Source organism: Hyaena hyaena, unplaced genomic scaffold (genome assembly GCF_003009895.1).
Source record: "Hyaena hyaena isolate Hyena2069 unplaced genomic scaffold, ASM300989v1 scaffold_95, whole genome shotgun sequence".
NCBI classification, from domain to species: domain Eukaryota; kingdom Metazoa; phylum Chordata; class Mammalia; order Carnivora; family Hyaenidae; genus Hyaena; species Hyaena hyaena.
The window spans coordinates 202,848-274,936 of record NW_024080727.1 but is presented as its reverse complement, the minus strand read 5'-3'; the positions used below and the strand labels follow the sequence as shown (position 1 = coordinate 274,936).

The 72,089-nt window shown below is 40.3% G+C and overlaps 2 long non-coding RNA genes across 2 annotated transcripts; one reads left to right on the top strand and one right to left on the bottom strand.

Moving 5' to 3' along the window:
- Nucleotides 1-14,221: 14,221 nt before the first annotated feature.
- On the bottom strand, nucleotides 14,222-21,862 carry LOC120233682. The gene is made up of 3 exons (XR_005528891.1): nucleotides 21,634-21,862; nucleotides 21,421-21,547; nucleotides 14,222-14,510 (listed from the first exon to the last, which is right to left on the bottom strand). It is a non-coding gene; the product is annotated as an uncharacterized LOC120233682 (long non-coding RNA).
- A 13,209-nt stretch (nucleotides 21,863-35,071) lies between these two features.
- On the top strand, nucleotides 35,072-70,418 carry LOC120233681. Its single transcript, XR_005528890.1, has 4 exons — nucleotides 35,072-35,136; nucleotides 50,202-50,362; nucleotides 69,826-69,905; nucleotides 70,050-70,418. It is a non-coding gene; the product is annotated as an uncharacterized LOC120233681 (long non-coding RNA).
- The last annotated feature ends 1,671 nt before the right edge of the window (nucleotides 70,419-72,089 follow it).

Here is a 72,089-nt window from a genome sequence, read left to right as displayed (position 1 = left end):
CCTCTGACACTATTCCACTTTTTTTTTTTTTTTTACATGTTTATTTTTGAGAGAGAGAGAATGCGTGCACGCACATGCTAGTGGAGGAGGGGCAGAGAGAGGGGGATGGGCAGAGGATCCAAAGCAGGCTCTGTGATAATAGCAGAGATCTGACGATGAGATCATGACCTGAGCCAAAGTCAGATGCTTAACTGACTGAGCCATCCAGGTGCTCCAACACTATTCTACTTTTTAAACATTCATGTAACCTGCATTTTTCTCTAAAAGCTTTTAGCATCTTCTCCTTATTTCTGGTGAAATTTCACCATGATACGGCTCATACTGTCATATTTTCCAGGCACTGGGAAAGCCTTTCGAATGTGGAAACCAGTATTTTCTAATTTTGAGAAAATGTCTTCTGTTGTTTCTTGGATAAGCAATTGCCCTCTATTCTCTCTTGGAATCCTTTTAATTTGATGTTGGGACCATCTGTATTGTCCTGCAACATTTGATCTCTCTTTTTATACAACTCTTCTAAAAATTTTAATTTGTGCTATTTAAACATTTTCCAGATGCCTTTCTCATTACTTTTGGTTTGTCTTTAATGTTGGAAAGTTTTCCTGAAATGTTTCCTAATCCTTAGTTATTGCATTATAGTACATTTAAGTCACTAACAAGTAGTTGGAAACCCTTGAGCAAGCTGACTTTTTCACTGGGAGAAAGTCTCTGTGAAGGGTGGGGGTTTGGGGGGAGAGACCCAGGGATCAAAGTGCTCCATATAATGGCATTCACTGACTCCCCCTGTTTTCATCCCTCTACCCCCTTGCCCTGTCCTTTGCGGTTTATTTCAGTGCCCTGAGCCTGGAGCCTTTCCTTGTGGCTCAGAGCAAATTGGTTTCTGTGTAGTGTACATTCTTACAGGCACAAGGCTGCGGTCTCTGCTTTTTTTCATTTCCTCATTTCCCTGCTCCCAAAAAGTGTTGCCACCTTCCATACACTGGGATCTTTTTTCCTTGTGGCTTTAAAGCTTCTTTTTTTTTTTTTTTTGGTCAATGATTCAGGAGGGAGAGGAGATGATATGCGTATACTCTCCACCTTTTTAATGAGAAGTTTGCATAGGTAGATTTTAATAGTTCTAATCATATAATTATGGATATACCACTTTAATCTTTTTAATCCACTCACATGCAAATGAAAATTCAGAGTGCTTATTTCAGCCAGCTATTCACTTTGATCTTATTGTCCACACTGGTACCACTGTCACCTGGGAGCTGTGATCAAAATGTGGAGTCAGCTTCTAAACCCAGGCTCCAGTGAGCAACAGCTCCCTTCAGAGAAGTATCTGTTCATTTGTAGCCGAAGTGGCATGGCTCTGTGTCCTGACAGCACAAGGCATTTCTTAAAACAGAAAACATCAATATTGAAACCTTTAGAGAGTTAAATCCTGTATGTCTTATCTTTTTGTCAGTTACCTAAAGAGGGTTGAAAAATACTTCCCAAGTTGTCAAGAGAAATTAACATTAATTTGGCTAAATTTAAACCACAACTGTATGCCATGAAAAACTAGTATGTGTGTGTCTGCGTGGGTTTTGTGCATGTGTGTGCGTGTGGCAGTTGGAAAGTAGATTAAGGAGAGAGCTTGAAAAGGAAATGTCACATGATGTCACACCTCAGTGTTTTGTTGATAGTTTTAAATGGTTTATTCAGATTGCTTAATTGATATTATAGACTGATGCACTAAAATAAATTAGTGAGTTGCTTTTAAACCTAACTTGTGACAGCCACATGTTAACATTTAGGTACATCTGCCCTATTCGGTGTTCATAAGGTAGAAGCCACCCTCACCTTAATCCTCAAATTGACAACAAACCTCAGGACTTAGGAGCTGACTGTTAACCATAAGTAAGCAAGACTTTGAGCACCAGAGGAAGATGAATTTGTGTAAAACAGTTGTATAGGCTTAAAATTCACACAGCTCTGGTAATTTCCAGTGTAGCTGCCTATCACACAAAATAAATGTAATTTTAGTAAGACCATTTTTTTCTTTTTTTACTAAAGGTGAAGTTAGTTGGCCTCCAGTGGATTAAATATAAGGGATCCCATTGCCCACTCAGGAAATTTGGTTCCATTTTCTCAAGTTGCTCTGTTACATTGAATCTTGTGTGTGAAGACATTCCAGGACATTCCATCGTGCTCTTGAGAGCTTATAAATATGCCAGAGTATGTGGATAATAATATAGTGATATTTTAACACATTCTGAAGAAAGAGCTACTGCATAGCTGGTATTCACTAACTTCTTTTGATAACATGGATTTTAAAGCATCAGCTTTCATTTATTTTATTATTTTTATTAAGTTTTATTTATTTAAGTAATCTGTACACCCCATGTGGGGCTTGAACTCACAACCCTGAAGTCAAGAGTTGCAAACCATCATATTAAAGGATAGTGTTTCCAGCTGAATAAAACTTTAAAAAAAAATGAAGAAGGCAGTTATTCAACAGTGGCAGATTTCATGTCAAATTTAATTTCAGTAGTTACAACTTGGATGTTTTTGTTGCTATATGGTTTGTCAAATTGAAATGTGCTAAAACAAAACAGGTAACCACATGTTTTACATCCAAAAATTAATTTTAAGTTTTTTTGAGATAATCTTCAATATTTGAACTTCTGCAACTGGATTATAAATGATAACATGCACTAAGAAACTGCTCTGACAGAGCACATCACAGAGCTGTTTGGGATAGACCTCCTCATCTATGTTACATGAAGTCCTTTTGAACAGGTTGTAGGAAGATTTGGCAGCGGTTAACATTTAAGTCTTAATATGAAACTCTTTATCAAGTGAAGCCGAATGCAAATTACAGTAAATGAGAGTGTATGGTTTATGAATCATCTTTGATAAAGTTCAGTAACAGAGCCAAGGATTTTCCAGTTGAAAGGGAGTGCAGCTGGTCACGGGTTGTGTGGGGTGATGGTGGGTGATTGTGGCACTGATAGGTATTCCAGTTAAATTCACGGAGGGGAGGGCGGAGTTGGAGAATTGTTGCACTTTTGGTTAACTCCTATGGCAGTTGGCCAGCAAATTCCAAACCTGTAAATCAGGGAATCATAAAAAAAAAGATCCACATGTCCCTTAGACACTTTATATTAAACAAACACGTATAGATGCACATTCACTCACCAGTGTTTGGGTATAGATCCCAGCCTTTTTCTCTGAATGTGGATTTGTTCTTCTAGCCACACAGCCATATTGCAGCTGGGGTTTCTTTAAAGTAGAAAGAGCTGGATAGTCTGAGTGGGAGATTCCTTATGAGTTTTAGTAATTTCTTTTCCTCCTTTTTAGAAGTAACGTCTTCCATACCAAATTTGACACCATTTTTTCATTTTTAGTAATGTGTCTTCATCAATTGGTTTTTTTTAGTACCTGTTCATCAGTTACATTAAAAAGTACAAGTGAAGCAGGACAATTGACTAAGATGGCCTTGTTCACAAAGCTCAACTGATAGGAGCAGAAGTGTGAGCATGTGTGTGTGTGTACATGTGTGCATGTGTGGGTGGTATGTGTGTGCAAACATGCCTGTGCTTGCCTGTGTGTGTTGTGGGGTGGGGGGAGAAGCCTGAGGGCCTCGGGTGGGTGGCAGGTCCTCAGTGGCTGTGAACACTTCATGAAGATGAAAAGCAGTAGTGGATCTGGCAAAGCTGCCTGCATAGAATTCAGATGAAAGCGCCTTGCTGCTTAGATATGATGCTCTTCCTGAAGGCCCTTTTCTCATTCACTCTCATCTCTGTGTGGCAGCCATCTCCTCCCTGGAGCCAAGGTCCCTGGCCCTCCCAGACCATCAGGTTCTTTCTCCAGAAGGCTGCTGTTCCAACGTGACTGAGCTAGACGCTACAAATGGAGGGCCCTTCACATCTTCGTATTTTCTGACACCGTCATAGCATCTGGCTGTTGATACCCATTGAGTGAACACAGTTTCATGGGCCTTCTGCTGTTTGGCTCTCTCCAGGCTTCTAAAGGCTAATTTGCAGCTCTTGGATTTGGGGTCTGGAGGTGGGTCGGACTGAGCAAGTGTAGCAGTTGCAGAAGCTCTCTGTAAAGCACCTCTTTTGGCTTAGGCCGCATGAGAATCTGAGGAGAGGGGAGGCGCTTAGAAATAGAGATGGTCAGGACAGTTAAATCAGAGTGCCAGAGGGCCACCAGCTTTGGATCCCTGGAAGGCCTCCATCTTCTGAGGTGGGGCATTCTGATGTCCAGGGCAGGAGAAGGGAGTCTCCAGTGCAGCTCAGCGGCCATGCCACCTGGCCAGGTCTACCACCTGCTTCTGCCCTGTGCTGGGGGAAGCTTAGCTCAGAACAGAAGAGCACAAACTTTTCTGGGGTCACAGACCCTAGATGGTGTCACAAAAGCTCTGTACTCTTAGCAGGAAAAAAAATACTCCTGGATCCACAGCCTTTTTACCCAGTTTCACAGAGCTGAAAGGCAGTATGAGTAAAAGGAAACCACTCCTAATAACATCTACCTTTCCCGAATTCATCCTTTCTCCCATTCTTACCCATCTCCAGCCCACTCTGCTTTTCCTCTCCCCACTTCTCTTCTACTTGAACCTTCTGTCCGGTCACTGCTGCCTTGACCCTTGCGGACTCCTGTAGTACTTAGGCCTAAAGTAGTTTTACAGCTCTAGACTAAATTTTTCCTTAGCGTGTGCCAGAAAACTGCCTGCAAACAAGCTGTTTGGTGGTACAAAAGACACTTCGGCAGAGGTGATCTTGTGACTCAGAGCTTCTTAGAACGCTGGCCCTGAACCAGCAGAGCAGCTCTGGGAACTTGTTGGAAATGCAGAGTCTTGGGCCCCAGACCTGCTGAATCTGAAACTCTGGGGGTGATGCTCACCCTCTGGGTGATGTAGATTCAGGCTAAAATGTGAGAACTGCTCTCAGAGTGAATGAGGGCTCCACTTCCCCAGTTTTAATGAACTTTTCCCGGGTTGTGGGAAGTTCTTTGCAAACTCAGCTTCAAGCCCTTTTCCAATCAGACTGTAGACCCCAAGGGCCTCTAGAAAGGAACTGTGGATGCAGAGGCAGGAGATGCCTTCTCTAAAAGGAGTTTCAGTGTCTGGCCCTGAGAATTGGTACTGTGACAGCAAAGTCCACTGCCATGCCCCCACCCCCCCCGCTACCTCTCAGAAGAGAGAGGGGAGTTGGGGCCTGATCTCTGCGGGATGCTGGCAGGTAGCAGTGAGGGGGATGACGGAAGGGTTGCTGTTCCTGCCTCTTAAAGTCTCTGAGATCTTTAAACTTCAGAGCCATGTCAGAGTTAATGGAATCAGAGAAAGTCATAGAAGAGCCATTTATTTAAGAAGAGTCTGGAAGGAAAAGTATGCAACCAGTTTCCTTGAATATCATCGAAGTCAAAGTTTTGGCAGTACTGTAACCCCGTTTCCTCCCGCCAGACATACAGAGGGGTTTTTCTCTGATGTCTTTCTGTCCCTTTTGAAACTGACTTGTTTATTTTACTGATTCTCAGCCCTATTTCTTTCTCTCTTACCACTTACTTCTTGGACCCCTGGCTTTCAGACTTTGTTTGGATCAAGAACCACATGAAGGACTGCTAAAGTTCAGATTCCTACTTCACTGCAGAGATTCTGATTTAATAATCTAGGTGGGGCTCAGGAATCTTCCTTTGTCATACACCAGGACATTTTGGTCCCATGGCCGTGGACTGCTTTGTCATGGACTGCTTTGCCGGCCCTTATAATGGTAACATGTGCTGTGGGATAATAGTGATTTATTTTTAAAATGTAGAATTCTGTCATGCATTACATAGGTAACAAAACAAGATACTTTAAAAATTGTGTTTTAACCACAGAAATTGTTTGACTTAGAAGTTGAAATGCTGGGGGTGCCTGGGTGGCTCAGTCAGTTAAGCATCAGACTCTTGGTTTTGGCTCAGGTCATGATCTCATGACTCATAGAATTGAGCCACTTGTGGAGCCTGCTTGGGATTCTCTCCCTCTTTTTCTGTTCCTCCCCTGTTTACACACACATCCTCTCTCTCTCTCTCTCTCTCTCTCAAAATAAATAAACTTAAAAAAAGAAGAAATTGAAATGCTACAAGTGAGCAATTAATTACATTGTACTGTACCCAAATTTTGAGTGCTTCTGTGTATCAGTTTTAACTTTGGAGAGGAAGAAAGAAACAAAAAGAACTTTAAGGGGGCACCTGAGTGGCTCAGTCAGTTAAGCGTCTGACTTCGGCTCAGGTCATGATCTTGCGGTTCGTGGGTTCAAGCCCCGCGTTGGGCTCTGTGCTGATGGCTAGCTCAGAGCCTGGAGCCTGCTTCACATTCTGTGCTTCCCTCCCTCTCTGACCCTCCCCTGCTTATGCTCTCTCTCTCTCAGAAATAAATAAAACATTTTTAAAAATTAAAAAAAAAGAACTGTAAGGCTCTGCTTATGTTTTACCACTAAAGATATGTAAATTTGTTCTTCGATGTATGGTATATATATAAAGACATGAAAGATGAAGCTATATTCACTTAAAGGGTAATCCATGCTGGCGAGTCAAACTCCTAATTAGTAAAAACCTCAAGTCCTAGGAAATGTTTTGAATATTTGAAAAAATTATCACTGTCTGGATTGCTGTCTTTAGTTTACCTAACTCATATATGCTATATTCATTGGCTTCTGTGACTGAGACAAACACCATGCCCCAAGGTTTCCTGATGCCATGAGACTATGGAAAAGCAGGCCAACATGGAGAGAGAAGTCACTCTGAGAAAGACTTTGAAGATTGTTTTCTCATCTGCTTCTTATTTTTATATGCAGACAGGGTCTTCTGTAGTTCATCTTAGCTCTGTCTTTAGCCAGAAATACTCTGGCCCATAAAAATAAGGAACAAGTCTCCAGCTCACAGTGACACAGGCAATAAGGTCAAATACTCGATTCTTTGAAGTAAAATCATTTATTTTTGTTTTTCGTGTAATGATACCCCTTTCTGTCCCTTTCTCCCCTCACTCTCCTCCCCACAGTTCCCAGTCACCAAGCTAGAACCTTTATTGTTATCTTTAAATCCGCCTCCTCTCTTACTCCCTAGTCAATGGCAACTCCAGAAATGCAGTCTTGATGAAGTATCTCATGAATCAATTACATTCTTTGTGCACTTAGTGTTCTTGCCCCACCATGATGCACTTAAACATTAACTTTCTCCTCCTTAATCTTTCTGAGGTTATGGACCCCTTGAATATCTGATGAAAACCACAGGCCCTCTTCCTGGGGAAATGCGTGTACGCATATGCTTGCACACACAGAGTTTTGGGATCATCTCAAGAAATCTGCAGACCCTGATTAAGAAATCTTCATCAGAGCCATTTTCCTGCCTCTAATATATGTCCTGCAGCAAATAATTTTTTCATATTTTTACCAGTTATCTTCCCAAAAGAGATTTAATTAGGTCACCTGCTTAAAGTCTAGTGACTTGTCTTTGACTATAGGATAATGTCTAGATGTTTAGTGAGGGCCTCCATAATCTAATTCTGCTTCATTTGGCTTCCCTGCTTTCGTGAACTTCCTACTGCTTGCTCACTCTTCTCCAGACACATGCTGTGGGTTTGTATAACTTCTTCTTGCTCCTGCTGCTCATGTACCTAGAATGCCTGTGTCCTCACCCCTCTGTTCATCTTTTGAAAGCATCTTTCTTTTTCTTTTTCTTTTTCTTTTTTTTAATATTTTTATTTATTTCTAGGAGAGAGAAAGAGAGACAGCATGAGCAGGGGAGGGTCAGAGAGAGAGGGAGTCACAGACTGAAACAGGCTCCAGGCTCCGAGCTGGCAGTCAGCACAGAGCCCGACGCGGGGCTCGAACCCACGAACCGCGAGATCATGACCCAAGCGAAAGTCGGACACTTAACCGACTAAGCCACCCAGGCGCCCCTGAAAGCATCTTTCTTTTTCAAGGCTCCAATGAAACAATAACTGCTCATGAGACCATCTGTCAGTCCCTTTTTCATCTGTGCTCACCTCTGCTTCCTGTGCTCCCACAGAACCGTCTGCCTGTACTAGAGCATCTGTTAGGTTGAACGATGTGAAATTGCTGATATTTAGCTGCCTTTCACTTTTTTACTCTTGAATTTACATACAGCAGAATTCACTCTGGTGCATAGTTCTGGGCATTTTAACAAATATGTTAACTTCTGTTATCATCGCCACAGTCAAGATACAGAACATTTCCGTCACCTGCACCCGGAATATTCATTCCTTCATTCTGTCCCTGTGGAGTGTCCTGTCTTTTAATGTAATTTTTAGTGTGTAATCCAGAACGAAATAATTGTCTGCTTATCTTTCTCATTATATTGTAAACTTCTTAACAGCCCAGGCCATGGCTGTTTTCCCATAGTTCCTAACATAGAGCCTGGTGCATTTTAAGTTCCCAGGGCCTGAGTCTTAGTTGGATCAACACATGAATGCATGGTAACACAAATAATAGGAGAGTTGCTTTAATTATGACACTGAACTTTCCTCACCCTAATTTTCCTTCTTCAACTGAATCTACTAATGGGTTCCATCACGCCATGCCCAGTTCTTGAGTCAGTCATGATGAAACAACAGCCTTGGAGCACCTGGATGGCTTAGTTGGTTAAGCATCTGACTCTTGGCTTTAGCTCGGATCATGATCTCATGGTCCATGAGTTTGAGCCACATGTACAACTCTCTGCTGACATTGTGAAGTCTGCTTAGGATTCTCTCTCTCTCTCTCTCTCTCTCTCTCTCTCTGCCTCTCCCCTGCACAAGCTTGCTTGCTCTCTCTCTCTCAAAATAAATATAGTCATTTGAAGAAGAAAGAAAGAAAGAAAGAGAAAAGAAAAGAAAGAAAAGAAATGGCAGTCCTGAAGTCTCCAGATTTTGGAATGAAGTTAAGAGAGCAGATTGTAGCCAGGGTTCAGGGGTGCCAGAGCACCTGGCTCTGAGGGGTCCCAAACAGGCCAGGTTCAGCTACTTGCCAAAAGTGGCAACAGAGAAGTAAGTGATGAGTGAAACAGGAAAAGAATTTAGTGAGGCCAACACTGGGAAGAAAGCAGACTAATGTCTCAAAGACAGTCTCCAAAGTACTAAAAATACTTCCAGGTTTATATAAGGAGAAGGTGGGACAGAGGTCAGCGGATACCTGCAGGTGGGCAGTGAAGGTCAAGTCATCATTGTCTCGGGTCAGTCCTGGGCAGGATCTTGCTGGCTCAGAGCAATCCTTATTGCTTGGGGGTGGGGGAGGGGCGAGGTTCCCATCAGGAGATGCTTTGCCCTTGGGATCTTTTACCTGACTTAGGAGAGAAGCTGGAAAGAACTTAATCAACTAGCAAGTTTGAGGTCAAGATCTGGTGTGCTTCATGCCCACTCTGAGCCCGAAGCATCTGGACCCTCTTTCAGTGGCCCTCAGCAGCGGCTGCCTTGGTGGCAGCCAGGTAGCTTTCAGAAGAGACTCCACTGCGGGTGTATGTAACTTCACCATCACCACACTCTTTATTTGCCTCTGTTCTCTCAAAAATCATCATGGCATGACTTATTGCCTCCCATGATCTGAAAGCAGCACGACTCTCTGGAGCTGAATGTGCCAGCTAGTGACCAGTTTTACCAAACACCCTTTGATCTCCCATGTCTCTGTTACTATGCATATGTGTGTGCTCTCCTTTGCCTGTCTTTCAGGGGTCATGGCCCATCTGGTACCACCTCTGGCATCTCTTACTCTTTTCACCTTGTCCCATTACATATAATTGATCTGTGTTTGTGTTTGAGTTGGGGCCTCTCTGTACCTATGAGATGTTCTTTTCGGAAGAGGAGGTGATAACTTTCTTATCTTGGGAGCTCTTGGACCAGGGTTGATGTTATTTGTTATGCATACTCATTATGCATACTCATGGACTCATACTAGGTCCATTTTTTGTCACTAGTCTTATTAGCATGGTTTGTTAGAGCTGGAGCACAATACACGTATTTTTAAGTTTAATAAAATATTACAGAATCACCTACATGCAGGTAATTAGCATAATCTCTGTTTGATTTAATTAAAATATTTTCCTTCATATAAACTGTGTTAAAATATAAAAGCAAACATAATATCAGAAAATATTTTAAAAGTGGAAAGGTTAAAGGAGGGTGAAAGTGTTCAAAAACAGGGCTGTGTTTAGGACTTCCTAGCGATAGGCCAAACACTTTGGCAAAGATTCAGGTATTGTAGCAATGAAGTTGGGTGGGGTGAACGTATTAAAGTCACTCTTTCCACTTTTCTACTTAAAAATATAAGCAGTCTTTGATGTGTTAAAGGAGAAAGTAAGTGTATGCAGAACATAAGTACTGTATTTATTTCTCCTTGGGTTTCTGTGACATTACAACATTTCTTAGTATAAAAGGCTCTCTCCACTGCCTGCTATTGTTTTGCAAGGAAAGTAGGCGTTAGATATCAATTTAGATTTGGGGAGGTGAGTAACAGTTCACATTGTTTTTCCAGATAAGGCGTTTTCTCCAGTGGTTTTTAGTAGTACAAATAAACAAATATCACGTTGCTTTTTAGAGTGTTTTCTGATTTCAGTGCAGATATCCCAGCCCTTTGTGGAACATGAATCTGGATCATTCTAAAAACTGCTTCGACTGAGCTAAATGGTGACTTAAAGAGCTAAGTTAGTTTCCCACTTCTGCCTGCTGCAGCTTAACCCATACATGGGTCCCAGGCGAAGTCCGGAGCTGACCCTAGAAGGGTTTTGCCACCCCACGCCTTTGGGGCCTGAGTTCTAATCTACAGACTCCAGTTTGGCACCATTGTACAGAGACCTTGCATTTGCTGGGAAGGGGTGCTCAGCTCCCCTCAGAACTTTGTGTAAGCATGGTGTGCGAGTGGAAGGTACCAGGGTGTAAGGTGCATATCCTGAGAGCAGTAGTGGGTCTTCACGTGGTAGGAGGACAGTCTTGTTCCCAGAGCTGTTGAGGACCTAGGCACTGGGAAGGACAACTTTGTTTTTGACTCCTAAGTATTTTGTTAAGTAATTGGTTTAAAAGCATCAGAATCTCCTTCTCTCTGGATTATCATGTTGAAATATCATTTAAAAAAGATTCTGATATTTTCTTTTAAATATTTAACACCTCCATAAAGCAATCGCTTGTTTTTGTTTGTGAATTAATGAATCACTTTTCTGGTACCAGAGAGCTGAAACCAGATCTCTGAGGTTTAGAAGTGAGCAGGATGTCAGAGGAAGGGAGAGTCTGGACTAGAGGAAAGAGGGGCCTGGAGAGGGCCAGCTCAGTGGGTTTGGCTCAGGTGCTGAGGTGCCTCCAGGGTTGAGAGAGGAAAACTTAAGAACCGAGGATGCAAAGGATAAACTCTACTTTGCTCACTTTACCTTTGACCAGCTCCAACCATAAGGAAGCTATTAGATACTTGTTTTGAAGAGTGTGGAATTAAATGTCCAAGTTGAATAGTTGCTGGCAAGGATGTGGATAAACGGGCACCCTCCTACACTGTGGGTGGGAATGTAAACTGGTGCAGCCCCTCTGGAAAACAGTGTGGAGGTTCCTCAAAAAATTAATAGAACTCCCCTATGACCCAGCAATAGCACTGCTAGGAATTTACCTAAGGGATACAGGAGTACTGATGCATAGGGGCACATATACCCCAATGTTCATAGCAGCACTCTCAACAATAGCCAAAACATGGAAAGAGCCTAAGTGTCCATCAACGGACGAATGAATCAAGAAGATGTGGTTTATCTATACCATGGAATACTACATGGCAATGAGAAAGCATGAAATCTGGCCACGTGTAGCAACATGGATGGACCTTGAGGGTGTTATGCTGAGCGAAATAAGTCAGGCAGAGAAGGACAAATACCATATATTTGCACGTATAGGTGGATTAGAAGAAACTTAACAGAGGACCATGGGGGAGGAGAAGGGGAAAAATAGTTGGGGAGAGGGAGGGAGGCAAACCATGAGAGACTCTTGAATGCTGAGAACAAACTGAAGGCTGATGGGGGTGAGGGAGAGGGGAAGGGGAGTGACAGGCATGGAGGAGGGCACTTGTTGGGATGATCACTGGGTGTTATATGGAAACAACTTGACCATAAACTATAAAAGGAAAATAAATAAATAAACATTTTTAAAAAATGTCCAAGTTGACAGTCTTTCCTGATGGAAATCTTTGTATTCTGGGATAACATTTTAGTAGAAAAATCCCAAAAAATCTCGCTTCTTCATCCTCCAGCAGAAGTAAGCCCCCTCCCTGGCCCCCCGGCCCCCCACCATGCCTGCATCCCAGGGATGTGCTCTGTGCTAAGTCCTCTCTGGCCATCCATAGTGCCACCATCCTTGGGGTGGGCCTTCAGACACGTGCTGCAGAATCCTTTGATGATTAAGATGATGAGATTTACTCCTTTCTCCTTTAAAAAATTAATTTAGCCAAGTAATTATTCTGTACCAAATCCGGTGGGTTGTACTGCAATGCCGTTCTGGCACTGACCCCCCAGAATTGGTGCAGCCCCCACAAGTTACAGTATCTGTTTCTCAACACGACTGGTCCTTTCGTTAGATGCCAGCTGCACCTTGGAGGGCCCAGGCCACCTGCACTCCTGATCAACTGGCTCTAAATTTGAGGGATCCCGTGGTTCCCTAGAGTTTCACAGCTTGCTAGAGCAACACACAGAACTCAGGAAAACACTGTACTTATGATTCAAGTTTTATTATAAAAGATGCAAATCAGGAGGACCGCCGAATGAAGAGACCTATAGGGCGAGGTCTGGGAAGGAACACAGAGCTTCTGTGCCCTCTCCTTGTTGTGTCAGGGTGTGTGACCATCGTGGCACATTCATGGGTTCACCAGCTCCACTGAGGTTCAGTGTCCAAAGTCTTTATCAGGGCCTCATCACACAGGTGAGATTGGTCAAGTCATTGGCCATATGATTGAACTCAGTCTCTAGCATCTCTCTCCTGGAGATGGGGTTGCTGAAATTCCCAACCTTCTCATCACAAGGTCAGTACTCCTGGTGGCCAGCCTCTGTCCTGAAACTCTGGAGGGGACCACCATGAGTCCCTTCATTAGCATAACCAAGACTCATATGACTCAGGAAATTCCAAGTATTTTAGAAGATCTGTACCAAGAGGAAACCTCAAAGACCAGACAAATTCTTTATTACATCACAGTAATGTATTCATATAGTTTACTAAGATAGTATTACAGGATTTAAATACCTTCAACTTTTAACTTTCTCAGGGTGCCTGGCTGGCTCCATAGGAAGAACATGCAAGTCTTGATCTTGGAATCATGAGTTCAAGCCCCACAGTGGGTGTCCAGATTATAAATAATAAACTTCAAAAAACACTGTTAACTTTTTCTTTGGAATTTGCTTCCGTATTGCTAAATAATATGCTTATTCTGAATTGTCTTGATTTCTCTACCGTAGATATTATCCATTGACTGTTTGAAAGATGGGGAAGTTGGGGCGCCTGGGTGGCTTAGTCGGTTGGGCGTCCGACTTTCGCTTGGGTCGTGATCTTGCGGTTTGTGGGTTTGAGCCCTGCGTCGGGCTCTGTGCTGACTGCCAGCTCGGAACCTGGAGCCTATTTCAGAGTCTGTGTCTCCCTCTCTCTCTGACCCTCCCCTGCTCACGCTGTCTCTCTCTCTCCTAGAAATAAATAAAAATATTAAAAAAAAAAAAAAAGATGGGGAAGTAGCCCTTCACTCTGCTTTCCCTCCTTTCTACTTCCCTTCCTCCCCAAAGGATGAGTTCATATATTCTAAGTATATAAATATTCTTCACTGCTGGGCCAAATAGTATACTATGATTATTCTTTCTTTCTTGTGCAAATTTTCATTTCTCTTGGATTTAAAAATTGCCTTTTAATTTGCTTAATTTTCTCTACATCTATTATTATTAATGCCTTCTTAAACTGAGAAAAGTACAGAATGCTTGTTTCTTTATTTTTTTTTCATTTTTAATTTTTTCAGGACATCTGGGTGGCTCAGTCAGTTAAGTGTCCAACTTTGGCTTAGGTCATGATCTCAAGGTTTGTGGGTTCAGGCCCCACGTTGGGCTCTATGCTGACAGCTTGGAGTTGGGAGCCTGCTTTAGATTCTGTCTCCCTTTCTCTCTGCCTCTCCCCGCTCACACTCTGTCTCTCTCAAAAATAAGCATTAAGAAAATTAAATTTTATTTATTTTCTTCAAGATTTTATTTAAATTCAAGTTAGTTAACGTATAGTATAATATCAGTTCCAGGACTAGATTACAGAATGCTTCTTAATGTGATTTTTCATGTCATCGCAAAGCTGGTGTTGCTTCTTCCTGGAGGCCTTCTTGGAGCCATGTACCCGAGTTCCATTCTGCAGGCCTTTGCCCAGCCATGTCCCTTGCTTGTCCTTTTATAGTCATCCTTGGCAGTTCCTTCACCTCTTCCATTTCTTGGCTCCAAGGAGGCCTCCTCCATTAAATTTCTGAGGAAGGGTGTATATCCGTTGATGATACTTGTAGCTACAGGTGATGGCCAACTAAAAGTGACTTAAACAGAAAGGTCATTTCTTTTTTTAAAAAAATGTTTTTAAATTTATTTTTGAGAGACAGAGAGAGACAGTGCAAGCAGAGGAGGGTCAGAGAGAGGGAGATACAGAATCCGAAGACAGGCTCCAGGCTCTGAGCTCTCAGCACAGACCCCGACACGAGGCTCAAACCCATGACCATAATATCATGACCTTAGCCGAAGTCAGACGCCCATCTGACTGAGCCACCCAGGTGCCCCTGAAGGACATTTCTTATTTCAGGTAAGTCTGGAATTAGGATGGTACAGAGTAGGCTTAGTGATGTTTTCAAACTCAGATCCTTTCAGACTTTCAACTCTTTGAGCCGTGGTGTGAGGATTTGGCCCTGTGGGCTAGTTGCGGTGTGGGTGTCTTGCTGCAGGTGTCGTATGCAGACAGCAGTTATCTGGAGGTGAAAAATGAGCCATTTTCTCTGGTGAGCCTCATCTGAGTCCTTTCTTCAAAGCCTCCTACCTAGATATTTCACATCTTAGGCCATGGCGAAGGGAATAGAATTACCGTAACTGGATTCTAATAAGGATTCGCCCTCCTGGGGCTCATGCTTACCTGCAGAACAGATGACAGATGACCACTTGGGGCACCTGGGTGGCTCAGTTGGTTGAGCATCCAGCTCTGGATTTCGACTCAGGTCATGATCCCAATATCATGGGATCAAGCTCCATGTCAGGCTCGGCACTCAGCGTGGAGGCTGCTTAAGATTCTCTCTCTCTCTCTCTCTCTCTCTCTGCCCCTTTCTTGTCATCACATCACACTCCCTCTCTCTAAAGTAAAAGGGAAAAAAAAAATGACCACTTCATATATGAATAAAATTGGTGGCTTTCAGCAAGGAAGAAAGGGGATGGCTTTTGAGTTGGCCGTTAACAGTGGCTGCTGTGGTACAGTGAAGTAAATTGAATGTCTGAGACCAGCTTTATGTCACCTGCCCACTAGATCGTTTCTTTGAGTATAGTATTCTAGGTGGGACATTAATTCCTCCTAATTCTGCAAGCATCACTTAACTATCCTGGTGTCTAGTATTATCAAGGAATCCAGTGGCATTTTGGTCTCCTGTCCTTTATATGTTCTTGTTCCTCCCTTCTCTTTGGAAAAGTGTGGGAAACTCTCTTTATCCCAGATGTTCTGATATGCTATGACATCTGCCTTTTTTTTTTTTTTTTTTTTTGATTCATTGTGATGGGCACTTGGAACAAGACAATGCGTTCTAGATTTGGGGAAATTGTTTAGTGGTATTTTCTTTCTTTCTTATTGGGCCCCTTGGACCGATCTTCTAGTTTCCTTTTCTTTTTAATGTTCTATTTCCCATCTCCTTATCTTTTATTTTTTCCTGCTATATGAGATAATTTCTCAGTTTTATCTTCCAAATTGCCATTTCCCCCCCTGTTCTCCCATAGTTTTAGTTTTCAAGAGCTTTTGTTCCAGGGCTGTTGCTTTTTTTTTTTTTTTTTAAAGATCAGTAAATGACAAGAGGAACAAATGGGTGATGTGATGGGTGAAAACTCCAGGAAACTTTAGTACACAAGCAAGGGAATTAGAGGTGGTTCATGAGAGATGAATTTCAGCATCCCTGAATAGGTATGCAAGTTGCTTAGTAAAAGAAAAGGAGGTAGGAGGAACCTGTGGGGAGATTGGGAGGAATGGAGAAAGTCGCAAAGGCCATGAAGAGGAATGTGATGGTTAAGTTAAAATAACAACGCAGGTGGCATTGAGAGCTTCACTAAAGCAGTTTGGTTTTTTTCCCTCTCACATTAATGTTTTTCGTTTTTTCAGACCCCTGCATTTATACTTTTAAATGACTTTAACTCTTCGTTCCTGATTACGAAAGAATCCATGTTTATTGTAGAAATATTGGAGAATGTAAGAAATCACAAGAGAAACATAAAAATTGTGTATACTCCCCCCACTCAGAGATAACCATTATTAATATTTTAGTGTTTTTGTTGTATATCTAATAATGCATGAGTATCCTGCATGTTACTATCTACTTTTTAAAAACAAAATTAGGATCATATTGTAGGTCCCTTTTCATTCTCTGCTTTTACCTGTTAATAGTACATCACATATCTTGAATATTCTTGACATTAAAATTTTTTTGGAGATTGTTTTTTTTTCTTTTGAATTCATTTAAAATTATCAGACTTTATTTTTTAGGGCAATTTTAGGTTCACAACAAAGTTGAGCAGAAAGTACAGGGAGTTTCCATGGACCCTGGTCTGTAGATCTGGTCCAGAGACCCATGGTCTTCCTACACTCACAACCTCCCCAACTATCAGCATCTGTACCTGGCAGTACATTAGCTACAACAGACAAACCTACTGTGACACATTGTCACCCAGAGTCCGTAGTTTATATTAGGGTTCCCTCTTAGAGCTATACATTCTGTGGGTTTGGACACATGTATAAAGACATGTGTTGGCTGTTACAGTACCAAACAGAATAGTTGACCACTCTCAAATGTCCTGCGCTCTAGCTGTGAATCCTTTCCCACATCCCCATGAACCCTGACAACTGTCTCTATAGTTATTACTGTCTCTATAGTTTTGCCTTTTCCAGAATGTCATATAGTTGGAATCCTACAGCATGCAGCCTTTTCCATACTGGCCTCTTTCACTTAGTAATACACATTTAAGTTTCCTCCCTGCCTGTCTATGGCCTTACACTTCATTTCTTTTTATCGCTGGATAATATTCCAGCGTATGGATATACCACAGTTTATTTACCCATTCACCTATTGAAGGACATCTTCGTGGCTTCCAGGTGTTGGCAATAATGAATAAAGCTGTTAAAACATATGTATGCAGGTTTGTTTTGTGTTTATTTCTGAGAGAGAGAGAGAGACAGAGCTTGAGCAGGGGAGGGGCAGAAAGAGAGAGGGAGACACAGATTCCGAAGTAGGCTCTAGTTTCCAAGCTATCAGCTCAGAGGCCCCACACGGAGCTCGAACTCAAGAGCCATGAGATCATGATCTGAGCTGAAGTCACACGTGTAACTGACTGAGCCACCCAGCCACCCCCATGTGCAGGTTTTTATGTGAATGTTAAGTTTTCAACTCACTTAGCTGAATTTTAAAGAGTGTGATTTCTATATTATATGGCAGGAGTATGTTTAATTTTGTAAGAAGCTACCACACTACCTTCCAATCAAAATAAATTTTAATAGCTACATGGTATTTCATTGTAAGTTTATTCTATAATTTACCTAATTTCAGATTTTTAAAATTTAGTCTTATTATTTTTTAGTGTTTATTTTTGAGAGAGAAAGAGAGAGAGTTCCCACACACAAGCAGAGGAAGGATAGAGAGGGGAGACAGAGAATCCCAAGCAGGCTGCACACTGTCAGCAAACAGCCCTATGTGGGGCTTGAACGCACGGAACTGCGAGATTATGACCTGAGCTGAAGTCAAACGCTTAACCAACCCAGCCAACCCAGGTGGCCCTAATTTCAGATTTTTTAACATTTAGATTCTTTCCAATTCTAACCCTAGGGTGAACCTTCTTCCTTTTAAATCTTTGCACACATTTCTAATAATTTCCTTAATATAAATTCCTCAAGTTGGAATTGCTGCATTAAAAAAATCCGGTATTTTAAAATTGTGGTTGGTAAGCCTTCTAATTTTTTTTTTAATTAAAAAAATTTTTTTATGTTTATTCATTTTTGAGAGAGAGAGACAGGTACAAGTCAAGGAGGGCAGAAAGAGGGAGAGACACAGAATCTAAAGTAGGATCCAGGCTCTGAACAGTCAGCGCAGAGCCCCATGTGGGGCTTGAACTCATGAATCATGAGATCATGACCTGAGCTAAAGCTGGATGCTTAACTGTCAGAGCCACCCAGGCACCCCTGGTAAGCCTTTTAAAATCATCTTTTTAAAAGACTGTATGCTAAATTCTGCTTCTGCCAGCCAGGTATGCGAGTCTGTGAGTGACTGCTTCCCACATTCTTGGTAACACCGTATGTTACTATATTAGTTTCCCAGGGCTGCTGTAACTGATAACTACAGCCTCAGTGGCTAAAAGCTACAAATCTATTCTCTCACAGTAATGGAGACTGGAAGTCTGAAATCAGACTCTAGGGGAGGATTCTTCTTTGCTTCTTCTTAGCTTCTGTTGGCTCCTGGCAATCTTTGGTGTTCCTTGACTTCTAGCTGCATCAAGTCTCATCTCGCCTTTGTCATGACACGGCCTTCTAACCCTGTGTATATTTGTGTGCTCTGTCCTCTTATGAGGACATCAGTCATTGGATTTAGGGCCACTTTAATCCAGTATGACCTCATATTAACTAATTATATATGCAAAGACACTTTTTACAAATAAGGTCACATTCTGAAGTTGCTGATGGATGGGAGTTTTGGGGGACACAATTCAACCCACTACAATTATCTTCAAAAAATTTTTTCTCTAATCAGAGTGGGGTGGGGACATCCTATTTTTGTCTTAATTTCTGTAATTACTAGTGATTGAAATCTTTTGATAGGGTCATTTTCATATATCTCTTGTTTTGCAAATTGTTTGTAGCTCTCACCTGTTTCTCATTTGAATGGTTTGTCCTAATTCCTCCAACTACCTGGACTTTATTTTTATTTACAAAAAGAGGTTAGAGCTGTTGTCTTCCTCTTGCACCTGGCATGCTCCGCTCTGATTATGTACCAGCTCTGCTCACCTCTCTGCCTCCTCCACTGCCTGGCATGTCTGAGCCACTCTTGTTTCTCACTGTAGGACCCTTGCTGGTTTGCCTGACTCCACCCAGTCTGATCTCAAAACAGCCACCAGAACAATTCTTTTCAAATGTAAATCAGGCCCAGTCAGTCCTCTGCTCAACACCCTTCAATGGCTTCTGCTCACACGTGGAACAAAAGCCCAAGCCCTAATCGCCCTAATCATGGCCTGCAGGTCCCTTGTGATCTGCAGCCTCTTCCACGTCCTTTCCAGCCACTGCCCCCAGTCTCCCTCCCTCCCTCCCTCCCGTTTATCCAAACACCTCTACTGATCCCGACTTGAGCACTGAAGCCTCCAAGGAGTTCAACTCTGCTGAAATCTGCTCTGGGTACTTTAGGCCTCACACCCAGCAGTAAGAGGCCAAAGAGCTGATAGTGAAGCTGTCCCCAGGCACTCATTTTGTGTGAGCTGGGGATTTTGTCTTCAGGTTACCTGTTACAAAAGCATGTGCCTCTTGGTTCCCATGAAAGAATTTCCCATTGCTGGGGTCCAGTTAGCTTGCTGCCTTACACAGATGTTCTGCTCTGATTTCTGAAGGAGCAAGAACAAATACCTTGAAGACTGTAAAGGGATATTTTCTGATTTTTTAAATATTTTGAAAACTTGATAAGATTAGACACATACTATTGAACAGTTACTAATTTCTCAGTGACTAAAGCTTTACTCCCTAACTGCTCTTTTACCAAATGGCAAGGAGATCCTTCCAGATAAAAATACGTACCATGCTATTAGAAGTACATTTGATCCTGGAATAAAACTAAATATTACATTTATGGCATGCCTGGTTTGTGCTGTTGTAAAATATTCATCTCGAGCTTTATATAGAACAGACAGTACATAGATCAGTTAGAAAGTTTTGCTTCATTCGACCTCACCCCTGTATGGAGATGGGAGATGAATGAGCAATGTGTGAAGGGAGGCTGGCAGTTGTGTTTGTGAACAGAGCCTTTACAGAGGCTGTGCTCGCCTGTAAATCACTTAGTTCAAAACCTGGCCTGTTAGAAAAGATACTTTTCATAAATGAGGTTCACAGTTGTGTTGTTTTTTTCCTCAGAAGCAAATAGCACGTAACAACTGAGATGTTAACTTGCTAAATTGTTGGTTTCTGCATTCTCTGGTTCTTATCAGTTTCCTTTGGCTCAAATTACTCCCTTTAAGGAAGGGCAAATGGTACTTAGGGGCAGTTTATTAAGTAAAGGAATTCTGTCTTAACTGGTTCATGGCAAAAAATGAACATCATATACTAAGGAATACTTTCTGTGCTCCTGATCCTTTCTTAAAGGTGTTTGTACGTAGGACTAGGACTCTATTCCCATAAACCTAAGTCAGTGTTATGACTGGAGAGAAAGTTTCTTTTAAAAAATAGTAAACTTGACCCTTGATTGTTTCCCATATAATTAACTGATTTCATTTTATCTTTAGTCCAGTAAAGATTTCTGCCTCCCTGAGTACTACAGTTAGAATAAAAAACAAACTAATGACACTATTAGCTTATATTTTCTCAGGCTGTGTAATCTGTAAGTTTTAAATAACCAGGAAGCAGAAAAAATACATTGTTGGGTTTTTTCAGTGGAAAGGTTTTAAACATTATATTTCCTTATTTATCTTTGTTTCCATTTTCCAATTTTTTAAAAATATTTATTTATTTATCTGGGTGGGGAGTGGCAGGGGCACAGAGAGGAGAGAGAATCCCAAGCAGGCTGTGCAACATGGGGCTGTATCCCGCCAACCGTGAGATCATGACCTGAGCCGAAGAGTCAGACGCTTAATCGACTGAGCCATCCAGGCACCCCTCCAATTTTCTTACAAGAGAAAACTCCAGAGATCTTTATGATTCCAATTAAAGAACCAAATGAATGTGACACTGTCAGTAATTTCATCTGCTATCTGGATTTTTTTTCCCCCTATTTATCTTCTTTGGGAAATAAAGCAGTGTTTGGAATTGACATGAACTAGGTTAATGCAGAAATTAGCAGCTTATTTTCCTCTATTATTTAAAATTTTTGTAGTTTAAAAATTTTCCTCTTACTAAGAAAAAGCAAATGAAATACAGAATTACAGGCTGGTACTAAAGATGTATATGGTGTAAAAATACCTGACTCATGATTGACCACTAAGCAAACATGTTACCGAGTTCGTAATGTTATTCAGAGTGATACTTACTCACTGCGGAGGATCAGAGTGCACCAGAGGGTTCTGCGGTCCTTGGAATCTATGGAAAGAGTAAGCCCAAGGGCGTGGATTAGGGATGAGGCAGCTGTAGGCTTCTCTGGTGTTTTGCTTTGGAGGTCTGTAATGCACAGTTACACTGCTGATTAGCATAGACTGAACCGGGTTATAATTGTGAAAGCAAGAGCAGTCAAACCAAATAATAACCTTATAGTCAAGGAACATTAAGAAGGACTGCCCTGCAGTCTTCAGAGACCCGCATCTCAGTATTGTGGTTCACTGTCTCTGTTTTCAGTAGTAGATGGTTATTATTCAGTGTGGGGCAAAATTCCTTCAACATCCCGTCCTTCTCTATAGCCTTTCCCCCAGCTGTTCTAATTCTCTTAGGTTCTTCTCTTGTGAAGGCCACCCCTAACTCTGCTGTCACCTACTCTGGGAAGCCCTCTTAGACTTCTCCCATGAGAGTCAGTCACACTTTCCCTGCCTGACTTTCGTATCTTAAGTGCATTCCTGTGACTGCTGTTGAACCTTGAAGTACAGAGGAATATTTCTTTCTCTCACTGGATTGTGAACTCCTCCTGGAGGGTGTAGCTCTAGACCTAGCCGAGTCAGAGCCAGGCACAAAGTAGACATTCAGGAGGGTTTGTTGATTTGAAACCAAGTGTAGCTTGAGGCCTCCTGTACCAGGCGCTGGGCTGTGTGCTTACATATAATCATTACTTAATCTGATCCTCAGAGGCGGAAGTTAAGTCCCACATGCAGTGTAGGCAGTAAGTAGAATCTGAATCCCATCTAACTCTCCTACCATACCGCCTCATTAAATGATGGGCCCTGTAACGTAATAATAGAGCTAAAGACTTGAAGGTTATTGGTAATAAAGGCTATTAAAAAAAAGAGAGAGAGGCCCAAAATTCTGTCTTTGGCTTTATTCCCAAGAAGTGATTTGCCCAAAATCTGAAGGGTTTTGCATGGTAGCCTCTTGTCTTCTGGACTAGGCTATTGTGTATATAGTTGCCAGTTTTGCCAAATTACCTGTGGTGATTAATACCCTGGAATATAAAAATTAAAAATGGATCATACTGGTAAAGGACGTCTATTTAACCAGTCTCCTCATTCCTCCTGCACCCACTTATCATAGTTAATCCACACTATAAATATGGATCAGAACGAACTTGTCTATAGTATATTTTATAATGAGTATATTATACAAAACTTACTTTTGTTTTTCTGAGATCATGGGTCAGCAAATTTTGTGAAGACCAAGTAGTACTTGTTTTAGGTTTTGTGGACCATATATGGTCTCTGTTGTTTCTCTTCCTCCTTTTCCATCTCCTCTTCCTGCTCCTATGCCTCCTCCTCCTTCTCCATTAAACCCTTTTAAAAAGTAAATTAGGGGCGCCTGGGTGGCTCAGTTGGTTAAGCGTCCGACTTCAGCTCAAGTCATGATCTCACTGTTCGTGGGTTTGAGCCCCGTGTCGGGCTCTGTGCTGACAGCTCCGAGCCTGGAGCCTGCTTCAGATTCTGTGTCTCCCTCTCTCTCTGACCCTCCCCTGCTCACGCTGTCTCTCTCTCAGAAATAAATAAAACATTAAAAAATTTTTTAAAAAGTAAATTAAAAAAAAATTCTTATTTCTGGCCTACAGGTTGTAGTTTGCTGACACCTTCTAGATGAAATGAGCACTTTAATTCATTTATTATCTCTTTTTTAAAAATGTTTATGTATTTATTTTTGAGAGAGAGAATCTCGAGAAGGCTCCACACCACCAGCAAAGAGCCACTGCAGAGCTCAAACTCACAAATCATGAGATCATGACCTGAGCCAAAATCAAGGCAGACACTTAACCAACTGAGCTATTCATGCACCTCCATTTATCATCTCTCAAAGGATATGAGGAAACAGAAAAATGCATCATAGAAAAATAACAATAAAAATTATTCACAGTTTTAAAAAATTGGTATTGTTTCACAGAATAGGTTAAATATTTGATTGCTTTTTAAAATATAACCTCTCTATTGAGATGATTATTCACATTTATCCATATACGGATACATTTCAGTGGTTTTTTTTAAAGATTTATTTATTTTTGAGAGAGAGAGCGCGCGCACAAGTGGGATGGGGGGTGGTGGTGGACAGAAGATCTGAAGCAGGCCTTGTGCTGACAGCAGAGAGCCTGATGCAGGGATCAAACTCCTGAACCGCGAGATCATGACCTGAGCTGAAGTCGGACACTCAGTGGACTGAGCCACCCAGGTACCCCTCAGTGGTTTTTAATATGTTAACAGAGTTGTGCAGCAATCACCACAGTTTAATTTTAAAACTTCTTTCACCTTGGAAAGAAACCCTGGACCACCTGGCAATCACTCCCTGTTCCCCATCCTAATCCCCACCCCAGCCCTAGAGAACCACTAACCTGTTTTCTGTCTCTATAGATTTGCTTGTTCTGGGTATTTCATTTCAATGGAATAATATAAGATACAGTCTTTTGTGATTGGCTTCTTTCATTTAGCATATGTTTTTCAGGGTTCAGTCCTCTTGCAGCATGTATTAGTACTTTGTTCCTTTCTGTTGACTGATAATATTTTATCCTATGGAGATGCCACATTTTATTTATTCATTTATCAGTTGACAGACATTTGGGCTGTCCCATTTTTTGGCTATTATGAATAATGTTGCTGTGAGCATTTGTGTATGGATATATGTTTTCATTTCTCTTGAATATAAACCTAGGAGTGGTATTGCTAAGTCATGTGGCAGTTCTGTGTTTAACTGTTTGAGGAAGTGCTAAACTGTCTTCTACAGCAGGTCTGCCATTTTAGATCCCACCAAATATTGCATGAGGGTTCGATTTTTTTCACCTGCTCACCAACACTTGTTATTGTTTGTCTTTTATATTATAACCATTCTGGTGGCAGTGAAATGATCTTCCATAGTGATTTTGATTTGCATTTCCTAGATGATTAATGTTGAGCTTTCTTTCATGTGTTTATGGCCATTTGTGTATCTTCTTTGGAGAAATACTAAGATCTTTTGTCAGTTTTTCAATTGGGCTATTTGTCTTTTTATTAGTGAGCTGTAAAAGTTATTTCTATGTTCTGGATAGAAGTCTTTTATCAGATATATTATATGTAGATATTTTCTCCCATTCTGTAGATGTTCTTTTATTTTATTGATGCTGTCTCTTGAAACACAAATTTTTATAAGTTTTATGAGATCCAGTTTATTTGCTCTTCCGTTACTCTTGGTGTCGTATCTGAGAAACCATTGACTACTCTGAGGTCATGAAGACTCACTCTTGGTTTTCTTCTGAGAGGTTTATAGTTTAAGCTCTTACAATGCAGTGAGTGGTCTTTTTGGAGTTACTTTCTATGTAGAGTGTGAGATAGGGGTTTCCAAATTCATTCTTTTGCATGTGGGTATCCAGTTGTCCCAGCACCAGTGGTTGAAAAGAATTTCATTTTCTCTATTATACTGTCCCGACACCTTTGTTGAAAATCAGGTGATTATAAATATGTAAATATAAGGGTTTATCTTTGGACACTAACTTCTATTCTGTTCATATATATGCCTGTATTTATGCCAGTAACACAATCTTGCAAACCATAGCTTTGAAAATGGGAAGTGTGAGTTCTCCCACTTATTCTTTCTCCAGATTGTTTTGGCAGTTTGGGTCCATTGTGTGTCCATATGCATTAGGAAGAGCTTGCCAATTTCTTTTTTAAAAGGCAGTTGGGATTTTGATAGGGATTGCATTGAATCTGTACATTTGTGGAGTGTTACTAACTTAACAGTACTAGGTCCTCCAGTCCTTGAACATGGGATGTCTTTCCTTTTATTAGGTCTTCTTTAATTTCTTTCAATGATGTTTTGTTTTTTCAGGGTACAGGTCTTACACTTGCTTTGTTAAATTTATTCCTAAGTATCCTTTTCTATGCTGTTATACATGGAATCATTTCTTATTGACTACTATTTTTAAGTATATGAAGTGTTACAGATTTCTGTACCTGTTACATACAGATTTTTTTCTCTAGCTCATAAAGGACAAAATACAAGGAAGTGGAGTTTAGTTGGAAATGAGGAAGTACTTTCTGAGAATTAAGAATCAAGGGAGCCTCTGGAGTTTGAGTGCATGGTTAAGAAGAGAATAGACTGGAATGCAGAGGAATCAGCTGAATCTTCACATTCTCCTTTCAATTCACTTAAATCAGGCCCTTACCTCTCTACTCCTTCCTTGAAACCACTCTCACCAGTGACCCTCATGTTGCCAAGTCTACAGTCCTGTTGGTCTTGTTGTTCAGTTCACTATCCTCCTGCTTGGCCATCCCAATGACCTTCAGCACAAACAAAACTCCCTTCTGGGACATATTCATAAGGCCCTACAGTCCTCTGGTTCTCCTACTATCCCACTGTGGCTCCTTTTTCATCTTCCAACATCTTAATGTTGGGTCTAGGACTTCCTTTTTCTCTATGTATTCACTTCCTTGTTGACCTTATCCAACCTCATGTCTTACCAGATACCATCTAAATGCTGTTGACCCTCACATTCATATCTCTAATATAGACCTCTGCCTTGAGTTTCAGCATTATATGTGTCTAAAACCAAGCTCTTGATCTTCCCCCTACACCATATCTGTTCTGCTACCCTTGTCTTTGTTATCTTAGTTAATGGTAACCTTATCCTTTTACTTGCTCAGGTGAGAAACCTTGGGATCATCCTTGACTACTTCCTCTCATGCTCTGCTTATGCCCAGCCCATCAGCAGATCTCATGTTGGCCGTACCTTTGGAATACATCCAGTATGTAACTGCTTCTTACCACCTACATTTACCATCCCAATCTAAACTGTCATCATCTTTTTCCTGGATTGTTGCAATAGCTTCTTAGTAGCTTCTTGCTTTCACTCTTACCCCTCCCACACCCTGTGCCCAGCACTTTCTTCAAAGAACCCAAAGGATCCTATTGAAAGGTAACCTATGTTATGTCTCTCCTCTGTTCAGAACTCTACAAGGGCTAGAAAGCCCCCTACCTGTCTTTCCCCATCATTTCCTTCTCTTCTCTCTGGTAACTGCTCTAGCCACACTGATGGTCCTGACTCACCTGTGCAAGCTGTTCCACTTGTCCAGACAGCTATATGGCTCTTCTCCCATGACTTGGCGTCACCTTTGTCTGAAACTGTTAAAATTGCCTTTATCATCCCCTCTGAGTTTCCTCCTTTCCCTGTTTTTTTTTTTTCCTCACAGCACCTACCACTATTAAATATACATTTTACTTATTTGTTGACCATGTTTTCTCTACTAGGATATAAGCTTCACAAGAGCAGGAATTTTTGCCCATTTAACTGCTGTATCCTTAATACCTATAACAGTGTCTGGCACAGAACAGAAAGTTAATAAATAAATTTTGAATAAATGAACCAGCTAGTCCAGCTTCTGGTTAGTAGATGGGTATTTGTTGGTTTTTTTGTGTGTGTATGAGATCCTCTTAGCTGTATGTATGTTTAAGCTCTTAATGGGCCTTCCAGTGGCTTTAAACCTCACAGCAAACCTGTGGTGATGTAGGCATCATTACATCCATTTTACTCAAGAAGAGGGTGTGGGTCATTCGGTTTTCACAGATTGCCCTTGATCACACTTCTGGTCAGATGGGCCTTGACTCCCTGTCAGGTGGCCTCCAGCACACTGGTGCCTGTCCCAGGGGCTGCTCGCAGTTGGCAGGGTAAGGAAGGCCAGCAAAAGTTCCCAAAGACAATAGTGAAGAAGCAAACGAAGTAAGGAGCTAGATTGGAGAGTAACTTAGCATCATGACTGAAGGGAAAACATGGAGTTGTCTTTTTTTTTTTTTTTAAGAGAGAGAGAAAGCATGACTTGGGGGTGGGGGGCAGAGAGAGCAAGAGAGAGAATCCTAAACAGACTCTGCACTATCAACACAACCTGACACCGGGCTCGAACCTACAAACCATGAAATCATGACCTAAGCTGAAGTCGGTTGCTTAACCTACTGAGCCACCCAAGCACCCTGACTTGTCTTAATAATTGAGAACAGAGAAGGGAACAGGCCTAAGTTGCAATATAAAAGGAATAATTTAGGTAGAAGACATAAAATAAGGATTTGGAACTTTTCTGTCCATGTATAATGAAAAACAGAAGAGACGATCACTTCCTCATGCTAGTAGAGGTCCATTTTTCCCTGATGGTTGGGAGCATGATGGCTTTTGGGGTTCCTTTCTTTAAGTCACTTTCTGTCTCAAGAAACATTGGCTTCATGTTTTCAGGGCTGCTGATTGAGTGTACAAAATAATGCATAGAGGCCTAATAAGAGAATCAGTATCATCCCAATAATTACTTTACATTTCTGTCCCACAGACCAACCCTAACAGTTATCTTTCTCCTTATTTTTTCTGTGCATACTTCGTTTCAACCAACTGTTCTAGCTGAAACCTAATCAAAATAAAGCAAAATGTTCAAGTATGTTTTAGTCCATCAATGTTGTCTTACCTATACATGCTTTCATATATTTAATGAACATGTCATCTATTCATCATTTTTTCACTTAAAGAGAATTTGGGGTGCAAATAATTCTTCGGTTTGAGATTATATTGGCATTATGTAACAATGCTGTATTTCTTTTATCAGATATATTTTATCTAAAACAGTCTGAAGCATAATTAAATATAACTATGTAAATTAAAGAAATTTTTGCTTGTAAAAAATATCTGAAGGGGTTCTGGATAGCTGTTTCCTATGTTCAGCTTCTTTTGTGTACATACATTTATGAATTTAGAATCTTTTTTTTTTTTTAATTTATTTCTAGGAGAGAGAGAGAGACAGCGTGAGCAGGGGAGGGTCAGAGAGAGAGGGAGTCACAGACTGAAACAGGCTCCAGGCTCCGAGCTGGCAGTCAGCACAGAGCCCGACGCGGGGCTCGAACCCACAAACCGCGAGATCATGACCTAAGCGAAAGTCGGACGCTTAACCGACTAAGCCACCCAGGCGCCCCGAATTTAGAATCTTTTTTAATCAACTATCCATGGAGTGTGTGAACAGAGTACATCTTTCATTATGTGTCCCACAAGCGACATCATTTCTATTCATCTGGCCCCAGACATGATGTTAATGAAGCCACCAATGAAAAACTTGCTTCTCAAGACATGATCAGATAGGATTCCTTCCCCATCTTCCCCTTTTGCAAAAATCTACATGTTACATAAATGTTGCTTCATAGAATCTATTTAAAATGAGAGGAAGATGGATGAGGGCGGTGCAGAGGATGACTTTATGACTTTTCTTTCACAAGGGAACAAGTATAATCAACCTGGTACTTCAGAAGCTTCTGTTTTATAGTTCACTTTACAAAATGGGGAGAACAGAAAACTAAAATACTGTTCAGAAGATCCTCTTTTCTCAGTAGTTTACATTGTAAATTGTAACTGCAACAAAAAGATGATGGCCAAAAGGATCTGAGCCAAGAATTTCTGATTTTCAGCTCTGGTTACAGAATCTCTGAGTTGGAGATTTGGACCATAAAGATCTCATCTGATCCCTTCTGGGATTTTCCCAACATGGCACCAAGTGCTATGTTCAGTGCTCCTCATACCTGTTGGCATTTAGTCATTACCTTTAATCTGGAGGCTAACTCACCCCCAAGCATAGGAGGACTGAAGCCCAGGGATGGTTTCAAGTTGATGAGTAGAGATGTAGGATTTGAACTGCAGGCTCTTGATGTCAGGTGTGCATAGGGCCACAAAGCATCGTGGGAAAAGATGCTGTCCCTGGGATGACATGGGCCCTGCACCAGAGCACACCGTGTGGATATGTAGCTTGGGTTAGAGGCCAGCATGCTCTCGGTCCCAGCCCCTGGCTCGGCTCCTCTGTGCAGGGCACACATTGACCCAAGTCTGGAGCATAGGCTTCAGCAGCGCCACTCTAGAATGAGTAGACATTCTCCCTGGCAGAATCTGTCCTTATTAATAGCTTTTGCACTCTGCTGTGGCATTGATTTTCTCGTGATTCTGCTTTTTTGACAGCAGATGAGGGAGCAGTAAAAGAGAATTTCCTCTGTTGGCAGTTGTGTAGAGATTTACTATCACATCAAGTTCTCTGTGAAGGACTAAGAGGGGCCTAATAATTTTCAACATTTTGTATTGAACATGGTATATATATTATTCCTTTCACAAGAGAACATTTGCCTACCAGTCTGTCCTAGAGTTTTGTTAGGTATTGATGCCATATTTACCAGTTTGTAATTTCCAGAATCTTACTCTTTGCTCTTTTCTGAAAACTGGGAAAATACTTCTCTGGTTTCCATGTCCTGACAGCTTTCCCCTTAGGAAACCACACCAACAATAGCCCCACAGAGACATATGTAATTGCTTTTCATTGCAGTGGGAGTGACTCACTTGGGCCTCTCCGGCTTTTCTTGTTTGAAGATCTTGCTGAAGGTGTTACACATTAAGCAAAAGTAAAGTGGCTCTACTTCTGTTTTCTTAGCCTGTTTCCCCTTAACTCTCGTTTTGCTTCAGATGGCTTCTAACAATCATTTCATTTTAAATGATATGAGAAAAATCTCATTTCCTTGGCAGTGGCTCCTCTCAGTAGACTCAGTTTTGTTAGACATTTTCACTCAGAGTGGCAGACTCAACGTGGGTGAGAGTGCATGGCCACTGACCCACTGTGGAACTTCTGTTTTGCTAAGTGGGGTGGGACCCCAGAGGGTCAGAACTATATCAGAAGTGAGGCAGTAGGAGAGGAGGAAAGAGATTAATGAAACTGTCAGAAAAGGAAGTTTTGAGCAGAAGAAAGGAGATATTTAATGGAAGATAGGACTTTTTTCTCTGTGGTATATGGAAAAGTATGCATGCATTCTGCTAACCATTTCCTCATGAAGTCTTTAATAAGACGACTATGACTTTATAATGTGGTGACATCAGCTTTCTCTGGAGGATGGGACAAATTACTGACTAAGTGTGTTCTCACACTGGGAGAGGGCTGAGGAGGGGCTAGGGCCTGCCCTGCCATTCACTAGAAAGTCTCCCATAGGTGTGGCTGCGAGAGGCTGGGAATGAGTAAATGTAGATTGTAATGTCCAGGAAGGTCTACTCTCCTTACAAAGAACTGTTGTAGTTATTTGTGTTTAAAAATAATATCCAGTTAAAAAAAAATAATATCCAGTTTATGGAAGTTACACTTTTTAAAAGCTGGTTTTCCTTTCCCTTTTCAATTGACAAAGCTTATTGTTCCATTGAAGAATGTAATTATTTTGTATAAAATAAGACTGATTGTTGGATAATTTTAATTCATTGGATTTACCCCAAACATTTAAAGTACATTTATAGGTATAGTATATTTTATTTTCAAGCATTGAAATTGTCTGAGAGGCGGCTATGCAGGAGAGTAAGGCAAGAGGTGGCAGTGTCTGGGCATTTGGGGTGGGCTCAGTTTGGGGGGACTCCACATGCCCACCCTATCACGTGGACCAGGGTGTCAGGCAGCAGCATGGGTACCTCCCCCCATCCCATCCATCACTAGAGCCTTGGCTTCTGCCTCGTCCAAAAGTTCTGGTGTTTTCCCTTCCCTACTCCTTCCTGCCCTCTGCCCCAGATCCTCCTGAGCCAGTGTGGATCACAGCGCAGCCTCCCCGCTAGACTCCAGGCCTCCAGACCCCAACATGGCCTCGAATGGATTCTGGTCCTCCCTCTGGAACTTCTCCCTGACGCCCCTGTCACTCTCAGCCATGGATGTATCTCACCTTCCCACTGGGAGAAGCAAAAGTCATGTAATCTAACCAATATATGGTTTATTTATTTATAATTTATTTATTTATAAATTATATACATATGCCACCATACAGATATATTGGCTAAATTATAAAATGCATGCCTAAAAATGAAAACTGAAAAGAGAATGAAAGAATAAATAAATATTAAAAAACACAAATAAAAAACAAAAAAATAAAGTGTTTGAGAAGCAAATTTATAATCCCAGTAGAAAAAAACAACCCCTACTAGTATTAAACTTCTAAGTACAATAATAAAGTTACCTCAGACATAGCAGTATGTACAAACTTAATACATTTCTGATGACAGGTTTCCTAAAATATGAGAAACACTTTAAATGACAATCACTCAAACATTATCTTGTACTTCACACTAAGATAATACATGTACATACATGTATGTATTTGATTTACTTTGAGGCCTCTCCCCTTATTTTCTTCCCAGGTTGGTTTAGTCAACTAATGGAACAGATTGACCATCTCATGGTCTTGGGGATCAGGCATCCTTGGCCTTGTGCAGAGCACATTTTCTGGGCATTTTCAGCCAGAGCACGAGATGAAATCCAGTCTGTGTCTGCTGCCTGCTCGGGTCCTGCACTGCCTGTTACGCTTGCTGGGCCTTCAGCCCCCTTCCATAGTCCTTCTAATAACATCTCATTGCATCCAGCATTCCTCCCGTGCTTCTGTAAGGGTGTCATTCTGATGACAGGAGTGACAACACTCGAAGGTGCCATTGGAGCTCTGGGAACCCTGTGCCAGAGCCATTCTTCATGTAGACAGAGAATGTTGTTTTCAGATGGCAGGGGTGGGGTGGGGGAAGCAGAAACAATGAAGCCCTCTTGCGTGCTACTCACTCATTGTAGGAAACTAATTAATTTTACTTGAGCTTAAATGGTTTGTCATTTTGAATGTAAGTACTATTTAATTTATGCTTAATTCATAATGGGGTGTTTTTTTTATGACTGATGAAAAAAATTGGGAATTTAGAATACCCTGGGAATTAATTATATTACTCTTGAAATGAGTGGTAAAGCTTACATTAGTCACTTTTTGCCTTACACCCTGTTTGGTTGTTTGGTTTTTTAAGCTGATTTATTTATTTTGAGAGAGAGAAAGCTAGAGAGCTATCAGGGGAGAGGCAGAGATAGGGAAAGACAATCCTAAGCAGGCTCTGTACTGTCAGCGTGGAACCTGATATGGGGCTCAAACTCATGAACCATGAGATAATGACCTGAGCCAAAATCAAGAGTTGGATACTTAACTGGCTGACCCACCCAGGTGCCCCTACACCCTGATTTTGGAGCAATGTAAAGGTATTAAGCAGGTGATGTGTGTGTGTATATATATATATATGTTTATTAAAAAATATATACGTACATATGTACATCATATGTACATACATAATGGTGGGAATATATAGTATGTTGATGAAACATTTTAATATTTTATAAATAAGTCTAGATTTTAAAATAAAGTTACATTCCTCATTAAGTATTTAATTAGTATCTTGATTTTTTTACATTATAAAAATTTAAGCATTATTACATATAATTTCTAAGCATCGTTTTAAACTTTTTGTTTTTTAAAAATATTTATTCATTTTTGAGAGACAGAGTGTGAGCTGTCCCCACAGAGCCCAATGTGGGACTCAAACCCACAAACCTTGATATCATGACCTGAGCTGAAGTCGGACGCTTAACTGACTGAGCCACCCAGGTGCCCCCTAAGCATCATTTTAAAGAATTGCATCATTTACTTAACTGCTCTTTAATGCATTTCTAGATTGTTTCCACTTTCTGTCTTGAGCATCTCTCTTGACAGAGAGTATTATTTGTGATTATTTTCTTAGGCTGGATTCCCAGAAGTGGAATTACTGGGTCATGGGTAGGGATATATTTAAGATTCCAGTTACATGTATATTGCCAAATTGCCTTCTCAAAAGTTTGTACTAGTTTACTAGCTACTAGCAAATCTAGCATAAACGTTATATCTCTGTTTATTGGAAAGTCTTTTTTTTTTGATGATCATTTTAAACTATAAATATTTTTTCCTCTTTGGTGTTTTGTTTCCAGAGGTATTTTCATTTTCATTTTTGAGAGAGAACATGCCAGCGGAGGAGAGGGACAGAGGAAAGGGAGAGAGAGAATCTTAAGTAGGCTCTACACTCAGCACAGAGCCGAACATGGGGCTTGATCCCATGACCCTGGGATCATGACCTGAGCCAAAATCAAAAGTCAGATGCTTAACCAACTGAGCGACCCAGGCACCCCAAGAACATAAATTCTTTTAAGATAGAAAAATATATTGGATATTTAAAATACTTCTGTGGGCTCCTGGGTTAACTCGGTTGGTTGAGCATCCATCTCTTGATTTCAACTCTGGTCATGGCCTCGCGATTCAAGCCACATTGGGCTCTATGCTGCCCACATAGAGCCTGCTTGATTCTCTGTCTCCCCCTCTCTCTGCCCCTCCTCTGCTTGCTCATGCATGCACTCTTTCTCTCAAAATAAATAAATAAACTTAAGAAAAAGAATTTTTGTTGTTAAAGTCTTTATTTCATGTGGACTTTATTTCAGTATATGGAATTGGGTGAGAGGGCTTTTTTTCTGCCTGAATTGCTACTCAGTTGGTGTAATGCTTCCCCAATTTTATTTGATTGATTTGTGATACCTTCTTAGTATATGTAGGTTTTATTTCTGAGTTGTCTACTCTGCTTTGTTGTTCTGCTTGTCTGTCTTTCTGCCACTGCCACACTGTTTAAATAATATAGTATCTGATAGGCGTAGCCCCTTTCCGGATTCTTTTGCGAGTGTTCTTTGTAATGCTTGCCTGTTTGTTCTTTCAGATTAATGTTGGAATACTTACGTTGAATTTACAAATTACTTTGGGAAAAACTGGCTATTTAAGCATGTTTAGTCATCCCAGTCAAGCACATGGCATGGCCTGTGTATTTACTCAAATCTTATTTCTCATACTTGTCACAGAACTTTCCAGTTTTTCTTTAAATAGGTCACACACATTTCTCATTATGGTTATTACTAATTTTATAGTTTGTGTTCTCATCTCCTTTTTCATATTTTTGGGCTGATAACACCTGGTATTTTGATTTTGTGTATCCTGTGTTTACTCACTTTTAAATTAAATCTGATAGTTTCCCCTGTGATTCTACATCATCCAGAAATAAATATTGTATTATCTTCCTTTGTAGTGTTTAAGTTTCGGTGTCTGTCTCACGTCTTTTAGCATTGGCCTGAATTTCCTGAAAAATTTTGAAAGAACAAAAAATTTTAAATGACAAAACTAAAATTTTAAATGAGTAACAATGTAGTGAAGAATGGTAATCATGGGATGATGTGCTTGAAGGCTTACAGAGACATCCAACAGACCCTTTCTTAAACGATATGTTTTGGGGCACCTGGGTGGCTCAGTCAGTTAAGCGTCCGACTTTGGCTCAGGTCATGATCTTGCGGTTTGTGGGTTTGAGCCCCGCATGGGGCTCTGTGCTGACAGCTCAGAGCCTGGAGCCTGTTTCGGATTCTGAATCTCCCTCTCTCTCTGCCCCTCTCCCCCACTCATGCTCTGTTTCTCTCCGTCTCAATAATAAATAAAAACATTAAAAAAAATTTAAACAATACATTTTAACAACCTGGTTTTCCTGCACTGCTGTTTAAATTTACTTAGAGCTCACAGTAGTTTTAAATTAGTGTCTCATTTAGCTTGATCTCCTGGCTGAAGGAGCAGTCATAGCCTGGATCAGTCCATGAGGGGTTTTCAGATCTGATCCTGGCCACTGGAACTTCTGCATGTTGTCATGTCTTGAAAAACTACGAATGCTTTTGCAAACCTCCTTGCATTCTTTGAATCTCTGAGCCATAGTTTACATTCTCAGCTGGAGTCGTTTCTAAGTAGTACACAGGCCATGTGATGCAGGTAAAAAACAGGTAAAATCTCTTTTTTTCATAATCTGAATTTATTCTGCTTAAAGAATTGCTCTTTTTTGAAATAGTGGCTTTCCTTCTCCGTATAAACTATAGATGTGCTGTGCTTTATACTTCAGAAGTATAAGATGCTTCCCCCCCCAAAAAAAAAATTATAGATGCCCAAATAGAAGGTTGACAATTCTAGGTCAGTTGTTTGCTTTCCTCTCTCTACTTCTTTTTTAAATTTACTGACTCAAGGCTGAAGAGAAAAGCTGATTGTTGATCAGGTTTTTTGTTCTAGTTTTAAAGCTTGAAAACACAGGGCAGTCTTGTGCTGACTGTCCTCAGCCTCACTGGGGGCATTTACTGATAAAGAAGCAGGAAGAGGGGACAAAGCCTCAGAGGCTGAAGCTCCTCCCCACAGCTTTCAGAAGTGCTCCTTTGTTTGGATTTCCATTTCCCTCCTAGTACTAGCTCAGGGAGTTCCCTGACAGCCAGATGCTCAAAGGGAACTTTGTAGTGAAAGGAACAGTGGCTTGAGAGTCAGGATATCTAGGTCCAGGCCTGGTAGCTGCTGCTCACTTTCCTTACAACCTCAGGGAAGCCTTGCTTCCATCTGTAAAAGGTAACCTACAAGACATTGTGTGTGTTGGGGTTTCCTTTCAAAATTGTGGGGGTTGAGGGCAGGATCCAGATCAACAGCAAATCCTAAAAGGAGCAGAGTCTGAGGAGTGGAGTGAGGAGTCAGGAAAACAGTCCCATCATGGCCAGCCTGGCAGCCCTGGACGTGAAGGAGACAACATGCCTGGAGAGAGGATCTTGTTTCGTGTCACCTACTGTTCACATTAAGCATTTCTGTACAAAGCAGTACCTTTGAAGGCCGCAGCCCCAGTAAGATGGAAGCCTTCTGGTGTTTACAGTGGTGGTGAATGAGAATGGTTAGGTGGATTCCTCCCCTGCCCTTACGTGTTCATCGCTGGCCCCACCTTTCTTCCAGCCAGGCCAGATCTGCCTTCCTGATTAAGTCTCTTTATTATCTGGACCAGAAGTGAGGGCTTAGCTACTTAGATCTCCTGGTTCTCTTTGGTTAACCCACTCCTGTGGTGTTTATCACAGGCTGTCTTGAATCACACCCCTTTGTGTGAATGGTTCATCTCTGCTCACTTGTAAACTACCTGCAGGCACTTTTGTAGCCTCTACTGCTATGACAGTGATGCCTTATGTAATGTGGGTATTCTGTAAAGATTTGTTGAATAAATGAATGAGCAGGACCCAAAATACTATTCTAAGATAGTTGCAGAAATACAAGTTTTCTTTCTGCCTTTCTACACTTTGGTGTTTAGTAAATATTACATTATAGAATGGTAGTGTAAAACTTTTGGAGTATTGGATTAAGTTCTACCTAGCTCTGCCACTCTATTCTTGGACAACCTAGGTTTGACTTTCTGTGCTTGAAAAAGGAAGAGAATTAAAAAAAGGAGGGAGGGCAGTGGTGCGTGGGTGGCTCAGTCAGTTAAGTGTCCAACTCTTGATCTTGGCACAGTTGGTGAGATCTAGCCTCAGGTTAGACTCTGTGCTCACAGCGCGGAGCTTGCTTGGGATTCTCATTCTCCATTTCTCTCTCTCTCTCTCTGTCCTTCCCCTGCTCTCTCTCTCTTGAGTGTGCACATGCACTCTCTCTCTCTCAAAAAAAAAAAAATAAAGAAAGAAAGAAAAGAAAAGGGAAGAGAAGATATATGATTACAGAGGTTCTCAAAATTTAGTGGACAATAGAATGAAATAAGGTTATTAACTGTAGATGTTTTTGGGTGCCTGGCGCTCGCTCAGTTGGAAGAGCATGTGACTTTTGATCTCAGGATTTTGAGTTTGACCCCCACATTGGATATAGAGGTTACTTAAAGATAAAATCTTAAAAAAATGTAGATGGCTAGGCTCTGTCCCCTGAGATTCTCAAGGCTTGGGGTAGTGCTGAGAGCCTGCAGGTTAAATCAAACCCCAGATGCTCCGAACAACACCTGTTGAGAACTAATCAAGATGGTGATCTCCATGGTCTCTCCAGCGTTACTTTAAAAGAATACTTAAGGGGCACCTGGGTGGCTCAGTCACTTAAGCGTCTGACTTCGGCTCAGGTCATGATCTCACGGTTCATGGGTTCGAGCCCCGTGTCAGGCTCTGTGCTGACGGCTAGCTCAGAGCCTAGAGCCTGTTTCAGATTCTGTGTCTCCCTCTCTCTTTATAGTCATCTGTTTGTAAAATTACTTTCTTTCAAAAGATGTTTAATTTGTTTTTCCTATTGTGAGTTCAGTGCGGTGGCAAGGACAAATGATGAGAGCATGCCACATACTTTAGTAGAAAAAGGCATGCCTTCAAATTCTCTATGAGGAAAGAACTGTCAACAGGCTGTCCTGTCCTTGTTTTAGTAAGGGATGTCCTTGGACAGCTTTGAGACTACAGACTTTTTCCCAGGAATTTTTATCTTTTAGGAATTTCCATATTTAACATGTGTTTACTTTGTTAATAGCATTATAGTGCTGGGGCATGTTTGTGACCGTATCTCTACCAAATACATGACGCTATCAAGCTCCATGTATAATTTGTCTGTTCCTTCATAAATTTGAGCTGCAAGCATTTTATGAGTAGAATATATACATACATTCTAAAAGATATGTGAAAAACTTGCTATTCATTGAAATGCAGTTCTTTAATTACTAGAGACTTTTTCTCCTTAAAAGAAGGAGGAGGAAGGGGTAGAGGAAGAAGAGAGGAGGAGGAAGAGAAAGCCCTCTTTTCATAATTAAAGCCAGAAATTAAAAAGGAAACCATTCCTAAAAACACATCTTTCTCTTTGTCATTTGATCCAACATTAAATGGCAGCGATAGAATAAATGATCTCAGGATTAAAAGGGAAAAAAATACCGTGTCACCCCTAAAAGCTTGTGTGTGGAGGGTAGTAGGGAGTTAGTCGCTGCAAGGAATGTATAAGATTATATTTATTGTATAATTTTTTGCCTCAGTCATGACTCAAAAGTTAGTCTCCAACTGAGCAGCAAATACAGGTTATTTAATAAGCAGGTGTAAACAACTCAGAATAAAAAAGAATATAGAACATTCTGCATTCCCTGCATTCCCTGAGCATTTTGCACAGAACTGTCACCAAGCCCTTCCTTAAGAACCCCCCCGCACCAGATTTCCAAGGCTGCCGGAAATGGACCCAGCATTACCTTAAGTCCCAAGGCAAACCTAGATCTTGGCAGAAATATTTTACTTTCTTAGATTCCAAATTAAATTTTTTTGACAAGAGTTAAAGGAAGCAGACAGATTTCCTAGTGGGCTTCAAGCTGTATACAGAGGTCTTCACATTGTAGCATGGAATAAATATTTGCCAGAAGTTCTTTTCTATCAGGAACAATGGTTCAAAAACTCAAGTAGAGGCATATTTTCCCCCATTAATTAGATCAGTTCTTTCAAACAAGTATTTTCTTTTATTCTTTGAGTTTTTATTTAAATTCCAGTTAGTTACCATACATGTAATATTAGTTTAGGTGATTAGCACTTCCATACAACACCTGGTGCTAATCACAAGTGCACCCCTTAGTCCCCAGCACCTATTTCACCCATTTCCCCCCTGGAAATCACCAGTTATCTAAAGTCAAAGGGTCCATTTCTTAGTTTGCCTCTCTATTTTTTCCATTTTGCTCATTCGTTCTGTTCAGTTTTACATATGAGTGAGATCACATAGTATTTGTCTTTCTCTGACTTATTTCAGTTAGCATACTACTATCTAGCTCCATCCATGTGGTTGCTAGTGGCAAAATTTCATTCTTTTTTATGGTTGAGTAACATTTCATTGTGTGTTTGTGTGTGTTTGTGTGTGTGTGTGTGTGTGTGTGTGTGTATGTAAAAATTTTTTTTCTTCCCAGATACAGCGTTAGGGTAAGGGTTTTATGGTCAGGGTTGGGGTTAGGGTGAGGGCCAGGGTGAGAGTTAGGGTGAGGGCCAGACTGAGGGTACGTGCCTGGTATCCTGCAGGTTAGAGAACTCCCTAGAGGGCTCAATTTAGAGTTAGTTCAAACAACCATTTTTAAAGATTTTAACTGCTTTAGACATTTTTGTACTCCTTCCATCAAGAAGTCATAGGACTGCCAGAATCAAAAGGGGCAGAAGGAAAACAAAGACGCAAATCAGAAGGTATTACAGAGTAATGAAGTCATCACCAGGACCCAATAGGTAAGCCGCCAAGTGGTCAGATTCTGGGTCTATTTAACTTTGTCTGGTTACTCTAAAAATCACCCTCTGCCAAATTTTTCCAACAAGTTTTTAGGGTTATTTATTTATTTAAGTTTTGTGTTTTTTAACTTTTATTGATAACTTACAGGGTCCCTCAAGCTGAATTGGACTGATGATCTGAATTTGGTAAAGGTACTTAGAGACTTCCTCTGTTACACATATAGATCTGGTGGTTTTTCATATGGCCCAGCACGTTTAATCCAGACATCTCAGTCTCTTAGGAATTTCTTACTTAAACCTAGTTACAGATTTAATTTTGGTCCTGTTAACCTCTTCTGTGCATATTATGTGCCTGCTGGTTATTTTGTGGCCCATTTTCTTCAGTCTATTGAATGAGTTGTTTGCCTAATGATTTAGAATGAAAGTCACAAAGTCATTTTTAGAAAGGTTATTAATGTCCTTAAAATCTCTGTGTATTCCCAGGGAGTCTTCTGTTGTTGATACTGGTAATGAGGACATGAGAGTCATTACATATTTTTGATCTGCCTTGTAGTCTAGTTTTGAGCCTACTGACGTCTCTTCTCTTCCCCCAAACCAAAACACAAACAAACAAAACTTATAGTAAAAATTCAACCCCAGTGCTCGATGGTGGGGAGATTGTGTTAATGAGGGGCTCACTTGGTCTCTTTAGTCAGTGCATTGGGCAGTTTAAGGTTAGCTTGAGCTGATGCAAGGGCATCATATTTCATAGTCCAAAAACACTTTTTTAAACTTCATTTACTTGAGTATCTGGAAATTACTACTGAATATCCACACAGCTCCCTGAATAGAGGTGAAAAGTTTCTATCCAAAGTATGGTTCAAACTTGAATCTGATACAACACATGATGATCATTAGTTGGATTGGGTCTTAATAGATGTGATCCTATGTCTTTCAGTTAATATTATCCCAGATTAGAGAGAAAAAGAAAACAGCTAGAAAGAGTACATTACTTGCCCAGTGTTCAACAATGAGAGCAGAAGAATTTGAACTCAGGTAATGAAGCTCTAAGCTTCTCCTGCTTACTTCCTACACTGGACTACCTGTCTCCAAAGGGCACACCAAACCATGGACAAGGACTTTATTATGATTACAGCTTTGTTTTTTGAGACAAATCAAAAAACAAACAGAAAATTCTGAATGTCCATATACAGAAAAATGGTGGACTAAATTGTTGTAATATATTACACCAAGAAAAAATTATAGATGATATATTAGAAGAAGAAAGCAATAAACATAGTAAAAGCTTGAGTAATTTTGAAATTTATTTTGTATTCATGAGAAACAATTGTTTTCTTAAGGCAATACTTAACATATTTCAAAGTAGCTAACAAGATGAAAGTATTTTTTACCGTCATTGGGATACATTCATTAATATTATCACGTGGTCCAAATCACATATATGAGTGCACTTCTGATGTCACAATTCTGTTGCTAAAGTCCTAGTAGGTCAGAAGGGTGGGATTTTCTTCTTTCTTTCTTTTTTTTATGTGTATTCGTCCTGATGAGTAATGATGTTGAGCCCCTTTGTATATGTCTAATGAGCATTTGTATGTGTTTTTTGGGAAAATGTCTGTTCAGGTCTTTTGCTCATTTTAAATTTCCTTTTATTTACTTATTTTAATTACTGAAGTATAGCTGCAGGAGAGTAGGATTGATGGTGATAATGACAAGATTGCCGTCTCTAAGAAGGACATTTCCTAGAATTCCCAGACTGAGCTTTTAAAAAAAGTTTTTATTTAAATTCCAGTTAGCATACAGTGTAATATTGGTTTCAGGTGTACAATATAGTGATTCTGCACTTTCGTACATCACCCGGTACTCATCACAAGTGCCCTCCTTAATCCCTATCACCTATTTAACCCATCTCCCCACCCCAAGACTGAGTTTTTAAACCACTGTAAAAACTGAAATGATTATATCATTAATACGGAATTAGAAATAGAAACCTACAAAAATATTTGAGAGAAAAAAATTACCACCAGAGAATCTGACCCTCAGGTCTTGGCTCTGGGGAGGCTCCTGGGCAGTGTACCCAGAGGCAGCTGCCAGGGAGGATGCAGGTGGCTCTGAACATGGGCACTCGAGAACACAAGGAGGGGCAGACAAACCTTGAGACTTCTCATCACTGTGTTCCCAGCCTCAAGACAGTGTGCCACTTTTCTTAGAAGTTTGTTCCCCATAAACACTGTGTCTGATATTCTCTTTTTCCTGTTTTAACGACTTGTGTGCAAATGTGCACAGGGGAGAGGAACCAGGGAGGATGGTATGGGCATCAACTAACGTGCAGGTGGCGTTCTCTCGCATATGAATCCCAGGCCTGCCCTGCCTCCTGCATCAGCTTCTCTGCTGGTCCAGGTGGGATGGGAATATCATACAAGCAGATGTGGAAACAAGTACATACAAAAGGGAAACCATTTCTCATTTTAGCTGTTTGCATGCATGATTAGTATACAGAGCTATGGAACTCTAAAATTGTAGGAATGGCTTTCAAAGAATGCCTCTAGAGACTTCCCTTTTTTTCAGATTTATATTCTAAGGATAGATTGTTGTATATTCTAAGGACAGACAGTGAACTGTGGCCTGTTTTTCTAAAATGAGATTATATCTGAATAATCTGACTTAAAAAATGAAGTGTTTATTTGAGGTATATTCGTTACTTCCAAAGGATTCATAATGGTTCTTTCTGGGCAAAGTCCAGAGCTTGCTGATGGAGATCAAGTTTATTTATTCATTTATTTTGATGTTTATTTATTTTTTGAGAGAGAAAGAGAGTCACAGAGTGCAAATGGGGAGGGTCAGAGAGAGAAGGAGTCACAGAATCTGAATCAGGCTCCAGGCTCTGAGCTGTCAGCACAGAGCCCAACACAGGGCTCGAACCCACGAACCATGAGATCATGACCTGAACTGAAGTCGGGCACTTAACCAAATGAACCACCCAGGAGCCCTGAGATCAAGTTAGTTTAGATTGCACTTGACTAATCACTGTTAACCAGCTTTTAAAAAACTATACTTAACTATAGAGAACAAACTGATGGTTAGCAGAGGGAAGATGGGTAGGGGATGGGTTAAATAGGCAATAGGGATTAAGAAATGCACTTGTGATGAGCACCGGGTATTGTATGGAAGTGTTGAATCACTCTTGTACACCTAAAACTAATATAACATATGTATGGTAACTAACTAGAATTTAAATAAAAAATTAAACACTATACTTTTAGGGAAAATATATTTTAATGAAAAAAAGTCTAAGTATTAACTTTTTAAAGAAATAATCATACACTTTATGTCCTTGAGTCAAATATTAAGGCAGATGTTCTGAAATCTTTTGTATCTGTCATTGCTTTACATGGAAGTATAAAAACAGTGAATCAGATCTGAATTAGTAAGGATTAGGTGTAGTAGAATGCTGCTGTTATCGAAGCAGCAAAGTAAATTGATGTTACACAGAAATTTTTAACAAAAGTGAGGAGAAACTGAATGGACTTCAAACTCCACTTACCTGAAATACTTCCATTTTGTTACTTAATTCCAGTTACTTAAGGCTTCCAGTTACTGAATTCCAGTTACTTAAGGCTTCACTGTGTGTTCATAAGTGTTTGATGTAAGCATTTGGGAGGTGGTAGTGACCTATCACAGGAAAAGGTGTGGAATGATTTCAGGTTTCAGACTAAACGGTCTCATTTCTCGGATCTGTATTCACGGCTTGGCCAGGTATCACACTGCCCTTGCATTCTTCGGAAAAATGAGGGGCTGTAGCAGTCCATGTCATTTCTACTCATTTCAGTCTTCTCAGCTGTGTGTGTCCTGGTAGAAACTGTTCCGTCTTAACCACCAGTGTGAACAGACCCACCTTTCATCTTGTAGAGCAGCGCTGCCCGGTAGTAGGACTTTGTGCACTGTTCACTATGGCTGCCACTAGTAACACGTGACTGTGAGTCACTTGAAATGTGGTTTGATTGTGTCTGAGGAACAGGATTTCTAATTTCATATCATTTTAATTAATTTCATAGTCACATGGGGCTAGTGGCTGCCATATTGGACAGCGCAGGTGCGGAGTTTTGGTGAAGGAACAGCTGTCTTTTGCCATTGGAGATGCAGCCCACAGGGAAGATGGTAACACTTTTCTCACAATGGCAGAACCAGAACCCACAACCCGGACCGGGGGCAAAATTTATGGACTTGTACACAGCTTTTCCAGGAAAATGTAGTCCTCAGATACTTGCACAAGTGATTTGCTTTAGGAATTCCCGTAGCTATTGAAAAAGGGGACTCAACTAAGTTAAGATAATAAAACCAGCAGCAATTTTCAACTGCAACAAGGTACTTGAGTAAAATAAAATCAAACCAATGAAAATGAAGTTGAAATTACCCTTTAGAAACCTCCCAGGTGTTGGCTGCACAGTACAGGTTAGAGGCTTGCCTCCGCCTCTGTCTGTGGATGGGCACAGTGCCTCTTAGGGAAGTTCATTTACTAGGTGGGGTGCAAGGTTTGCTTGAAGTCTCCAGTGAGTTGCTAAGCTTAGATTTCCTACTCCTTATCAGGATCTGCTAGATGACTGACGGATGTGGGCACGAGGGGAGTGAGTCTATATTTAAAGGAAGAAATCCTTGTAGAATCAATCTCATCATTCCATCAGATGAGGTTTTGCTTACTACAGCCCAAGAAAGATGTAGATATACAATAAATATGACTTTCCCCTGAGGAAGAGAAGGAAAATCTAACAACTTCTAAAAATCTTTTTAAGTGGTATTGTTTCTTGTAATCATGAACTTTGTCTTTACCCAAATGGTCCTATTTTATGTTTATGTCAAAATCAATCAGGCAACACTTTTCACATGGTGTGTGTGTGTGTGTGTGTGTGTGTGTGTGTGGTATGTGTGTGTGATTAGAAGCATCAAGAATAGTTAACACTTGTAATACTGATACTGCTGTGCATTCAGGTTGTGGTGTTTAAAAGCTATTCCTCAGGGTGCCCGGGTGGCTCAGTTGGTTAAGTGGCCGACTTCATCTCAGGTCATGATCTCGTGGTTCGTGGGTTTGAGCCCTGCATCTGGCTCTGTGCTGACAGCTCAGAGCCTGGAGCCTGCTTCGAATTCTGTGACTCTCTCTGTGTCCCTCCTCTGCTCACACTGTCTCTCAAAAATAAATAAACATTAAAAAAATTTTTTTAAATAAATAAAAGCCATTCCTCATTAAGTAAGGAACTAGACTTTTTTGTCTCAAAAGCTCACAGTCAAGTTTATAGACAAAAATGTTAAATTCTGTATTTGCTTAAAACAGTGGTTTTGCTAGTTTGTACTTGTTTTAGGGAATGTCATTAACATGGATTTTTGAGTAATGCCATTACATCAGCCCAGAAAGAACAGAGACAACGATTCGCTGAGGTTTCTCTTCTTTCATAATAGGGCGGATTCCTTTTTTCACCCAGGGCATTGTCCCTCTGACTGCCGTCTGTTGCAGGCTTGTCTCACAGTTGACGATGCCAGTCCTGATCGTGTCCTGTGACTGCGATATGCTGTTTGTGAGGTTGGCCCTCCCTGCTCCCCGCCACTGCTGTGTGGACCAAGTTCCAGTGAGCCAAGTGCCTGATTGATTCCGACAGCGCACAGTGGGGCCTTCACAGGGCTCTCTGCAGCCTCAGCCCTGACGGGCTCTCTGCAGCCTCAGCCCTGACAAGCTCTCTGCTGTCACCCTGGAGGTCCTTTTTGCCTGTCACCCTCCTTCTCTGAGAGAAATGACACACGTTACCTCTAAACAGACCCTCCTTGTTTTATTAATGTAATCTTTTTTACATTACTGATATCTCGGTGTGATGGGTGACTGGCTTAAATGGGAAACCTGAATGTGCAATATCATCTTTGTCTAAACACCAAACTGTGTGACTGAGAAGCTCCCTGTGGGTTGTACATTTTAGGGGAGAGGAGGCAGGGGAAGAAGGGAGGAGGTGCAAGAGAAGAAAACTGCTTTTCTTTCTGTCCCTTTGTTTTGTTTTAATTTCAGTTTTTTAACCTACTAGGTAGGAGCTCTAATGCTCTACTTTGTGCAGTGTCAAATGTTTTTCTTGTTTTCAACAAAATAAAAAGTTACGATCTACCTTCCATTTATACCACAAAGATTTCTAGATTTTATCTGGAGAAAATTACCTATTTGGTACAACCCTAAGAAGTCCACCAAGGCCGCGAAGCCCAGGGCCTCATCTACACAAGTGGAGTCAGCTGAGAGAAAAGGAGAGCCCGTGTTTGGAATCTACCAGATGAGAATATGAAAACTTGAAACTGAAAAAGAATATCAAGTATAGAAAATATTGCCATAATCATAAATGAATAGTCCTCTACATTTTCTTTATGTTTCTGATTTGATGGCAAAAAAGAAACTGACTCATGACAACGAACAGTTTGCTCTTCCACTGAGAAGTGTGGCAGGCCATGCTGGGACCTGAGGAGCAGGGCCCCAAAGAGTAAATTCCTGCATCAGGGTCTCAGTGGTCTTCTTCCCCAAGGTGTTTCTAGCTCCTGGGTTGGGGTTTGGCTGCGAGAGATGTCACCTTTGAATTTGGGAACAACTAATATCCAGAATTAGTATTTTATTTATTATTGAAGTATAGTTGGTATACAGTGTTGCATCAGCTTTAGTGTTCAATAGTGATCTGGCAGTTCCGTACTGTACCCAGCGCTCCCCAAGGTGAGGTAGTCACCATCTGTCACCATACACCAGTATTACAGTATTATTCCCCATAGTCCCTGTGCCGTACTTTTCATCATCGTGACTTATTTTATAACTGGAAGTTTCTACTGCTTCATCCCCTTCACCTATTTGCCTCTCTCCCCACCCGCCTCCCTCTGGCAACCACCAGTTTGTTCTCTGTTTTTATCAGTCTGTTTGTTCATTTGTTTTGTTTTTTAGATTCCGCATATAAGTGAAGTCATGTAGTATTTGTGTTTCTTTGTCTGATTTATTTCGCTTAGCATGATACTCTCTAGGCACATCTGTGTTGTCACTAATTCAGGATCTCATTCTTTTTTATGGCTGAGTAATATCGCATTCATATACATACCACATCTTTATCCTTTCATCTGTCAATGGACCACTTACATTGCTTCCATAGCTCGGCTATTATAAATAATGCTGCAATAAACACAGGGTTGCATATATCTTTTTGAATTAGTGTTTTCCTTTTCTTTGGGTGGAATTACTGGATCCTATGGTAGTTCTATTTTTAATTTAATGAGGAATTCCCATGCTCTTCTCCACAGGAGCTGCACCAGTTTGCATTCCCACCAATATTGCATGAGGGTCCCTTTTCTTCTCATTCTCACCCACACCTGTTATTTCTTATTTTTTTTGACACTAGTCATTTGGTCTAGTATGAGGTGATATCTATCTCATTGTGGTTTTCGTTTGCTTTCCTTGATGATAAGTGATGTTGAGCATCTTTTCATGTGTCCATTGGCCATCTGTGTGTCTTCTTTGGAAAAATGCCTGTTCAGGTCCTCTTCCCATTTTTAATCTGATTATGTTTTTTGGTGTTGAATTGTAGTTTTGTATATATTTCAGATATTAATCCCTTATTGGATATATCATTTGCAAATATATTCTTTTATTCAGTAGATTGTCTTTTTGTTTTGTTAATGGTTTCTTCAGAGTTATTTTAGGCCTGATAGAGGGACTCTCTCATAGGTATTTAGTATATCTGGCAAAATACAATGAGTTGGCCTATTCAATAAGAATTTTTTTTCTAAATAGACATCAAAAGAAATGCTCAGAGCTGCTTGAAATTCCCCAAATTCACTCTACTCTCAGGACAGAGCGTCACCTATCACCCACAGGTGGCCCCTGTTGTGTGTGCTCGTAGAATGACATGGCCCCTGCAGTTTCCTGTGACATACATTTCTCCTGCAAGGCCCATTTGAGATGCAGTTTTGAACCTCAGAAATGATTTCCTTGAAATGACTGGTGTACACATCTGCTTGTTAAGGATGAGACATCCATGGGACTCAGCCCCCTATCACAAAGTACCAGCTTTCTCCATATCTGAAATATGTTTCTATTATACTATCCTTGAATTGTGTTTGTTTTTTTATTTTCTGTTCTAGCCTGTGCCTTCATCTTTGTTTTATATTTTCAATTTGAATTTGAGTTCAAGGCAGTCCATAATCATCTCTGATTGAGATACAGTAAGATTTAAATCTAAATTTTTTTTAATTCTAGAGAAAATAAAGAATAAATGGATGTTGCCACATAATCTAGGATAGTACAAATAATTCTGCATTTGTGCTTACCATATAAATACCCCAGAGTTTGTAAGAGAAATAACCAGTAGGGCTGAACGTGATTCAGATTGAAAGCTAAGTGCTCTTGTTGAGTCCTTCAGCTGACAGCCTCCTGGACCCCGTAGTGTTCACCATTGTTCTCTTTCCTTCCCATAAGGTTTGTTCTCTCACAGTGGACCCTGTTAACCACCTGCCTTCCATTCCACAGCTGTGAGCTGCTCATTGAGACCTACCCTCCTTCAAAATACCTCAGAAAAGGGGCGCCTGGGTGGCTCAGTCCATTAAACGTCCGACTTCGGCTCAGGTTCGTGGGTTCGAGCCCCATGTCAGGCTCTGTGCTGACAGCTAGCTCAGGGCCTGAAGCCTGTTTCGGATTCTGTGTCTCCCTCTCTCTCTGATCCGCCCCTGCTCATGCTGCCTCTCTCTCTCTCTCTCAGAAATAAATAAAACATAAAAAAAAAATTAAAAAAATACCTCAGAAAATAGAGACATATTTTTTTTAAGTTTATTTGTTTATTTTGAGAGAGTGAGCAGGGGAGGGTCAGAGAGAGAGAGAGAATCCCAAGCAGGCTGTGCACTGTCAGCGCAGAGCCCAATGTGGGGCTCGAACTCATGAACCGTGAGATCATGACCTGAGCGAAAATTAAAAGTCAGATGCTCAACCAACTGAGCCACCCAGGTGCCCCTAGAGAAGCATTTCTAAGGCTTTCTGTTCAGAGAAGTGGCATGAGAGCTCAGTAATTGTTTATTAACCTTTCTTGTTTACATTCCTCATGTCTCATAGCAAGAAATCCAGTCAAATATTTTTTCACAGTTTAGTTAGCTAATGTTTCAATGATGTATTCTTGAATAAGAAGCCACCCCAGAAATGAGTGGCTTATTTATTTTTCCCTCTCTTGATTCTGGTCCTGTGAGCCAGCGGTTCTCACCAGGGGTCTGTCACGGAACTGCAGTCAGATGGTATTTGGGCTGGACTCCTGTGAATGCTCAGCTGGTCTGTACATCCAGGATGGCTTCGTGGTGTGTGTCTGGTGCCTCAGTGGTGATGACTGGGCCAGCGGAGGGCCGACTGTCACCTCTCTCCAGGCTGCTTTCCCCTGTGACTGGTGTGCATTTCCTCATGAGAGAGCCTTTTGATAGTTGGGCTTCTCCCACAGCTAGCAAGTAAGTGTCCCAAGAGGCTCAGGTGGAAACTGCAAGGGCTTCCTAGGAATCCAGTGTCAGAAGTCCCCACAGCTTCTGCTTCTGCTATATTCCAGGGGAAGGGACTGCAGGGGCTAAATATGGGAGGTTTCTCTCTCCATGGGAATGGTAGAAGTGGAGGGTGTCATCTTTGAAGATTAGCTACGACAGCCAGAAAACCCACTATGTATGCCTACGTTTTATAACGTTCTGCACATTTATTAAAATCTTTGAATTTTACTGTTACTCTCAATATTTGAAGTATCCCTCTTTGACCTAATTGCCTGCTTTGCATCATTTTTTAGAAGTGTATAGGAAATAACCCGTAAGTTGAGTAGGTGAGTCCTAAACTGCAGACCAGCTGCAATGACCAGCTGTAATTGAGTGTTCAGTGTCTCCTTTAGAGGAGTATCTTTCCTTTCCTTTGTCTGGTAAAAATACTACAGAGTATTCAGTGCAAACTTCTTGTAAATGCCTCCTCCTGGCTACTCAAGCCAGCATTTGAGGAAGTGGCTGGAGAAGGCCCAGCTGGAGGAAGAAAGCTCTTGATCTCCAGGTCTGGCCACAACTGAGTTCCCTTGTGACTTGGGCAGGTTATCACACATGCACAACCTTGGTTTCCTCTCTTTGTCTGAATAGATCAGCCAATAAACTTGTAGGTTGTATTAATTTCCCCATCCTTTCTTCTCTCTTTGCGTTTGCCTTCAATTCAAAATTGTTCTCTCAAGTCTTCAAGCAGGTGCAGGTTGGCTTGTGTTTGGCCGCAGAGTATTGGAAGCACAGGATGTCTTCCTGAGGCGGAACTTGTTAGGTCTCTTCACATCCCTGTGAGGGACAGTTCCCCTAACAGGAATTGATAAGGGCACGTTATGTAAAATCTGGAGGGCGAGCCTTTCCCTTTTAGGTCAACATTCAGCCGCAAGCTAAAAGAGCTAATCATCAGAAGCATTTTCTGTGTTCATTCCAGAGAATTTCCCAGGGGCACAATAAATCGAGCCTGCCTGTTTACAGGAACATGGTTATTTAACAAGCTAGTCTCCAAAGCTTAAGAGTCTTTGGTTTCACCCAATCTAACCCAACTTGCTAAATTTGTGAGATTCACTAGAGTCTACTGTAGCTCTATGTATTGTAAGATAATTTTGCATACTTAATATATGAACGGTTTTTGCATACAAGATCCTTGTTACATTTACTACAGAATGATTTTAAGGTTTCATCTCTCTCTTTTTTTAATCTTTCACCTGTGTTTCAATCCCGTCTAATCTGCCCCCTGGTATTTCCAGTTCGCTAATTAAGCTTATTTACACATTCATTCATTCATTGGTTCATTTATTCAGTAAATGTTATTTTACATACCTCTGCAGGCTATATTATATAAGAAAGGTGGTAGGACAACATCTCGCCTTCAACTTGCTGGAGCTGAGGCATCTGTGGCCGTGGCAAGTCAGTAGTGCCATGCGGTGAGCTTCGTAATCATTCGGTGTCAGGACAGTGCCCATTTGATTTGGCGTTGAGGGGTACATTGGTGAGTATAATCAGCAGTGTGAATGGGCTGTGGGATTGAACCTGATTACAGTGTGATGATGACCTGGAAATAGCACTCTTCCTTCTGCAACCTTGACCTTACAGCGGAAACTCAGATCATGGAATCTATTTATAGGGTAAATTCTTTTTGGTCCAGGGATTGCTGAGATTCATGTTTCCTAAATTTTGATAAACATTGCTGAATTCCCCAGAAATATTGCATGTAACGTGTACTCCCCTCAAGCAGTATCTCAGTGACCCAGGCCCTCCCTGGAGTTTTGCAGTGAGGTGGGGAAAAGAAATAGTATCTCGTTGTTTATTTGATTTTACCTCTTCAAGTATGTGTGAGGTTGAGCATTTTTTTAATATTTTGTTTGTTTGTTTTTGAGATTTGTATTTTTCTTCCTTCAAATTTTCTGTGCTTCGTTATTCCGCTAATTTTTTAAATTTTTTGTTTATATGAGCACTTTCTAAATTAAGGAAGTTAGCCCTTTGTATTAGTGATATAAATATTTTCCCTATTTGTTATTTGTTTTTTTAGTTTTGTGTTATGTCTTGCGTAGAAAGAGACAATCCTGTCCATCTTTGAGATCCTCTGTTTGCCAACACTTTCTCGTACAGCTTCCTTTTTATACTTGGAAACTTTGATTCATCTGAAATTAATTTTGTTATAAGGAATGAAAGAAATCTGGCTTCATTTTTTCCAGATAGCTACCTAGTTGCATTGAACATTTTGAGTAATCACTTTACTTGATATGCTACAATTATAGTATAAAATATACCTTTTCCATGTACCTTTATAGTAAATTAAATTCTCATACGTATTTTTAGTCTTTTGTTGTGATCTATTGATGTTTTATTTCTTCTCCAATTGCAAACTGTTATGATACTGAAGCTTCATAATATGTTTTGTTATCTGCTGGGACTAGTTTCTGTTCATTATTCTTTTGGGGGGGAGGGTTCCCTTGATGAAAATCTTTCTTGTCAGAATTTTATGGAGTTTAATAGCATCAGCAAAGTCTTTCTCTTATGTCTTCTGAACCAGTCTTTAAAGGAAGCTCAAAAAAAAAACACAAAACTTAAATTTGAGCTGTTTTGCAAACAACAAATACTAGGAACCTGGAGTATGCCAGTGTCAGACATGATTAACCGTTTTATTCTCTTGATTTATTTCTTCCTTCCTTTTCTTCCTTTCCATCAGCCTTTAGTACATGTTGCTACGCTGGACACTGTGCTTGGCTGGGGGTTTGAGAGCAGAGCTGGCCATTCCCTGATGCGCTGATAGTGCAGCAAGCTTAGCCCTGGCCTTGTGACCAAGCTGCATGCAGATTCAAGCTCATGTAGATTTTATAAGAATCAGAACGCCCTAAAGGGAAAGAAGCCTCCTCAGCAATTTTTTTACATTTTTATCCTAAACCTTTGGACAACCACTGGCCAGAATTGGCAGGCTTACAACTGACCAGTTATTTTTAATTCCTGGAAAATTACAAAGAGAGAATTAGGAGCTATTGCTCTAATCCTCTGCTAATTCTTAAAAATGTTATTAAAATAACTTTTTTACACACTGAGACAATTTTTGAGGGAATATATATACCTGTATAGAACTTGTTGTACAAGGCTGGAGAGCTCTATTCAAAAAACATTTCTCCCCTGTCATGAGCAAACATAGGCTCTGTTGGGATATGCAGAAAGAAAGCAGGCTATGCCTTCTTCCAGGCATCCCTGCTATAACATTTGAACAGACAGGTTTACAGTTTTGCCCTTGACCCTTTTGTCATGACTATCACATAGATGATCCTTTTTTTCCGGTTGATTTCTTGATCACAAATTGCCATTTGTTTTTTTTTTGTTGTTCATTTTTTATATGTTTATTCATTTTTGAGAGAGATGGAGTATGAGCAGGGGAGGGGCAGAGAGAAAGGGAGACACAGAATCTGAAGCAGGCTCTAGGTTCTGAGCTGTCAGCACAGAGCCTGATGTGGGGCTTGAACTCACAAACTGGGAGATCATGACCTGAGCCAAAGTCAGATGCTTAACTGACTGAGCCAACCAGGTGCCCCACCATTTGCTTTTATAAAACAACTCTGTTCTACTATTGGCCACAGACAATACACCTGATCTGGGCATTGGTCAGCTTTGATGGGTTGAAGTTTCTTATGTCCAGGAGAGTTCTGGTGCCAGTCAGAAATGGCTCTTGCCACTTTATACTTTTGGTATAATACATACTTGATCATATTTGTTGTTAGTAAGTGTCATAAAAGTCCAGTTCAACGGATTTTGCAGGAAAATTGAGGGAACCGAGAAGCAGTAAGAAGCACAGACCCTTTTGAGCACCCATACCAATAAAATAGAAACCAAGAGACGATGTGTTCAGGCTCAGTGGGGTGTTCTCCTTCCCCACCCCCACCCCGGGAAGCTCAGGGCTACCAGTGGGGGCTCCCTGCAGGCCTTTGTGCCCTTGGGACCCCTGCCGTCTTCCAGGCTGTCTCCGGTTAGGGCAGCCACTGGGGAAAGTCCATGGACGGTCTCCTCTGCATCCACAGGTTCCTTGATAGTTCACTTCCAACCCAGAAGGCTTCTCTATTTTTACAAAGCATACCTTACCCCTTCAGTTAATTTGTTGCCGTGAAAAGCAAATAATATTTTTCAATGGATCAAAAGCATCGGAATGCTTTCCAAACATTCCAGAGCACTATTTTCTGATGTGACATTTGACTTACATAAAAGCAGCCTGTTAGTGTCCTGCATAAAATATACACTAAGGACAGCTTTTGTAATATAGTAAATAAGATCCCACACAAATTCCACTTGACCCACTGTGTGGGGAGTTCACATAATAAAATGAAGAATGCTGCCTGTTTGTGTCCCGACCAATGTGGAGTTTTCATCCTACCCCGCATCTGTCAAAGCCATGTTCAAATACAGAAATGATGTATTTCAACATACTGATAAAAAATGGACACTCTTTCTTCATCAGACAAAACACACACGTTATAGCTGTTACCCTTTATATTTTAGTACGGGTGAAGGCAAGCTCTAAGTATAGCTAATGACTTAAGCTAATGCCAAATTTGTGAGAGAAAATGTGTCGAAATTCAGGTGGGTGTTGCCAGAAGGAACAGGAATGTGGGGGGCAGGACTAGGTGACATGGGGATAAAGTCATGCCAGACATAAACACGCATTTCAAAGAGAAGACTTAACAGAGAATTAATATGCTGCTATTTTTGAAAAGGAGAAGGTGTCAGATCACTGAAAGAAAAAGAAAAAACACAGAAAGCTGTATTTACATCAAAGTTTATGTCAGCTGTATGTTTCCTTTCTTCCAACTGCCAATGGTAAAAGTATGCTTTCACAATTGCTGTTTGCAAATTTATTTGTCTCCTTACCGAGTAAGGGCAGACAGCTTCTCTTCTTGTTTCCCGCAGTTCCTAGCTCAGTGCCTGGTGATTGGAATTGATCTGAACAGGACTGGGCGTCGGTTCTCTTGAACACTCTGCTTCTATTTTGTTAGCTATTCTGTTTATCTCTCTGATAGAGCCCCTCACTTCTCTTCTTTCTGTAAGTCATTTCTCCAACAGCTTTGAGGCTCCTGAGTGCCAGCTACATTTATTGTTTGGAACCAGTGATGATGTCTAGTTCAGACCTTGTGTGACACATTGTCACACGTGTGTGTCTCTACTAATCCACCTTGCAGCCACGGCTCCTATGTTTGTTCCTTTTCCTCTTGGTGCATGTGAGAGGTTTTCAGATGCTGCACATATTTATACATATTCATTCATTTGTTTGACAAATATTTATCAAAACGATACTTACAAATAAAAAATGCACTACTGAACGTGATGATATTCTAAGTTCTTTACAGATATTCAGCAGCTTTCTTTTTCAGAGACTCTCTAGGGGCCCCTGGGTGCTCAGTCAGTTGAGTGTCTGACTCTTGATTTGGGCTTAGGTCACGTTCTCAGGGTCATGGGATCGAGTCCCACATTGGGCTCTGCTCTGAGTGTGGAACCTGCTTCAAATATTCTCTTTCTTTCTCTCTCATGCCCCCATGCTCCTCTCCCCTGCATGTGCTCTTGAAAGAAAGCAAGCGAGAGAGAGAGAGAGAGAGAGAGAGAGAGAAGGCACTTTGAAGTTGAAGGAAGGCGTGGTCCATTCTTTTGGGAAAATAGTGTTTTGAAGTTGCATTGGACCTGGTAGAGTAAAATTTTCAACATGGAATGGAATAAACTGCACGGTTTACATTAACATTTGTAAAAATCACCTATTTCATTCCCCATGCACTTAGGCTTTAAATCCATGTTCTTTGTTAATATCTTCTTGGCATCAGCTACTGTCAGTAACTGCTGAAAATAGTAATTCTTAACCCTATTGGAGAGATTGGTGTTGATTTGTGTAGCTAAAACCAAGAAAAACAGCCATCTAATCTTGTCCTTGAATAGTTTCCTGGTCTTGTTACATATTGCTTATCCTGTTAAAATTCACTTGTAGATTCCAACTCAAGCAAATTTTGAAGATCTTGGCTCCCATGAGTGGTCATGGTTTCCTGAACCTTCAGATCACAGTTGGAAGGGCCGTCTTGTGTCACTCCTGGGGATGGAGAAGAGGTTATTTTAAGCCTTCCAAATTTAGCTTAATGTTTGCTTTTTTATTATATAACTTTTGTTAGTTTAGAAAAGAGATTTGCAAACAAAATACAGGTGTTTTTAAAGTAAAAAATTAAAAGGGGTAAAAAAAATCAGCATACAAACGTTCACCACTTAGTACTCTGTAAAGCAAAGGAAAAACACTGCCAAGTATAAAGGATCTGTAGGAGAGAAAGCACCCTACGTAGCTAACTGATAAGAAATGTGGGGATAGTGATAAGACAGGCAGGAACTCAAAGATGTATCACCAGCACCACAAGAAAGATCTGGAAGCCTTCAAGTTCAGATTCTGGATTCCTTCCTCCCCTGCCTTTATTCCTCTTATTTGGATGAAGGCCCGTGGAATTGAACCTGGCCCAGAGGCCTGAAGGTAAGCTGAGCAAACAAGAGTTTGTAGTAACAGTCCTGACAATCAGAAACTGTACAATTCTCAGTAATAACTACCTTCTAAGGGCCGGGAACCTCGTTAAACTCTTGTGTTAGTAAAACCAAATAAAATGTATAGTCCCTGCCCTCAAGGAGTTTATACTCTGAGAGAAGGACTGGTGTGAGCAAAGTTCAGGAGAAAACAGAGGACTGTATTGGATCTAGGGTGCAACTTTTTAATCTGGAGAGATAGAAATCTTCTGAGAGATACCAGCTGAAGACAAATAAAAGGAAATACCACCTCACTGACTAGCACCAGAATCTCGAGACAACTTTCTCCAGACTAGCACCAGAATCTCCAGAAGTTGAAGCCTGTAGTTTAAAAGAACGTTGGCTTCCCAGGGAACTGCAAGGTCCATTTGCCAAAGCTTTCTGCCTTAAGCCTTCAGTATTTAAAGAAACACAGTGAGACAAGACATTTTCAAAGACTTTATTTTTGTTATTGCCACAAGAGGCCAGGGACCAGCAGTGCAACAAGCTATTTAGAGTAGCAAGTTCAGCAAAAGCTTTGTGGCCACTTGGGGAGATGGGGTGTGGGTTGGGTGCATGGAAGTGCAGAGATTAACTTCTCTCTGTGTTCTTTCACCACCAAAGAGCCAATTGCAGCCCGCTTTCAAATTATCCTGGGAGTTTATGTTCCCGTATCTCTCTCTCTCTCTTTTCTCTTTCTCTCAGTCTCTCCCTCTCCATTTTTTCTGCCCTTAGTTTGGGCCCAGGTTGCAAACTCAAATGCTCACAGGGGCCAGGGAGTAACATAAATGGGTGCTCCACCCCGGGCAAGTCTAAAGAGGGAGTGTTGGGGCTGTGGCCATCCAGAGAGAGCTTCTCTCTCCCTCCTCCCTGATCAGGTATTCAAGTTCAAGATGTTTTAAAAACATTCTTCTAGCCAGACAACACACATCTGCCACTTTCCTCTGAAAACTGATGATAGGGAGAGAACTCAACTTTGAGCCTGGTCATGAATTGTCCCAAGAGTCTCCTGAAGCTGTCCTCCAGGCTCTGCCTCCTATGGCCCATCATCCATGTTGACAGCAGTCAATTTCTAAAGGACATATCTGGTGGTGGCACTTCTCTGTTAAACCATGGGATGACTCCTCATTGCCCACCTGAGAGGGTCGAGCTCAGCCTGGTCCTCAGCATACAGACCCTGTGCAGCTTGGCCTGTCCTGCCATCACCCCCTCCCCTTTTGTGCTAATTTAGTGACTCTATATGCTTTCTACAGCATTCCAGTCAAAAGGCGTTTGTAATTCAGCTTCTTTTCTGCCTGGAAGTACCCTCCCTGTGAATCTGAAATCACCAGACAGTTACTTAATCAGTCCCTTCTGTGTGATCCTACAGCACTTTGCATACTTCTGCTCTTATTCCTGAACATCCTGCATTGTAATGTGTGCCTCCTTCACTAGACTTTGAGATTCCAAGAAGTAGGAATCAAGCATTCTCCTTTTCTATAACTTCCTTTATTCCAAATGCAGAGCAATTTTAACCTAATCTCTCTGGGCCTAAAAATTCTATCTGTAAAACAAAGATGTTGGAGGTGTTCGACTGGAATTCAGTGGTTCTTAACTAGAAGGGTACATCAAAATCACTTGGGAGTTCAGCAAATAGTGCTGGGACAACTGGGTATTTACATGCAAAGGAGTGAAGTTGGATCCCTACCTCACACCATAAACTAACTCAAAATGAATTATAGACCTAAATGTAAAACTATTAAACTCAGAAGAGAACACAGAAGTAAATCTTTATGACATTGGAATAAGCAATATTTTCTTAGATATGACACCCGAAACACAAGTGACAAAAGAAAAAATAAATTAGACCTCATCAATATTACAAACTTCTGTATCTCAAAGGACACTATTAATGAAGTGAAAGGACATCTCACAATAATGGGAAAAAGTTCTTGCAGATCATATCTAATAAGGGTCTAGTGTCCAGAATGGATAAAGAAGTCTTACAAGTCAACATTTAAAAGGCAGCCCAATTAAAAAATGGGGAAGGACTTGAATAGAGAGTCCTCCAAAGAAGATATTCAGATGGCCAATATGAACATGAAAAGATGCTCCGCATCATTAGTTACTAGGGAAGTACAAATAAAACCATAATGAGATACCACTTCACACCCACTAGCATGGTTGTAGTCCAGATCAACAATAGCAAGTGTTGACTAGAAAGTGGAGCATCTGGAACCCTCAGGTATTCAGGTGAGAAATGGTACAGCTGCTGTGGAAAAAAAGTTTGCAGTCCTAAAAACCAGAGTCACCATATGGCCCAGCAATTCTGTCCCTAGGGATAGATACATAAGAGAACTGAAAACTGGTCCACACAAAATTTGTACATAAACATTCACAGCAGCATTATTTCATAATAACCGCAGTGTCCATCAACTGATAAACAGATAAGAAAGTTGTAGTATATCCATACAATAGAATATTCTTCTAGCATGTAATAGAATACATGCTAGAACATAGATGGACTTTGAAAACATTATGCTGAGTGAAAGAAGCAGGTCTCAAAGGGCCACATATTGTATCATTCTGTTTATATGAAATGTTCAGAATAGGCAACTTCATAGAGACACAAAATGTTCATTAATGGTTGCCAGGGTCTAGAAGATTAGGGAGGGTTTCAGAATGGGGAGCGACTTCTAATTGGTGTGAGGTTCTCTCTGGAATCCTGAAAATACTCTGGAATTAGATTATGATGATAGTTGTGAACAACTTTGTGCATATAGTAAACCACACTGAATTGTACACTTTAAAAGGGTCACTTTAATGGTATCTGAATTCTGTCTTAATGAGGCTGTTATTGAAAAAATAAATCCCTTTGAGAGCTTTTCTAAAATGCATATATAGTACCTAGTGTCCTCCATCTTGATTCAGATTCAGAAGGACTGGGAGGTATCTAGGATTCTACCTACAATATTCTTTTATGACTTTACAAACCAAAAGTTGTACTAACAGTGCACATACTTGTGTTATCCTATAGCAAATGTGAAATGTTTTTTTCACATATAAGTATAGATGTGAAAATCTTTTTAAAAATTTTTTTTAATGTTCATTTATTTTTGAGAGAGAGAGAGAGAGAGCATGAGCAGGGGAGGGGCTGAGAGAGAGGGGGACAGAGGATCTGAAGCAGGGTCTTCACACACAGCAGCAAGCCAGATGCAAGCTTGAACTCACAAACTGTGAGAGCATGACCTGAGTCGAAGTCGGACATGCAACCAGCTAACACTCAGACACCCCTAGATGTGAAAATCTAAGAGTGCCTCTGCATGACTTGAGGAGGGAGAAGTGTTCTATAATTCTGGAACCAGGCAACAAGGAGGAGAGGAAGGCATGTAAGACTGAACAGTAAACCAGGACTCCCAGGAGAGTGAGGGAAAGGAACACTCACACCTGGGGTCAGAGTGCAAGATGTGGTCAGGTCTGGGGCTGGTCCCAGGGCAAGGACTGTGATGCAGATAGCAGGTATCATTGTCACCTTCACAGTGATGTCTGACACAGGGTTCTGGGTTGGACAGAGCAGGGTGAGGTAGAGGGTCTGCCTTCAAGGCACATACACCTATAGTTTCATTTGGTTGATGGCCAAAATGGCGAGGTCCTGCAATTGAGTTCCCCCCCTAATATATTTTCTTTTGAGACATAAAATCATTGGGCATAAGTGTAAAAATAAAAACTAACCATATAATTCATTTAATCCCCAATGTAGGAAGAGGTGGACAGTATGAAAAATAGTTTGCTTCCTAAGTTAGACAGTCATTACAGACCCATAAACAAGATCATCATAATAGCTGTCTGATACACCTTTTGCATATAATGTTGAAGCTGATCTTAATGATAGGACTTTAGCAAAAGTATACATTTTTTTCATTCTTACCTTAAAAATCAAACACCCCACCTCATAGCCACTCAGATTTTAGGTATACTTTGATATTGCTGTAAATAAAAATCTAAAACTCGAGGATGAAAATGGAAAAATCACCTTGTCTGTAAAACTGAATTTTTTTGGCCATCCTGTTTTGTCTTTGCATCAACTCTGCCGGTGTCTCAGTCTTGAGTGTATATACTGTCTTTGAAAGCTGGGTTGGTTTTTTTTTCCCCCACACTTTCAGAATCTTGTCGTTTTAAGTTTATTTATTTTGAGAGAGAGAACATGTGCAAGTGGGGAAGGGGCGGAGAGAAAGGATTATAAAGAATCCGAAGCAGACTCCACACTGTCAGCGGGGAGCTGGACGCAGGGCTCAAACCCACAAACTGTGAGATGGTGACCTGAGTCGAAATCAAGAGTTGGATGCTCAACCGACTGAGTCACCCGGGCAGCCCTCAGAATCTTTTAAATAGGAAACTAAGTGGACTACAGCTCGTATACATTTGTTTCCATTTGAGATGTTAAAATCAGACTGCTGATACAGAGATACTGAACAAAAAAACTCAAAGGCATGAACACTGTTAGTAGGGAGATTAAAAAAAATAAAGCCATTGTGTTGTGTTAACAGAATAGTTTCTAATAATGATAATAATCTTGGAAATGAAGCAACATTTGGGAAGAGCCTCCTAACTGAAAAGGCAGCATATTATAATTTAATTTGTTTTTTTCTCTTAAATATAATTTATTGTCAAATTGGCTTCCATACAGCACTCAGTGCTCATCCCAACAAGTGCCCTCCTCATTTCCCATCACCCATTTTCCCTCTCCCCCACTCCCATCCACCTTCAGTTTGTTCACTGTATTTAAGACTCTCTTGTGGTTTGCCTCCCTCCTTCCCTTCCCCCATGGTCTGTTAAGTTTCTCAATATCCACATGTAAGTGAAAACGTATGATGTCTGTCCTTCTCTGACTGACTTATTTCACTCAGCATAATATAGTTTAATTTGTATAATAAGAGTAGACAAGTCATATCCATCATTTTGTGCCCTTCTCAACAGAATATCCTCCTGAGTGGTGTAAGTAGGTGTCTTTAAATGATAATGTAGTAGAGAATAGTCCAGTGCTTTGTGGACACAGCACTCTAAACTTCCCTGAGGCAGCTGTGCCTAAAAACCCTGTCTGTAAAATTATTGCAGTGGTTTTTTTTCTCTGATACTAGCATACATTTTTATTGTGTTAGAATTTTTAAATGATGCATATATTTACAATGATACAGTAATAAATAAAATACACTACATAATGAGGATTATAACCAAAGTGAGCAAAGTAGCCTAAGTCTGACATGATGATGTACTCCTCGATAAAGACCATGTTATAACAGGAGGCATATTTTAATAACTGATGGGGTGGATTGAACTGAGCTATCTTAAGTATATTTGGGTGTAAAGAATGCCTTTGGAGCAGTGTGGCATCTTGATAACCAGCATTTATTAACCATCTCTTATATCTATGCCAGGGTTTGTACCAGGAGGCTATGTTATTTCTAGCCCATCAGTCCATGAATTCATTAAATTCATGAATTCACATTTTTCTTAAATGTGTCCAGTGTTTCCTTGGCCTCTTTGAATGGCATGTGCTTTGTGCTGCTAGACTTTTGATGTGCGAGAGCATTGTGAACACCTCTTACTGAGGATGCGGGGCAGATGAGGGAGACCTTCACCATAGCTCTCAGAAGCCAACACACCCCATTGTCTTATGCCCCACACTTTTCCCTTCAAGGAACCGTGAAATCTGAGCAGTATCCAGGTTGCTTTCTACAAACTCTGAGTGTAAAATGAAAACAGCTGGTCCCTGAGAATTCTTCTTGCTCTTTGGAGAATTTCCTTCCCTGATCCTCTTCATATCACTTGACCGGAAGGAACTGTACAGAACATTCATTAGTAATTCCTGAATCATCTCAGAGATTTACGGACAGTGTAGTAACAAGGTCTCTTTCCTTAAATGAAGTCTCCAAATGTAAAACGAGAGGCTCTGGAGGCAAGAGACAAAGAAAAGAGCTTTCAAGCTGCTCAGATATAGAGGATCAGGCTCATAAGGTGCTGGAAGGCAGACCCCTGTTTGCCTCCTCCCCTGCCCTTTCAAGGTGACCTCCAGGGAACCCTGAGGGCTCTCAGGAACACAGATTTAAAGTGACTTCCTAGAACAAGGGCTGGGGGGTGGGAACCCCCAGGAAGATTGTTACCTTCAGCATTCTTTCTGGTGCTTGTTATTCATGGGACAGGAGAGACTGTCTCTTAGAGTTGCTGGTAGACTGGGGTAGGAGCCCACAGATATTTTGTGATCAGGTAACACATACCTCTGTTGCCTTGCCTCTTGATTCAGTTTTCTTAAAGCTCGTTTTTGTTTTATTTCACTACCCAAAGTAAGCTTGCTCGTTATAGAAAATTTGGAAAATTTCTACAACAGAAAATTACTACCATAGACTCACCATTCAAAGATAGTAACTGTCAACACTTTGATCCTTCCAATGTTTTGTCTATACATAGGTTTAAAATGTTCTCATATAGTTGTGATTAAATATATGTTAATATGATTTCTTTCACTTAACAAAATAACATACCTTTCATTGTTATTACAAATAGCATTTTAATGATTAAGTAATTTTAATGTAACTAATGTTGAGTAAATAGTCCACAATCAATCCCTGGTTATTGGACATCACCCTTAGGGGTTTCTGCTATTATGAATAATACTTCAGCGACCATTTGTCTTAGGAGGCACTGTACCCACCTTCCCTTAAACTGCCTAGCAGGTAGTAAGAGATTTAATGTGTAATCAGTCACTGGATTAATATTTCTACCTGTAGCTATTTTTATATTTAACATTCTGAAAAGCAGAATTACTGAGTCAAAGCAATGGAAACATCTTTAATAGAATAAACTTTATTTATTTAGACATCTTCTGTTGTTAACGTAGGCCGGTTTAAGTGCTGGAGTGTCTCCCAATCCCCAAAGGCAGAATACATTTCAGTCTTGGATTTGCGTGTTCCTGAATGGAATAATGCAATGTATGGCTTTTTGCATCTGGTTTCTTTCACTTAACATGATGTTTTCAGGGCTTATTCATGTTGTAGCATGTGTCAGTGTTTCATTCCTTTTAATGGCTGAACAGTATTCTATCATATGAATATGTTGTCTTTTGTTTATTCGTTTATCCATTTAGCTGGTGGACATTTGGGTTGTTTGTATACTCTTTGGCTATCATGAAATAATGCTGCTATGTATGTTTGTTTACAGATTTTTTTCTAACGTTTATTTATTTTTGAGACAGAGTGAGACAGAGCACAAGCCGGGGAGGGGCAGAGACCGAGGGAGATACAGAATCTGAAACAGGCTCCAGGCTCTGAGCTGTCAGCACAGAGCCTGATGTGGGGCTCGAACCCACGGATCGCGAGATATGACCTGAGCCAAAGTCAGACACTTAATCAACTGAGCCACCCAGGCGGCCCCTGTTTACAGATTTTTGTAGGGATATGTTTTTTAGTTTCTCTTAGGTGTGGAATTGCTGGTAATTTTATATTTAACATTTGAGGAACTGCCAAACTATTCTCCAAAGTAGCCGAACCATTTAACATTCCCATCAGAAGCATATGAGAGTTCCAATTTCTCTGCATCCTTCCCACACTTGTTTTCATTGGTCTTTTTGATTATAGCCATCCCAGTGAGTGGGAAGGTGTATCTCATCCTGGTTTTGAGCTGCATTTTCCCAATGACTAATAATGTTGAGCATCTTTTCATGGGCTTATTAGCCACATGTACATCATCTTTGGAGAAATGTCTATTCAAATCCTTCGTCCACTTTTAAATTGAAGTGTATTTTTGTCTTTTTATTTGAATTGTAAGGTTTATTTCTCATATTAGTTATTAATATCTTTTTTCTGGTGCCCTTTTCCCTGTGAGTGAGTTTATTAGATATTGAGGATACTAATCCTTTTTCTTATTTATGTAAATATTTTCTCCAGCTCATTTGTTTCTCTCTTTTTTTAGCATAAAAATTCAGCATAGTAGAATTTATCAATCTTTTTCTTGTTAAAATTTTTTAAAATGTTTTTTATTTATTTCTGAGGGAGAGAGACAGAATGTGAGCAGGGGAGGGTCAGAGAGAGAGGGAGACACAGAATCCGAAACAAGCTCCAGGCTCTGAGCTGTCAGCACAGAGCCCGACGCGGGGCTCAAACCCACAAACTGTGAGATCATGACCTGAGCGGAAGTTGGACACTTAACCTACTGAGCCACCCAGGCTCCCTTATCAATCTTTTTCTATTTTTTTCTATTTCCGTTGCATTTAAGAGCCCTTCTCTTTTCTCACTCTCCCTCCCACCACCTTTGCCTCTAGGTCAGGTCAGTTTTCTCTTTTATATCCTGCTGACTTATTTGTTGTTTAATTTTTAACAGTTAAGTCTTCAGTTCATTTGTAGTTTTTTTTTTTTTATAATGGTGTGCTACAAAGATGTGATTGCTTCCCAACTGCCTTTTAACCCAATTACTAGTCATTGTTATTATAAAGTTCATTGATTGCATATTACTTTTCCTGTTGCTGGCTTTACCATACATTAATTCTCATAATAATAAGGTTGATTTCTCTGTTATCTATTCTGTTTCACTTAGCTTCTTCCTTATTTTAGTAATTACAGCTTTATATTATGTTTTAACATATGGCATATCTAGTCATCTTCATACCCACTAGTTTATAAATCTTTTCTTTCTCACTAGAGTTTTATGCCATCGGTATATTGGACTCATTTAAGTATCCTTCAAAAATATGTGTTTGTGTTGTATCAAACCTGTCAACAATCTTGAGACTGTCTTGTGTCTTATAGTGTTTAGTTATCCACCCAGCAACTGGACATATTCCACTTATTCAGGACTTCCTGAATAAATAAAAAAATTAACAAATAATAAAAAAATAGTAATAATTTGTTGTTTCTTTGTTTTTATATAGGTCCATTGGTGGTTGGGTAAAGTTATTACTTGATACTGTGTTTCCTATTTGCATGCTTTTGTGAATGCAATGTTTCTCTATTATATTTTAAACTAGTGTTTCTAGTGTATAGTAAAGATACCAATTGAACTCTACCAATTTTAGGCTTATTTTTTACAGGCTTATTAATTCAGGGAATCATTTATTTGATTTTTTTTTTTTTTGGTGATACTGCTTCCCATTGAACAGAATTAAAAACTGTTTCTAAACTTTTTTTCCTGTCCTCCTAATGCCTTTCTGTTCAGTTTTTTTTTATTTGTTCTGGATTCAAAACCACTTTGGAGGTCTCATGATTACATAAGCTAGATTCTGGATAGCTAAATCTTAAGGTATTTTTGAGACCTGTTTTATCTTGAATTTAAAAGAATGATTCTCATGTTTTGCTTTGATTGGCAAGTATGTGAATTGCATTCTCTAATAAAGGGAGTGTACTAGTTTTCTGTGGCTTTTGTAACCAGTTACCATACAGTTTTGGAGGATGGAAGGCCAAAATTCATCTATACTCCCTCCAAGAGATGCAGGGGAGAATCTGATCACGGTCTTCCAGTTTTTGGTGGCTGTCCAGCATTCCTGGGCATTGCTCGCTGGGGACCTTTCAGTCTTTGCCTTTGTCTTCACCTCCCTTTCTCCTCTTATGTGTCTCTGTCAGATCTCTCTGTGCCTCATTATTATAGGGACAGTTGTCATTGGATTTAGGGCCCCCTGGGATCATCTAGGCTGGTCTCTATCTTAATCCTTGACTTACATCTGTAAAGACACTTTCCACATAAGGTCATATTCACAGGTGCTGGAGGTTAGGATGTAGCCGTGTCTTGTTGAGGAACACCATGCACCCTACTACAGAAGCCATCCTTTAATTGCCAGTAGGCTCTCTCTTTTTTGTAATTTTCGATACTTCTCTCTATATATTTGTCTTTCTATATTTTTTATATGTATATAAAAGGTTACACTTTGCACGTGGTTTTAATTTGGTTAAATGTGTATTTTCCAAGTAATTATGTGATTTCCTTTGAAAACAGCATGGCAAGAGAATGCCCTTGTCATTTTTCCATGTATTCTAAAACTGAGTAAAAGTGCTGTGACCTACTGATTTTCTTAAACACGATTCATGGAAATCTAGTGGTGATGTAGTGAAGGTACAGGGACCATCTGGTAGAAATGCAGATATACTGTTGCTCCCATGATGTGTTGTGCGTCTCTCTGGTGAAAGAAACCCCCTATTATTTCATTATTATGTAATGCAGAACAACATTATGTAAGTCATTCTCCACAGAGGATATTCATCTCAGAAGGTTTGGGTTTTGATCTAAGGAAATTGCTTTCATGATCCTGAAAATAAACACATTTAGTGACCTTGTAAAATTAACATTTTATAGAGCATAGAGCTTTGAATTTTTTTAAAACATACTTGTATTTATTTTAGTTTCCATATATTGGTAAGTAACCACAGGGTACCAGTTCTTCCTTAGTTTTGATAGTGTGGCCATTGTGTTCATTGTGAAGCTCATGGCAGGGTGGGGGTGGAGGGAGAATAGAGCCTTTAAAGTGTGTATTTCTCCTTATCTAACCTTTATATATTTTTCTCTAAAAAAATACTCCAGGAATCTCTCATGTTGCCTTTTATAACCACATGCAGTCTTCTGCCTTCCCCTAACACATCCGGCTAATCTGTCCTCTGTCTCTAAAATTTTATCATTTCAAAATGTTATATAAACAGAATCAGGGGCACCTGGGTGGCTCAGTCGGTTAAGCATCCGACTTCGGCTCAGGTCATGATCTTGTGGTTTGTAGGATCGAGCCCCACGTCAGGTTCTGTGCTGACAGCTAGCTCAGAGCCTGGAGCTTGTTTTGGATTCTGTGTCTCCCTCTCTCTCTGACCCTCCCCCATTCATGCTGTCTCTCTCTCAGAAATAAATAAAACATTTTTTAAAAATTCAAAAAAAACCCAGAATCAAGCATTCAGTACAGAACGAACCTTTTGGAATGGGCTTATTTCACTCAATGTAATTTCCTGGAGATCCATCCAGGTTGTTGCTTATATCAATTTTTTGCTCCTTTTTATTACTGAATAATATTCCATGGTATGGATAGCTCACAGTTGGGTTTTTTGTTTTGTTTTGTTTTTAACTCACCTGTTGAGAAAAATTTGGGCTGATTCTGATTTTGGGGCTATTATAATAAAACTACTGTGAACATTTGTATACAGATTTTTGTGTGAATATGAATTTTCATTTCACTGGGATAAATGCCCAAGAGTGTAATTGCTGGGTCTGGTAATTGCACGTTTCATTTTATAAAAAACTGCCAAAAGTATCTCTACCATATCACATTTCTAGCAGCAATGTATGAGTGATCCAGTTTTCCCACATCCTTACTAACATTTGATGTTGTCACCAAATAGGTATATAACTGATAGATTTGCAGTGATAGCTCATTGTGGTTTTAATTTGCATTTCTCTGAAGTCTAATGATGTTGAACATCTTTTCATATGCCTATTAGCCGTCTGAATATCACCTTCAATGAAATGTCTGTTTTTTGCCCATTTTTAACTTGGATTGTTTGGTTTTTTACTATCGACTTTGAAGAGTATGTTATATATTCTAAGCTTTTGTCAATTAAGTGGTTTGCAGATATTTTCTTACAGTCTGTAGCTTGTCTTTTCATCCTCTTAACAGGGCCTTAGGCAGAGCAAAATTTTTTAATTTTGATATTGTCCCAATTTATCAGTATTTCTTTTGGTGAATTATCCCTTTGGTGTCAGATCTAAAAAATCCTTTCTTACCCTTAGATCCTAAAGATTTTCTCCTTTTTTCCTCTAAAGATTTAATAGTTTTACATTAAGTGTCTGATCTGCTTTGAATTAATTTTTGTGTCAGGTATGAGGTTTATGTCATTTTTTTGCTGATGGATATCCACTTGCTCTAGCTCTATTTGTTCGAAAAGCTATCCCTCTTTCATTTAATTGCCTTTGCTGCTTTGTCAAAAATGAATTAGGCATATGTGTGTGGGTCTAATTCTGGATTCCACTCATCTTTGCTAATACCACAGTTTTGATTAGTGTATCTATAAAATAGGTCTTGAAATCTCATAGACTGATACATCCCATTTTATTCTCTTTTGTTTTTCAGAGTTGATCTAGCTCTTCTAATTCCTTTGCCTTTCCATGTATTCTTTAGAAAAATTTTGTTTATTTTAAGTAGACTTATGCCCAAGAGCCCAATATGGGGCTTGAACTCATGACCCTGAGATCAAGACCTGAGCTGAGGTCGAGAGTCAGGTGCTTAACCGACTAAGCCACCCAGGTGCCCTAGAATAGTTTTGTTTATATATACAGAAGCCTTGCAGGGATTTTGACTAGCGGTAATTCTTCCTTAGGTGTTTGGTAGAAGTCTGCAGTGAATCCTTCTGGCCCTGTAGATTTATCTTTTGGAAGCTTTTAAATTAGATACTCAATTTTTTAAAAATGGTGATAGGCTATTCAGATTAACTATTTCATTTTCATGGAGTTTTGATAACTTGTGGTTTTTTAGGTGTCGGTCCATTTCTTCTGAATTATCAGATTTCTGAGTATAAAGTTATTCATCGTCTTCCCTTATTATCTTCTTAATGACTGTGGGATCTGTAATGGTACTGCTTTTTTCATTTATGATAATTTTTTGTTTTCTTCTTATTTTTGTCAGTCTTGCCAGAAGATTATCAGTTTTATTGAACCTTCTTCCCACCACCCTCACATTGAACCAGCCTTTTGTTTTTTTGCTTTCTTCTTTTGTTTTTCTATTTTCAATTTTATTAATTTCTGTTCTTATCTTTATTACTTCCTTTTGCTTGCTTTGTGCTGATTTTACTCTTTTCCCCCCCTAGTTTCTTGAGGTAGGAAGTTAGGTTATTGATTTGAGATGTTTTTGCATTCTTCATATAAGCATTTTTAGTGCTGTACATTTGCCTCTCAGCTACTGCTGTAACTGTGTCCCACGTGTTTGATATGTTGTGCTTTCATTTTCATTTAGTTTTATGTATTTTAAAATTTCCTTTGAGGTATTTTTTTTGACATGTTGATTATTTAGAAATGTTTTATTTCCACGTGATTATTATTTTCTTGTTTGATTTCACTATGATCGCGAACACACTTGTGTGATGACACTTACTTTAAATTTTGCAGCATGGTTTATGGTCCAACATAGGGTCTCATCTGATGAGTGTTCCATGAGTGCTTAAAAATAATTTATATTTTACTGAGATTGGGTTAGTGTACTGTATATGTCAGTAAGATCCTATTAGGTTGTATTGCTCAGATCTTCTCTATCCCTGGATGATTTTTTTATCCAGTAGTCCTCAGTTGCTGAGAGGGGGACTGCAGTCCTTAATTATAAATGAGGACTTACCAGTTTTCTCTTTTAAGCTTCCTCGGCTTTTGCTTCTTGCGTTTTGAGGCTCTGTTGTTTGGTGGATACTGACATTTATATTTAAATTTACATTATGTTAAGCATATCTTAAGATATTGGGAACTGAAGTTCTAGCGATTACTAATTATCTATTTAGACTGCTTTTATGGGGTCACAGAGGAAGTCAACTAGAAACAAATTTAAAAATGGAACTTTCCAGCATAGGTAATATAGCAGCTATTCTTCTAAAAGATTACTTTTAACAGTTTTCTTACACGTAGAGAACTGGTGGTGCTTTATTATTTTAACATCTTTTTTTATATTACAGTAAATAACTTTAATAAACTGGGTGACTTAAATCATCTGTAAAAAGGCTTCTAAATAATAGTGCAATTGTGAAATGTGATCCTATAAATAAATTTTTTTAAAAAATATTTTTATTTATTTCTAAGAGAGAGAGACAGCGTGAGCAGAGGAGGGTCAGAGAGAGAGGGAGACACAGACTCCAAAATAGGCCCTAGGCTCTGAGTTGGCAGCCAGCACAGAGCCCGACGCGGGGCTCGAACCCACGAACCGCGAGATCATGACCTAAGAGAAAGTTGGACGCTTAACTGACTAAGCCACCCAGGCGCCCCCCTATAAATAAATTTTTAAAAAATAGAACCAAAATAGGGACACCTCTGTGGCTCAGGTTAAGCATCTGACTTCGGCTCAGGTCATGATCTCACAGTTTGTGGATTTGAGCCCTGCGTCAGGTTCTGTGCTCACACACAACCAGCTCAGAGCCTGGAACCTGTCTTTGGATTCTGTGTCTCCCTCTCTCTCTGACCCTCCCCTGCTCATGCTGTCTTTTATCTCTCTCTCAAAAATAAATAAGACATAAAAAATTAAAAAAAAAGAACCAAAATAAAACTTTAGATTTTATCAAGTGGAGTCTCTTAGACTTAATGTCTTGAGTAGGTTTTGAGGAACATCTGATAGGTTTGATCCTTGGCTAAATTATAATTTTCGTCATAAAGTCTACAATGGCATGTCTACTTTTCTTATATTTGCCACATTCCAATTTGTGTTATACTGATTTACATGTGTGCTTATTTTAACAGTGTACTATAGTATCATTCCTGTGGAACCAGGTATGCAACGTGATGGTTTGAAAAATCTTTGATCTTCTTCCCTTCAGGAAGTAAGCTTAATTCCTTCCCCTTCTATGTGTGCTGGGCTTAGTGACTGGCTCCTAATGAATAGACTAAGGCAGAAGTGATGGTATATACTATAGACCTGGTCATACACAGTACTGTGGCTTTCTCCTTGTCTTCTGCCCCATCAGCTGCTCTGAGGGAAGCCAGCTGCCTTGTGCTGAGGGCATTCAAGGAGCCCTATGGAACAGTCTCTGTGGTGAGCAATTGAGGTACTCCAGACAACAGCCATGTGAGTGAGCCACCTTGAAAGTGAATCCTCCAGCCCAGTCAAGCAGATGACTGCATTCCTGGTCAACATCTTGACGGCAGCCTCATGTGAGCCCTGAGCCAGAACCACTCAGCTAAATTGCTCCTGGATTCCTGACCTGTGTGAAATAATAAATGCTTGTTGTTTTAAGTTACTACATTTTATTATGTAGCAGTAGGTAACTAAGACACATAGCATTTTGTACCATGTTGCTTTGCATCTAGTATGTACTCAAAAAATATTTACTAATTTTGGGGCACCTGGATGGCTCTAGTTGGTTGAGCATCTGACTTCAGCTCAGGTCATGATCTCATGGTCTGTGGGTTCGAGCCCCATGTCAGGCTCTGTGCTGACAGCTTGGAGCCTGGAGCCTGCTTCAGATTCTGTGTCTTCCCCTCTCTCTGCCTCTCCCCCACTCATGCTCTCTTTTTCTCTCTCTCTCTCACTCTCAAAAATAAATAAACATTAAAAAATATATTTACTACTTTCTTCAAAGAGGCATTTATTTGAATTAGGCATTTATGTGTCTTCAGACACTTTTCTGTAACCCTATCCCCCTTTATTCTGCCTTGAATCTCTTTCTGAGTCTGACCTTGTTGACCCCTGGCTCTTTGAGATCCCCACTGTTTCCATTTACGTTGACATGCCTAATCTCCTGTCTGAGATTGCAATGTTTGAGCGTTGTGATTTTGGAGAGGAGGCAGTTTGGAGTGATGGAAAAGCCCAGTTTGTGCCCCTGGCGTGTATTCTTGAGAAGGAGTACAGATAAGGAAAGGCCAGGGCTTGAGAAACCATTGGTGAATGTTGATGCCCTGCCTGGCCACAGGTAGGCATTGGGCAGAAGAAGTCTGGCATTCTCTGCTGTTTTATAATAATGAAAATAGATTACAAGTACTTTTTATTTTGAAGTTTGTCGTTTAAATGTAGTGCTTTGTCTTTATTTTTACTTTACTTTTTATGTACTTATTCTTGTCACTCCCCAGGCTTGTCATCTCCTTACATATCTGCTATAGTCCTGGGAGGTTTCTGGCTTTTCTTTGCTATCTCTGCGGCTTCCATTCTTCTGGAATGCCTGAAGACTTAGCTGGAAAATTCATCTTTGAGTAGATTCCAGGAAATGTTTAGAGTTTAAGGGAGCGGGAAGGAGACACATCCTGACCTATATTGTCTCTTTGTTCTTGGGTGTTAGAGCTTTCTTATCTTTTGTGTCATTTTAGTGAGATTTAGGAAGAGATAAATACATGTGCAAGCTCTCGTGTTTAATGGTAAGGCCTTATGAAAACATTGAAAACTGAATTTAAAAATTGTTTTGCATTAAAAACTGGCTTAAAATACTTTTTTTTTTTTTCTTGAAGATTTTGGAGTATCCAGTTTGGTCAGTTTTTGGCTATCTTCCTAACCTATAAATAGCATTTGACACAGTTCACAATTACTCAGTCCCTTCTTGAAATGTTTTCTTTACTTGGCATCTAAGACACCATCCTCTCTCTTAGTGGTCACTTATTCTCAGTTGCCTTTACTCCTTCTCCCTGACCTCTCAACACTGGCATGCCCCAAGCTTGGTTCTGGTTCTCTTCTCTGCATTTACACCCACTCTTTTGTGAGCTCCATGCACCAATGGCTTAAGGCATCTTAAATTGATAATCATCAATGCATCCAATCTGGACCTCTTCCCTAAAGTCCATATTCACATCTCCATCTGCCGACTCAACACTCCTGTATGGATGTCTAACATGAGCCTCATGTATAATATGTCCAAGACTAGCTCCTGATGTCAGCCTCCCAAACCTGCTTTTTCTAGTCTTTATGATCTTATTTGATGACATTTCCATCCTTCCAGTTGCACTTATCAGAAGTCTCAGCATTAACCTTGACTCTTCTTTTTCTCTGTACTCTGTATCCAATCTATCAACACACCCTG